The sequence below is a fragment of the Peromyscus leucopus genome, chromosome 5, assembly GCF_004664715.2.
Source record: "Peromyscus leucopus breed LL Stock chromosome 5, UCI_PerLeu_2.1, whole genome shotgun sequence".
Lineage (NCBI taxonomy): Eukaryota > Metazoa > Chordata > Mammalia > Rodentia > Cricetidae > Peromyscus > Peromyscus leucopus.
The window spans coordinates 37,111,740-37,183,828 of NC_051067.1; positions in this window are offsets into that span (position 1 = coordinate 37,111,740).

The following is a 72,089-nucleotide window of genomic DNA, read 5'->3' on the forward strand; positions in this document are numbered from 1 at the left end:
TTCTTCCTGGGAGACTTTGCTTCTTCTTGTTCTAGAGCTTTCAGGTGTGCTGTTAAGTCACTAGTGTGAGATTTCTCCAACTTCTTTATGTGTGCATTTAGTGCTATGAATTTCCCTCTTAGCACTGCTTTCATTGTGTCCCATAAGTTTGGGTATGTGGTGTCTTCATTTTCATTGATCTCTAGGAAGTCTTTAATTTCTTTCTTTATTTCTTCCTTAACCCATTGGTGATTTAGTTGAGCATTATTCAGTTTCCATGAGAAAGTAGGTTTTCTGTAGTTTTTGTTGTTGTTGAGATCTAACTTTAACCCATGGTGGTCTGATAGAACACAGGAGGTTATTCTAATTGTTTTGTATCTGTTGAGATATGCTTTGTGGCCAAGTATGTGGTCAATTTTAGAGAAAGTTCCATGGGGTGCTGAGAAGAATGTATATTCTTTCTTGTTAGGATGGAATGTTCTGTAGATATCTATTAGATCCAATTGGGTCATGATATCAGTTAAGTCCTTTATTTCTCTGTTAAGTTTCGATTTGGGAGATCTGTCCAGTGGTGAAAGTGGGGTGTTGAGATCTCCCACTATTAATGTGTGGGGTTTTATATGTGGTTTAAGTTTTAGTAATGTTTCTTTTACATATGTGGGTGCCCTTGTGTTTGGGGCATAAATGTTCAGAATTGAAACTTCATCTTGGTGGATCTTTCCTGTGATGAATATGTAATGTCCTTCTTTATCTCTTTTGATTGATTTTAGTTTGAAGTCTATTTTGTTGGATATCAGTATGGCTACCCCTGCTTGTTTCTTAAGACCATTTGATTGGAAAGTCTTTTCCCAGCCTTTTATTCTTAGGTAGTGTCTGTCTTTGAATTTGAGATGTGTTTCTTGTATGCAGCAGAAAGTTGGGTTCTGCTTTCGTATCCATTCTGTAAGTCTATGTCTTTTTATAGGTGAATTAAGTCCGTTGATATTAAGGGATATTAACGACCAGTGATTGTTCATCCCTGTCATTTTTGGTGGTAGTGTGTGTGTACTTCCCTTCTTTGGGGTTTACTGTTGTGGCTTTATCTATTGCCTGTGTTTTCGAGTGTGTATCTGACTTCCTTAGGTTGGAATTTTCCTTCTAGTGCTTTCTGTAGGGCTGGGTTTGTGGATAGGTATTGTTTAAATCTGGCTTTGTCTTCGAATGTCTTGTTCCTTCCGTCTATGATGATTGAAAGTTTTGCTGGGTATATTAGTCTGGGCTGACATCCATGGTTTCTTAGTGTCTGCATTACATCTGTCCAGGTCCTTCTGGCTTTCAAAGTCTCCATTGAGAAATCGGGTGTTATTCTGATGGGTTTACCTTTATAGGTCACTTGGCCTTTTTCCTTGGCTGCTCTTAATATTCTTTCTTTATTCTGTACATTTAGTTGTTTAATTATTATGTGTCGAGGGGACTTTTTTTGGGGGTCTAGTCTGTTTGGTGTTCTATAGGCTTCTTGTATCTTCATAGGCATTTCCTTCTTTAAGTTGGGAAAGTTTTCTTCTATAATTTTGTTGAATATATTTTCTGTGCCTTTGAGTTGGTATTCTTCACCTTCTTCTATCCCTATAATTCGTAGGTTTGGTCTTTTCATGGTGTCCCAGATTTCTTGGACATTTTGGTTCATGACTTTGTTGGCTTTAGTGTTTCCTTCGACTGATGAAACTATTTCTTCTACTGTATCTTCAATGCCAGAAATCCTCTCTTCCACCTCTTGCATTCTGTTGGTTATACTTGCATCCGAAGTTCCTGATCTTTTACTCAGGGTTTCTATTTCCAGCATTCCCTCTGTTTGTGTCTTCTTTATTTTTTCAATTTCCTTTTTCAGTTCTTGGCCTGTTTCCTTTGTTTGTTTCATTGCTTTTTCATGATTTTCTTTCAGTGTTTTATTGTTTTCTTCCAGGACTTTAATGTTTTCTTCCAGGAATTTATTTTTTTCTTGGAGGGCTTTATTGTTTTCTTCTAATTTGTTTGCTCTTTCCTCTAGTTGTTTATAGCGTTCTTCCAATTTCCTTGTCTTTTCCTCTACACAAGCCTCTACCTTCTTCATGAAGTTACTCATAAGGCTACTTTCTTCTGCTTCTTCCAATTTTTGGTGTTCAGGTCTAGATGTTGGAGGCGGGCTAGGTTCTGGTGATGCTGTATTGCTCTTCATTTTGCTGTATGTACTTCTGCCTTGACGTCTGCCCATCTCCTTGTGGTTCTTTCTTCGTCTTATCAGTGTACTTGTTTCAGAAAGAGCTGACAGATTCAGGAAGACTCTCTCTTTTGTCCAAAAGGGAGTTCTCTTGTCCTACTCTCTGGTCCAGAAGGGAAGTCTGGGGCGGGCTCTGGTCCAGAGTGGCAATCGGGAGCAGGCTGGGAGCTGGGGGCCGGTCTCTAAGTCTCAGGAAGTGGCTGGAGTCGCGGGCAGATGGGCGTGGGGGCAGGGCGCGGAGATTGCAGGGGCTGCCGGGGGGCTTGGAAAAGGGGATCCCTCCCGATGGGGCTAGAAGGGGAGCTGTCCGGTGGCCAGAACCTGGTGCCAAGTTGGGCAGGTCTTCCCGGAGCGGCTGGTGTCCAGGGATTGGGTCCGGGTTGGATCCGGGTACTCACCTCTGGACCAGAAGGGAAGTCTGGGCGATGTAGAGATTGTAATCATAGAAAAGGAAATGGGAAACTGGCAAGAAAGTCTCTGCACACCGAAGGTGTTCTCTGACTGATGGATTGGACATGTGCTGTGAAAGCCAGTCACACAATCCAGCTGTTGAATCCCACTCAGTAACAGGTACTCTATTTGCGTCTAGGCTTAAATTTTAATATAGAGAGACGACCACCCCCTAAAACTTATTTCACCCAGATTTCTAGGAAATAGCCAAGAAACAGCCTAACTGCAAAAGTTCTACCCTCCCCTGATTGGTTGGTACTAAACTGGGGCAGAACCACAAACCTCAAAGGCTTCCTGGTAAGCTGGGGGTCCACCACCCTGGAAAGTCCCTAATCATGTTAAGTTCCTAATCATGTTGCTTTGGGCTCTGTTATAATTGAATAATGCTCTGGCACGATCACATTTTGGTTTTTCTCTTTAAATGGCTAGCTCTCCTCCACCTTGAGGATGTGGCTTGGTTCCCAACACTGGCTGCCTTCCTGATATATCAGACTTTTCCAGTAAGCTTTCTGTTTTCTCAAGCCCAGTCTTCCTGGTGGATTATCAGACCCTAATATAACACAACTGAGAGCTATGTTTACTCTTCAACCAAAGGATTCCTTCATAATGAATTTTTTTGTGGTTTCTTGATTGTATATTGTTTTGTGAGTTTCACACCTTAACTCACCTTGGTGTTGGGTAGGTTATTCACTTAAATTTTTTTTTTGATTTGAGGTTTCATTCCAGAATTTTTCAACACACAAAATAACCTCAGATATTTGGAAGTAGTATCTTCATGCAAGTCATCACCAATAGTAACCAATAATATAGGAAGAAAGGAAAAGGCAATCGGAAGAACTAATGACCTTCCCTTTGACCTAACTACCTTACTTCTATATTGTAAAATATTTGGTAAGAGAAAGACCATAAAGAAATGCAGAGGGATGCCAAATAGTGCATGTTTGACCTTAGTTCCTGAATATGTGTGTATTATAGCACATTATAAAATCTGGTCTCAAAACAGCCTTAGTAATGCATAAAAATTTAACCATTTCCATAGCTCTTCAAAGGATTAATGTGTTTTAAAAAAACATAAAAACATAAAAGCATTTTATGGGTCCTAAAAGAATAAATATAACTGAGTTGAGCCCTATGAAGGGCTGTTTAGCACTGAGGTTAACACTCTTGTGGTTATCAGGTATATCACTTTTACAAGTATATTTTTCACTTACTTGTACTTTGTAGCTTTATCTCTCAAATTTATTGGAGTAAATTATTATTTTAATAGCTCTGCAAAGAGAGAAATCAAGTAGAGTTTTACGAATTGAAGGTAATTTTTTCCTTTAACAGTTTTATATCTGTAAGAAAATAACCTTTCTGTAATTGAAAGATGAAATTGGGCTTGCTGACATCCTTAGATTAATATAAGGAAACCCTATATGCATACATACAAAATTGAAATAACTATTGTCTATGTTTTCCTTGGACTTAATTGGATACTCTTTTCATACCCACATTCTATCAGAAATGTGCTAAAGATTAATTGGATATTTTAAATCAGAGTAGATAAAATCTTTAAATACTTGGGTTGCAAGAGAAATTCGAGCAGTGTTATCAAGTGGAAAATGTATTACCCAGCCACTTACATTAGGACATCAGCTGGGTGCCATCATTTCTGATAATTACCACAATGCTCTGCATGTAAACTTCAGCTTCAATGCCTAAGAAAGAAATCTAGACTTTGTGCTGAAGTAATTCTCTTCCAGCCAGTGCTTCTTAGTATTAATCAGCAACTTCCTAGAGTATATTACTTGAATTTCATTAGTTGATTAATAGAAACTTCAAAAATTCTCATCTCTGTCTTCAGATCTAGGTTTTCAATGCAGTATTGGTCTTCTATATGGGTATTTATGAATTTTTTTCTGTGATAGGCTGATTCTAAGTCACTTTCTGTACATAGTTACTCAAATTAATAAAACATGCTGGCTACATTAGTTTCCATTATGTAACCTTGCCACATAGCAAGCAAATGGCCTAAAGCTACTTAAAATCCTGACTTGTTACTATTAAATTCTCTGGTCATCCACCTTGTACATATTAGGATTAGTAGTGTGTCTTTTCAGATCATCAGCTATGTGAAGTCACAAACTGATCTTGAGGGAAAGGAAACAGTGGCTAATGATTAATTCTAAGACTTTTGTTTTGTCATATGTAATTTTACCATGTTAAAGTTAAAACCTTCCTTTTTAAAAAAAGAAGAAAAGGGGAAGTGCTGTGGATATCACTCTATATAAATAAAACACTGATGGCCAGTGACCAGACAGGAAGTATAGGCGGGACAAAGAGAGAGGAGAGAGAGGAGAATTGGGGAAACAGAAAGAAGGGGGGGGCACTGCAGCCACAGCCAGGACAAACAACATGTAAAGATGCCGGTAAGCCACTAGCCACGTGGCAAGGTATAGATTTATAAAAATGGGTTAATTTAAGATATAAGAACAGTTAGTAAGAAGCCTGCCATGACCATACAGTTTATAAGTAATATAAGCGTCTGAGTGATTATTTTATATGTGGATTGTGGGACTGCGGGGCTTGGGGAACCTGGAGAGAAGCCCTCCAGCAACAAGTCTGTTTTTGTGCTTTTGTGAACCAGATAGTGTATCATGGACAGAGCTGCCCATGAAGCTCATTCTTCCCTCTTTCTGTATACCCATATCTTTTCAGGAAATATCATGAAATAAATCAAGTAGGTATATATGTTGCTACATAGCAGAGAAAATAAAAAGCCCAAGAGTGGTAGAAAATAAATAAAAATAATTTAAAAGACTGCAGTGAATATTGAAGACTGAATAATGAAGATGACATAAGATAGTATGAAACGAATAATATTTTCAATGAGCTATTTTTTCTGCCTGAAACCATAAGTTAAAGGAGATGGGAAGTACAATCCCCAACTAAAACAGGAAAAGGAACAAAGTTCAGAAAGTGGCTTGAAAATTAATTAAGGTAGGTAAGATGAAATTTAGAATGGTGCTAGATATGAATAATGAGGTGCTATATGAACAGGAATTCAATACAAGACACTAGAAATAATTTAGGCTAAAATCTATCCAATTTTACTGACATACTATATTTAATGAAGATTGTTTCCTTGTTGTGTTAACTGGAAGACCTGTAGTAAATATATTAAGTTATATCATCAAAATTTTGTATACTGAGTTCTACAGGGAATTTCATTCACTCGAATAAACTATGTGAGAACAAGTTGATGCTTAATTTAGTACTCTTTAATGAAGACTAGGCTGCAGATTCATGACAAGTCAATAATCCAATCCTGCCTTAAGTCTCTCACTGTCAATGAAGCTAATTGATTTACTCATTAGCTATAGTTTTGTGTGGCATTCAGAAAAAAATATCTGTGTGTAACTTTCCCTCATAATTTCTTGGGGCCAGGGAACACAGCAAACATGCCTACTGATACTCTTTAGAAACAATTTGTGCCCCGATCATTCATTTCTCAGTTTTTCTAAATTCTGGGAGAGCAGTTAGCATACAAGTATAAAACCCAGGAAAAGATTGAAGTTAAATAGCAATAAGACAAATCACAGTGGAGAAATATTGCCCCTATCTTGATGTACAATATGGCGTACTGTTTATATTTCTCATCACTATGATGAAAAGTTATTAGAAAAAAATTTGGGCTCATGATTTCAGAGGACTATGTTCATCATGTTAAGGAAGTCATGGTCAGTAGTGGAAGTGATGCAGGATGTGGTGGCTGGAATTTGTGTTGTGCTGACAGCGCTGCACCTGGTGTAGAACAGGAAGCAAAGAAGTAAACTAAAAGGGTGGGTGAGTACAACCTTGAAAGACCTATAGGGATGGGCTTCCTATACTCAAACATTGATTCTTAAAAGTTCCCCTGCCTTCCAAATCATGAAACAAACTAGGGACCAAGCAATTAGAATGTGAGCCTATGGCAGGCTTTTCAGAATCAGAACATAACATGTCTTTCAACACAAAGGTGATGCTTAACTAGGTTGGAAATTAGTCATAAAAAGGTAATATAAGGGTTGGGGATTTAGCTCAGTGGTAGAGTGCTTGCCTAGCAAGCACAAGGCCCTGGGTTCAATCCTCAGCTCCAAAAATAGTAATGTAAGCTATTTAATAGATTTCAGCCATTTATTTATTTTTGAACAGGGTTTCATGTGTTTGATATATTGTGTACCCCAATAAACTTATCTTGAGGTCAGAGAACAGAACAGCTACTATATTAAACATAGAGGTTAGGCAGTGGTAGCACATGCCTTTAATCCTATCACTAGGGAGGTAGAGATCTGTCTGGATCTCTGTGAGTTCAGAGACACACTGGGAACAGAACCAGGCATGATGGCACATACCTTTGATCCCAGCACTTGAGATCTCATGTCTTTGCTTGGGAAGGACATGTGCCTTTAATCCCAGGAAGTGATGTCAGGAAGCAGAAAGGTATATAAGGTGTAAGGACCAGGAACTAGGGGCTTTTAGCATCAGTTCAGCTGAGATCCTCAGGGGTGAGGATTCAGAGGCTTTCAGTGTGAGTATTCATGGAGACAGGATTGGCTGAGGAGTTGTCGAGGTGAAGCTGGTTGTGGTTGTTTTCCTTCTCTGATTGTTCAGCTTTCACCCCAATATCTGGCCCCAGGTTTTTGATTAGTAAGACTGATTAGCAATTTGTGTGACAGTTTTACTATGTAGTTCTGGTTGTCTTGTAACTCACTATGTAGATGAAAGTGCCCCCCTACACACAAAGATCTGCCTGCCTCTGACTCCCCAGTGCTGGGATTAAAGGAATGTACCACTACACCCTGCTCAGCCAGTTATTTAGATATCTAGTCATAAGATATTTTAAAAATACACTAGAATTCAGCTATAGACAGAATCAAAATCAGCATATTTTAATGCATTGAATATCATGTCAGAAATTGTCTTGATAAAGTGTTACTTCTTCATAGCACTGGTGTCATGTAAAACAGTCATTGTTCTAGAATCTGCCTACATATGCTATTTCACTGAACCTTGGAACAGTTTCATATCATCTATAAGACGTCCACCAAGGAGATCCTGTAAACTGTGGTGGATTAGAGTAAATTACTAAATGTAAAGACTCCTAGGACCTTTCAAAAACTCCTTCCAATGGCAAATAGCCAAGAGAAAGGCTCACTACCAGGCCACTAAAATTTGAAAAGCACAAATCTCCATGCAAAAGCCTTTCACTTCAGGTAAGGATGCCTCACACTATTTGTAAATAGCTCTTTTCTCTAATGCTCTCCTCATAACCAAGTTTGCCCCTAGACTTCTTGGAAAGTTCCTAAGGCTATATACGCTTTTCCACATACAGTGTGCTATGGTAGGACTGGTTCCACAGATATCAGGAAGAACCAGTACTCACTTTTTATGGTTTGTGTGCTGCCATCTCACAGAATTTCAGGCTAAAGATTAACTGTCTGATACTTTTACCTGTATTTTTTCCAAACATTATTAGTTGTTATATCAGTTACCTTCATGTTCCATTACTACTTAGTTCATAGAACAAGTGACATATCACTTGCTCATCTTCTTCAGCAAAATTTTAGCAGCCCAATAACAATTATTTGAATTAACAATGAATGACTGGTGAGAAAGCCTGAAAAGCATCAGGGGTGATGACTAATATCCATTTTCTGAGTTGTATGTGATTTTGAATACACTTTACTCAAGTTGTTTGTCGAACTATTTACACTGTATAATTTACCTTTTGAAAAGTGATACCCATTAACATTTAGTAAATGACTAGATAGAAATCTAAATATCTCGAAAAACCAAAAAAAAAAAAAAGAAAGAAATCTAAATATCTTTCAATGCTTTCAGTATCATTATTTCACTTGCTGAATGGAAGAAGATTAAACATGGAAATCTAGTACTCAAATGTCAGCAGTATCTATCAGGATACAAGTAGGGAAATACTACAAGTATAGGTAAATAGAGTTCAAATGCAATACATATTGTGACAACATTTAAAAAGTCTTGTTTTTCTGTCATCACAATGGCTGCACCAAAATCTACTGCTGTTTCAGCCAGTAATTACAGCTCTGCAGTTCTCAGGCAACAGCACAGTGAGAATTTTCCATCCCACCAGACTGGCCTCCTGCTGTAGCCACCAAATGTAGGTTTTAAACTAAATTTCTATTGTTCTATTTATCAGTAAGACCCAGGAGTCACTGGCTGGTGTGAAAACCTACTAGCTCAAAGAGGTAGAGGAGCAACTAGCATCTTAGAGAAAAAGCATCCTTCTCAGCCAAACCAAAAAAAAAAAAAAAAAAAAAAGACAACCACACTCAAAGTCCCTCTCTACTCCTTCCTGTGCATCTCTTCATCTGTCTTCCAGACTCCCTGTGACTCTCTATGATCACTTACTGTCAACTAGTTTCTGGCTCTGCCTCCTGACCCAAGGTTAGTTTTATTAAATTAACATAAATACAAACTCAGGGTTCACCATGTGATTGAATATCCCACAACATCGCCCCCTTTTGTCTAAATAAAAAGGAAAAGACGTTATTCTTACACCATAAAACTATACACAATCAGAACAATTATCAGGTAAGAATCACATTCACAATATCCAGTCCATTTGTATTTGGCAAATTTGGAGAAACTACTCTATTATCTACCCTATCTTGGTGAGTTCAAAGTTGTATACCTAAACTACTTTCTATCATATCTTATATTATCAACTTAAAAATATCTTTTTAGATGTTAAAACATTTTCTTAGATAAACAAATTAAACTTTTGTATCTTTCAACCTTATAAACTTTATATCTCTTTTGTAAGTGTCTTTTCTGAATTTGGTAGCAACAAAAACTGTAAAACTCTACCTAGTCTTCACCCCCATCAGAGTCCTTAGAAGAATAAAATGTTACCCAAGTAAACAGGAAGTACAGAGTAGGCAACTTCCAAAACTATAGGAATGACAGAGACAGCAGGCTGCCTGGACAATCACCAAGGTTCCTCTGCAACATTGGAACATTTAGCTTAGGCCTACAGACCTAAAATTGCTGACAGACTTTTCTGTGAAGCAGGAATTTTGAAGGACTGGCCATCTTGTCTTTGCAAAGTTCAAAAGTCGATTTCCTTTGTGTCCTGATTGTCCAATTTGGACAGCATGATGCTAGCATTTGTGGCAAAGGCATTTTCTTACCCAGTGGCTAGCATTGCCACATTGAAATTAACCTCCATATGGAGATTTTTCAATGCCCATCATCTTCTTCAAAGTAGATTAGTGTTGCCAAGAGCATATGTATCTCACTGTCATGAAAATCCTTATGTTATTAACACATCTTAAATGCCATATTCTGTAGATTTCTGAAGAGTTTGAAAATCATCTATCTTTCTAAAATATATCTCTGTTTAACCTTAAAAACATACATAACATGATTACAAGTTTGATTGTTACAGGAGAGTAACTATTAACATGCATTTCTTACTTATCCTAAACAGTTTGTAATAATAGCTTTCAAGGACTAGAACTTTATATTTTTAAATGAGAGCTACATAGTCACAATACCTTAAACAAGAGTAGAAACATACATATGTATATATAATAGTATATAGAAACATATATATAATAACAAAAACAGCCTTTTATCAGTATACAAAAATCCAAACTAATGTAAAATATTTGAGACTAGTAGCTGCTTTTTAGTTTAAAAGCAGATTTGATAATCTACCCTTTTATCTCTTTATTCCTGTTTCACCCCCTCTTATCACTAGATAGGAGGGAAAAGATAGAGAAAAGAAAAAAAAACTTATAATCTAACCTCCTTTGTTTACTTTTCTCACTGACTATGACCAGTAACAACTTGCAACTAACCCCTCTAAACATTCATAACCCACTGAACAACACAACTACCAATCCTACCACAAAGAAAGAAATTTTGTGTTTCTTCTGTCCTGTACCAGGTGTCACTTCTGACATGAGACAGATTTTGGAATGTGGGCATTGTATTCTTAAAATTACTTCCTGCTGACTTGGGGGGCAGGGTGATGCCGTATTTAGGAGGTTCTGAGAAAATTGGGATAATGGTCAAGTCCTGGGAAAGCTAGCTGTATCATTTATTGTCCAGTCTTTATATGATGGGGAAATGCAGGACTGAACTGAAGTTTTGGATAGAGTAGTCTTTGAGACTAGACCCTCTCATCTAGAATCTTTGAAGATGTCCTGAGAAGTTTTTAGTTCAAAACTGATCTTTGAGTGGTGTTTGTCAATTTAATGCCATTACCAGAGTCTGGATGAATTTGTTGTTGCAGGACTTCATCATCTTTATGGAGACTTCAAGGGTCACTGTTAGGAATGGTCATGGTTAACTGCAGATCTCAGAAAGTTTAAAGGACCACAATCTATTAAGTATATCAGGGTATAAAAGCTTAGTTTCTAACTACCTTCTTCAGACTCAAACCTGAAAACCTGTACAGGAAACTAGATGAATTTAATTTTATTTTCTAAAATTAGTTAGTACTCATAAGACTACTAATATCCTGACACAAAGTTTTTATATGCTTAATGATAATATAGCTATTGAGATAATATTCATATCTTAAGAAGTTTTAAAGAAAGAAAAACCAAAGGGTTATGAGATTAATGACAATAGACTAGTCCCTTAATTTTGTGTTTCTTCTGTCCTGTACCAGGTGTCACTTGTGACATGAGACAGATTTTGAATTTTCCTTTAACAAGTATGCTTGGGTTTAAAGAAGGAGAGAGCCACATTCCAACTCCAAAGCTAGCTTTGATTTTTAATTAAATTTCGACCACAAAAATACCCTTTACCTTTTATGTATGTACACAGCAGCAAAAACAAACAATGGGGAAGTTTTATGAAATTCTACCCTGTTGGAGGTGTGCTATGCCAATAGGCAAATTTACTCTTTTTCTTGGGATATTTTTCACTTTTGTCATTTTTATTCAGATGTCTCACTTGTCCAGTCATCTTTAGATTCTTTAGTTGGATGTTTCTATTCTCCCAGAAAGACAAAAACAAAAACCAAAAAAACAAAACAAAACAAACAAAAAAACCTGCCCCAACCCTATATTTAGGGAGTTCTATTTTGGCAGGTTACATCTTTGTTAGGGAAAAAAAGTTCTTTGGCAAGAGAAAAAGTATTAACTTGTAATGAAAAAAAATATTTTTATACCTAATCAAATTAAAGGCATTTGTTAGTCTTGTAAATTAGTTTGGATTGAATGACCAAGCTGTTTGATGAACTATCACCTTTCCTTAATCAATCAGTTTTGTTTCAATCTAATCTTTATCAATTTGATAGTTTCTGTAGCTTTTCTTCTCCTATGGAAACAAAAACAAAACTTATACCTAACATAACACATAACCTGGTTTTCATTCTGAGGTCAACACATCTTTAAAATATATAGGCTGATTTAATCCAGCAGTTTTTTTCTACTATCCAGTATCTCTCAGCAGCTGTTGTTTCTTTTTCATTCACATTTAAATAATTACAGTTAATAAAGCACTGCAAAATCTATCCTTAGAATTCTTTATTACTTTTTTCTGTTTATTAAACATATCTTTTAAAATATGGTTAGATCTTTGTATAGCTGCTTTTTCTGTAGCATTGTGTCATATACCTGCAATATGCTTTATGATGTAATATGTAAATAATGTTTCATTTTACTAGAAACATATACTGGAGCATTGTCAGTCTTAATTTGTACATATGTCTCCATAATGGCCATGGCCACTAATAAATGTATAATTATAGAATCAGCCTGTTCAGAACTTAAAGCATTTTTCCACTAAAATCCTGAATATGTAGCTATGGCATGGTGCACATATTTTAATTTTGTAAGCTCTGCAAAATGAAACATGTTCACTTGCCAAATTTCATTTCTTTGAGTTACTTTTGGGTTTCTTCCTGCAGGTAATGGAGTTTGATTATGCAAAGAACAAGTAGGACATTTCCTTATAATTTCACTTGACTTGTTGCCAAGTGAGTGAAAAATCTTTTTTCAAACCTTTGCTATTAACATGGTGTTTCTTATAATATTCTGAGACTTCTAACACATTTCTTAGCAAGAGCTGATCAATTTAATCATTACCTTTTGCTAGAGTATCTGGTAGACCTGGGATCTGATATGTTATATAAAATGGGTTATTTCTATTTGTGATTACTTGTTGTAATTGAATAAATAACAGAGTTAATTCTGAATCATCTGGAATAAATTCTGCAGTTTAAATATATAAATCAACTATTTCTGCATATTGATAGTCAGTAACTATATCAAGACATTCTGGAAAATCTAACAATACCATGAGAATAGTATATAATTCTGATTTTTGACCTGAATCATAAGGGCTTTGAGGCACTTTACTTATTTTTTTTCCTGACTTATAACCTGCTTTTCATTATTTATTTGCATCAGTGTAGAATGCAGTGGCTCCAGAAATTGGTGTTCCTTTTATTATATTTTGGAGGATCCAATTAATTCTTTTTATAAGGTGAAGTCTCTTGTTTTTAGATATTTGTTGCTAATCTCTTCCAAATAATAACTGGAAGTTCATTTCAAATGTTTATTTCCTCCCCATAATGGGGCAATTTCTGTATTAGTAAAAGGTACCACAATTTCTGCTCGGTCTATTCTTGCTAATTGACGAAGTCTCAATTTTCCTTTTGGAATCAAATCAGAAACCTTTCCATACAGGTCTTCATTTTTTTTTACTCTGTTTGTGTGACAAAAATATTCATTCTAAAATATCATCTTCTCTCTGCATAACATTGCCTGTCAGAAAATGCATAGATATTTCTATAAAAACAATATTTATAGTTTCTTTCAGCTCTGTGGACATTTAAAAGATTGGGAGAATGTCATCAAAATAAAAACAAGTCAGAAGTACTAAAATCAGCCTCTATATTTACACATGGTTTTCCAAAAACTTATAAACCTCAGTTCCCCTGCTTCCTTCAGGAAAGAGGACTGCGAGCTAACTGTGCGTTTCTAAACAGAAGGACATATTTTATCTCTACAGGATTTGCACAAACCATCAAAGTCTACGAGTGCTTGGGAACAGACATTTATTCTGTATACATCATCAGACCATTTTAGATATTGTTGTATAGATCTATACTTTTAAATAATAAAAATTGCTATAGCTAAGGATTAAAGAAGATCTTGACCTAACTGATTAGTTTGGGAATTGAGATTAAACTATAGGAAACACAGCTATGAAAGTGTAGTATTAACTACATAAACATAGAAACAAGGCTTTCTTATCCCATAGAATATTTTGAAAATGTAATACGCCTTAATCGCCAATCACATTTTAATTTCTTTTTATTTATAATATATTTTCTGACTACACATTCTAGGCAGAGAATTTTAATAGAACTCTGAGCTCACTGAAAATATTCCATCGCAAAAACCTTCTCAAGTTGATGAGGAATTCCATTGTATATAATGGTTCAGGTTCCAAATACCCTAATTGTCGTGCTAGAAACCCCATCCAATGACTGAGGAATCTGGATGCAGAGATCCATGGCCAGGCCCCGGATAAAGCTCCGGGAATCCAATTGGCGAGAAAGAGGAGGGTTAATATGAGCAAGAATTGTTGAGACCAAGGTTAGATAAACCACAAAGACAAATAGCCAATCGAATGGAAACACATGAACTATGAACCAAAGGCTGAGGGGCCCCCAACTGGATCAGGACCTCTGAATAGGTGAGACAGTTGATTGGCATGATCTGTTTGGGAGGCATCCAGGCAGTTGGACCTGGTCCTGTGCTTAGTGCATGAGTTGGCTGTTTGAAACCTGGGGCTTATGCAGGATTGCTTGGCTCAGCCTGGGAGGAGGGGACTGGACCTGCCTGGACTGAGTCTACCAGGTTGATCTCAATCCTCCGGGGAGTCTTTGCCCTGGAGGAGATGGGAATGGGGGGTGGGTTGGGGGAAAAGAGAGGGGGGCAGAAGGGGGGAGAACAAGGGAATCCATGGCTGATAATGTAGAATTAAATTATATTGTAAAATAAAATAAAATAATTTTTAAAAAGAATAGTAAAATAAGCATTAGGGAAATGCAAATTAGAACTACAAGGAAGAGAGTACCGGAGAGATGGCTCAGCTGTTAAAGGCTAGGCTCACAACCAAAAATAGAAGAGTTCAAATTACTATTAACAAACACTAGCAAAAGTTCACAAGTGCTGACCAGGGCATAAAGGAAAATGCACATGCAAATGGGAATGTAAACTAGTGTAACTTCTAAGGGGAGCAGGGTGGTGGTTCCTAAAATACCTACAACCAGAACTACCACATGATCCAGCTCTCCCTCTCCTGAGTGTGTAACAAAAAGATAAAATCAGCATGCCAAACTGAAAAAAAAAATGGTTCAGGTTCATCAATTCACTCATCAATATCTGTGGAGTACTTTCTGCTTGTTTAATGCTGTGTATTCTAGAATTTGTGTCATGAGAATACCTTGGCAAACTAATTTAATAACTTTTATTGTTGGAAATAAATGATATTTGTTTGAAAAAAAAGAAAATGCATAGAAAGGAAATAACCAAGGTAAAATCAAGCTATGGATCAAAGAAATCCTCGTGTGTAACCTGTAATTTCTTTTCTACCAGAGCCAATTCTCTCTCAGTCTCAGCTGACAATTTTCTTGAACTATTTAAATCCTTATCATCTTGCAAGGTATGAAATTAGTTACTTAGTTCTTGAATTGTTAATCCAATTGTGAGCCATAGCCAGTTAATATCTCCCAGCAATTTTTGAAAATCATTAAGAGTTCGTAATTGATCTCTCCTGATTTGTATTTTCTGTGGTTTCATTTTCTGTAAATATATCTTATATCTTAGGTAATTTATAGAATCTCCTCTTTGTAATTTTTCAGAGGCAATTTGTAATCCCCAACAAGGCTAAATTTGCTTTACTTCATCAAACCTTTTTGTCTAAAGTACCTGCATCTGAATCAGCTAGTAAGATATCATCCATATAATGATAAATTATGAATTGAGGAAAATGTTTATAAATTATTTCTAATGGCTATTGTACAAAATATTGACACTAGGTAGAGTAGCTGTTTAACATCCCTTGTGTAAAAACTTTCCACTGATACCTTTTAACAGGCTGGGAATTGTAAGTATGCACTGTGAAGGCAAATTTTTCTCTATCTTGCACCTGTAAAGGTATAACAAAAAAGCAGTCTTTTAAATCAGTCACTATAATAGACCATCCTTTGGGTAATAAATTAGGCAAGTGATTTCCCAGCTGTAAAAAGCCCATTGGCTGCAACATCTTATTAATAACTCTTAAATCTATTACCATTCTCCATTTTTCCAGATTTTTTTAAATGAGAAATATGGAAAATTGTGAAGCCTGATCAATTCTTCAGTACATTGAACATGTAGCTGCTCCTATACCAGTTGTTCTAATGCCTGTAATTTTTCTGATGTTCAAGGCCATTGTTCTACCCACACAGTTTTGTTAGTTAACCATTTTAAAGAAAGAGCAAATACTAATTTGAAAGAAATCAACAGCTATTGTGCCCTGCCCTGCTTATGTACAATCTGAATGCTTTATGACTGTTCTTGATAATATCATTTAATATTTATATCAGAAATATTCCTTATTTTATGTTATATTTTTCTGAGATTGGTGGAATGTTAATCTGTCTTTTCCATAGCTTCAACAAATCATGTTCTCAGAAATTCATTGCTGTGTTAGACAATATGGCTTCAATTTTCCTATCTGTCTTCTGGCCCTATACACTCAACACATCTTGCACTTTATTTTACCCTCAATAAAATTCTAATCCCTAAAACTGAACATTTACCCCCTAAAGATACCAATAATTTTGTGAAATTATTGCTACATCTTCACCTGTGCCTACTAAATTTTCAGTTTCAATGCCATTTATTTGTATTTTTAGCTTTTGTCTCTGATCATTTATAGTAGTTTGACAAAGTACTTGTTTTATGGTCTCTTCTGAATTTTTTGTTTAATCTACTGAATCTGTTCTATTCTTGATCATATCCAGAGCTCTGCTGCTTTTACCAACAGGCATTAATTCTTTTAATTGCTCTGTAGATGAATTTCTACAATGCTAACAGGAAATAAACAAAATTTTATATTAGAGCCTATGAGAGGCCCCCTAAGGTGATTCTAGATGGCAAAGGGTTACCTTGTCTGTCCCTTGTTAATATGAATTTATTAGTCCAATATCAGCTTTTGCCACATCTTCTACATATTCCAGATGTCAGAGGTCTTCTGCTTGGAATATCTCTAGAAAAACAAAAACAAAAAAACAAAATAATTGCTTATATGAACCCCTTGCATACAATCCCTTTTCAAATTTCCCTGTTTACCAAAATTAAAACATTTGACATTTTGATTCTTTATTAAAATTTCTAAAAATCATGTCTCTTACCAAAGCAGAATTTGTGTGAGATCCAATATCAGCTCTATTTCTAATCCATTCATCTATTGCTGCTGCTTTTGCCTTGAAAGGCCTAATCAACCTTTTACATTATGAATTAGCATGTTTAAAAGACAAAGATTCAATTAATATTCATCTGAAAGTATTCTATTTATAGCTGCAATTGTCTTTGTGAAAAATCAGTGATGGCTTCTTTGGGGCCTTGTAAAATTTTAATAAATGGCTCAGACCTCTTTCCTTATTCCTCAACCTTGTTCTAAGCATTTAAGTCTGCTAAACAATAGAAGGTCAAGGTGTGGTCCTCAAATTAAAACTGTCCTTGCAATTCAGCATATTGACTTTCACCTAGCAGCTGATCTAAGAAATATTAATGCCTGTCGCTCTATTTTATTGTTCTATGAACCTAGCTTCCTCTGGCTATCATGTTTGCCATTGTATCTGAGGACCATCTTCTAATATTGCTTTAGCTAGATCTTTCCTTTCGTGGGGGATAATTCTATTCTGAGTTACCCATGTATTTTACATCTATTTCACATAGAGTAAATGCATTCTATATAAAATGACTACTTCTTTAAATCTCCTAAAATCTATTATTCCTATAGGATTCCATTTAACTTCTACATAACCTTTGGCTGCCTATTATCTGCTGGTCATTCCTGTATAGTAACTGGATAAACTAAGGTTAGTTTTTCATGGTTTGTCCCTCTTCAGTTTCATCATGTAGTAGTGGAAGGCTCTTGTCTAAATTCCTTTGTCTGTGTCTGAGTATTTTTCTTATTTTAGTAAGTACATCTTTCTGAGTCTTGTATCTTATCAGTAGTCTTTCTAAAACTTGAGTCTTATCAATAGTAAGTCCTTCTAAGACTTGTAGCTTCTATCAGTCAATTTTTTTCTTATTTTCATTAGTAAGTCTTTCTAAAGCTTATATCTTATCAGTAATAGTTCTTTCTTTTTTTTTGTTTCATTTTTTGTTTTTCAAGACAGGGTTTCTCTGTGTAGCTTTGTGCCTTTCCTGGAACTCACTTGGCAGCCCAGGCTGGCCTCGAACTCACAGAGATCCACCTGGTTCTGCCTCCCGAGTGCTGGGATTAAAGGCGTGCGCCACCACTGCCCGGCAGTAGTTCTTTCTAAAGCTTGTATCTTATCAACAGTAAACCTTTCTAAAACTTGTACCTTATCAATAGTAAGTTTTTCTAAGGCTTATATCATAGTCTTATTTTGCACAGTTATCAAACCACTTTTAAAGGATAAAATATGAATTATCAAACTGATAGAAATTACAATCAACATTATGTCAATTGCAGCTAAATTGTTTATTCTCTCTCTCTTTTTTGCATTTTCAAATATATATAGAGTCTTAACTCCTTGCATTATGATATAAATTCCCATTCTTAAAATGGGAAAGATTTTTTAATATTATTTAATGTGAATATAATATTGTTTAATATTATTAAGAATTTTCCAGTTAGCCTGATGGTGGTGGTGCATACCTTTAATCCCAGCACTTGGAAGGCAAAGGCAGGTATCTTTGTGAGTTCCAGGACTGCCTAGTCTACAGAGGGAGTTCCAGGACAGCCAGAGCTACACAGCGAAACCCTGTCTCAAAAACCAAACAATGAAGAACTTACCAAGTATCTCACCAAATCTGCTGGCATCTCAGTTTGTTTGCAGTATCAGCACTGACAGTGAACTCAGGCCCCTGTGCCAAGCATGAACCCACTTTCCAGAAACTCCATGAGCACCAGTGTCAGTGGTCACATTGGCTGGGTGGTCATGCCAAAGTGTTGTTTTTCCATCATCATAGCAGTTGCACTTGAATCTATTGCTGTCTCAACCAGTCACTGCAGCTCTGCCGTTATAGTTCCTCTTCTCAAGCAGTGGCCCAGTGAGACTTTCACATCCCACACAATCTGGCTCTTGTTATTACCGCCAAATGTAGTTTTTAACTAAATCTCTATCATTCTATTTATTAATCAGAGACTGGGGTAAAATCCTGCTAGCTCATAGAGGTTGAGGAGCAGTTAGCTGACCCTCTTCACCAGCATCTCAAAAAGAGAAAGAACATCCTTCTGCTCCACCAAACCAAAAAAAGACAACCACATTCAAAGTCCTTCACCTCTACTTCCTGTGAGTCTCTGTCTCCTAGACTCCCTCTGACTCTCTATGATTACTTTCTGCCATTTAGGTTCTTGCTTTGCCTCCTGATCCGAGGTTGATTTTATTTAATTAATACAAGTGCAAACTTAGGCCTCACAGTGTAATTGAAAATTCTGTGTTAGGGTCCTGGAGAAACCCCACAAGAGATCATCATCCACATATGCAATCAACAGGAGTGTTTATTATTCTAGCATGCTAGTGTCTGCCATCCCACACAAAGGAAAGATGGCAAAGACCCCGAGAAAGTTGTTTGAGCTCCTTTTAAGCATATTCACAGGGAGGTCCTAGGAGTAGTTAGGTCATTTTAGATATGATTGGCTTAAGCAAGTGGCAATCATATTGGTATGTTTTAATCGGTCTAAAAGATCTAGTTAGGGGCTGGTCAGAGCTATAGTTTTCCATTTTGGGGTAGGGCTGGACACATCCCAGGGTTTGTCCTTGTTTGGTTATTACCTTGAGCTGTTTATACCTCAGGCCACCAGGTCTCTTCACCCTTGCTTTCAGGTGTGTTGGAGATTGATTGTCCTTTGTTCATGGATCTTCCTCAGAAACTGCTTGCTCTGTTCCAAAAAGCAGGGACCAAGGCCTATTTCTTAACTGAGTTATTAGGGCAGGTTATCATGATATTTGCCTGGTCCTCTCACTCCTCAACAAAATAGATGTAAGTATATTCTCTTAAAGAGTACTATAGGAAATCTGGGTGTGATGGAATTCACCTGCAGTCCCAGCACTTAGTTGGTGGAAATAGAATGATCAGAAAGTCAAGGCCATCTTGAGCAGCATGGACCTGCCTCACTAAAACCCAAAGTAGGGCCAGGGAGATGGTACAGTAAGTAAAAGTAACAGTTGTGATGACCTTAGGACCCAAATTGGTTCCTAAAATTCACATAAGACTGTGTTAATGCACCTGTAATCCTGGGATTATACATTGTGAGAGGTAGACACAAGAGAAGCTTCTGGAAGCTCCTGGTCTAGCTAGCCTGAAAGATGAAACACACAGGAACAGAAACAGCAAGAAGGACCTTGCCTCAACAAGGTAGAAAGCAAGAAGGGATCCAAAAGTTGTCCACTGACTTTCTCATGTGCTCTGTAGCAAACATGTGCCTATACTCTCACATACGTTCACTCATCTGTGCTTAAAAACAAGCAATGCAAGAATACTCAGAAAAACAGAAAAATGAGACATAAAAACTAGTTCCTAAATGGTTGTATTATCTATTTTGGGTGAAAATTGATGATTTTGGCTTAAAACATCTCTCTCTCTCTCTCTCTCTCTCTCTCTCTCTCTCTCCTCTCCTCTTCTCTCTCTCTCTCTCTCTCTCTCTCTCTCTCTCTCTCTCTCTCTCTCTGTGTGTGTGTGTGTGACTCCAGTTGTGTTGCATTTCCCAAGCCTTGCCTGTGGGTACTAAGAGTACTATTACTGTCCTTTGAGATCATGTACTATGGCGATAGTTTAGTCCACTAAAATGTTTTAATGATAGACTTGATCAAACTGTTATTTCCAATCAATAAAAACACATCAGGATCTGAAAAAAATTACAGTTCATATGACCAAATGTGTCTTGCATAAACTCTGAACATGTAGCTAAGTGTGTAAAATCAAAACAAATAACTAGCTGTTTAAAGACCCAGTGTCTCTTTCCAGTCTACAATAAGATTATATGATGTGCACCCTTTGATTTTCCTTCTCCTTCCAGTCTTCTCTCCACATTGCTGACTGTGGCCCTGTATTTGAATCTTATGAATTCCTTGCTTCTTTGTTATCTTTAATTATAGAGCCATCAATCTCAGAACCCACAGAAGGGGGGAATTTGAAAACATTCTGGATTTGTATTGTACTATTGAATGCACTGTAGGCTTTTTTACATAGCCAAAGGGAGACAGCTTTAAATGAACTTCTCACAGGGAAAAAAATAGGTAAGTGTTTAACAGGGAAAAGGAACTGACAGATATATAATTATTTCAGTGTCTTCGTTTTGCTTCTTTTTTCCTCTTTGTAGTTTGCCTTCTCTCTTTCATCTCCAGCATATTCCCTTGTGTCCCACAAAATGACTCTGTTTAGCATTCCTTTATCTCCTGATAAAGGCACCTGGTGGGGTTTCCTTCTCCAGGTGAAACCTGAAGACTTGAGCTTCAGAAGAGGGACAATTCAAACCTTCAGAAAACCAGAAGATTTGTCCCATGGCAAGAGAATTCATTAAAATCATCAGCCAAACAAAGGTAAGATGCAAGATCCAAGAAATGCACATAAGTGAAATTCTAGAAATGAGTGGCACTGTCTTTGAGAGCCTTCTAGTATCTGTAATGATCACGGTTCTAACAAAGGTAAAAACAAGATGGCACAGGTAATACACCAAAACTACTTTTACAAAAGGAAAAGGCAGGTGCAGAATTTACAAAAATAACTCTAATGTATGTAATGAATTCCAACTTTTTATATAGATATGCAACAGCTATGTTTACAGCTGGGAGTTACACATGGGTCCAGTAAACACCCAAGACATGTTACACTACTATTTGATTTAAGACTGTGGCCTAATATTGTGTTGTCTCATTTTCATCTTCTTAAATTTATGCAACAAAAAGAATGAAACAAATTATGAATCTGTGACAAAAATGTTCATATTTGAAAGAATTTATACAGTTTAATGTAAATAAATTAATGCAAAATCAATTCTACATACTCTTAAAATATGATTTCACATATGCATATTATCATAATATTACACATTGTATACCTCTATAAATATATAACAGTAGTCCCAGCCACTGGCCAGCAAGTTAGAGACTCGCAGATAGGCTGCTCCACCACCACACCACCACCCACTGGACTCTTTAAGCTACAAGACCCACTCTGCCATACAAACCCACCAAACCTATCACCCTTCCCCTGGCCAACCACGCCCTGCAACATCAGCAGTCCATAGAGGCACAAGCATCACCAGCACCAATTGGAAGAACAGGTGAGTGACTGGTATCCCAGCTAAACTGTCCCAATCTCTAGGCCCTAAGCCCCAAGGTACATCCCATGCTCCTCCCCGTCCCATCTCAGTCCCAGCCTCTGGCCATCAGGTAAGAGGTCTGCAGGCAGGCTGCTCCACCACCTCCAACACCCACTGGACTTTGTAATCTACAAGACCCACTCCACTACCCAAATCCACCATACCCATCATCCTCCCCCTGGTTAACTATCCTTTGCAACATCAGCAGCTCCTAGAGACATAAGCATCACCTCCACCAACTGGAAGAACAATCCCAGCAAGGCAGCTGGGCCCTGCCCCCAACTCTTGGAATTCCACTGGTGCAGCCCCAGCAGTCAACCAGTTCCACCACCTACACCAGTTGGAAGAACAACCCATTCTGCAGTCCAATCCCACTTAGCCCAGCATCCTCCATGGGAATAGCCCTCTCTAGCAGTATCAGTAGACCATAGAGGTATAAGCACTACCTACATCAGTTGGAAGAACTGGCACAGGTAAAATTTACACCAGTTGGAAGAAAAGACTCCATAGGCACAGGCAAAACCCACACCAGTTGGAAGAACAGACCCCCATAACAATTAAAGCCCACACCAGCCAGAATAATTGGAAGATATGCTGAATCTAGGCACCCAAACCTTCACAAACCTTAGCTGAGACAACCCTACTTCACCTGACAACCAGCCAATCACCAGAAAGAAGCCTTGGCCATTGAGGCCAAAAGACAATAAAGGAAATAGATAATAAAGGAACAAAAGACCCATCAAACAAAGACTTCACAAAAATCAACACCAGTCCCTGTAATTATCCTGAACTTAGATGGGTAAATGGCAGTGTAATAATACATTGAATAATATAAATGGCACCACCAGAACCTAGTGGTTCTACAACAGCAAGATCTGAACATCCCAATGAAGATGAAGCAAAAAAAAAAAAAAAAGTGACCTTAAAAATAACTTTATGAAGATGATAGAGACCCTTAAAGAGAAAATGAAAAATTCCCTTAAAGAAATTGAGGAAATTACAAATAAAAAATTGGAAATCAATAAATCCATTCAAGAAAGTCAAGAGAGAAAAAAAAATCAAACAGGTGAAGGAACTAGAGGCAATAAAGAAAACACAAACTGAGGGAATTCTGGAAATGAAAAATCTAGGTAAGCAAACAGGAGCTACAGACACAAGCAAAACCAATAGAATACAAGAGATGGAAGACAGAATCTCAGGCATTGAAATTATGATAGAGGAAATAGATTCATTGGTCAAAGAAAATGTTAAATTCAACAAATTCTTAACACAAAATACCAGGAAATCTGAGACACCATGAAAAGACCAAACCTGAGAATAATAGACATAGAAGGAGAAGAATTTCAGCTCAAAAACACAGAAAATATATTCAACAAAATCAGAGAAAAAAACTTTCCCAAACTAAAGAAGAACATGCCTATGAAGGTACAAGAAGTTTACAGAATGCCAAATAGACTGGTCCAAAAAAATAGTTAACTTACCACATAATAATCAAAATACTAAACATACAGAATAAAGAAAGATTATCAATAACCACAAAGGAAAAAGGCCAAGTAACATATAAGTGCAGTCCTATCAGAATTATACTAGACTTCTCAATGGAGACTCTGAAAGGCAGAAGGTTCTGTACACATGTTTTCCAGACACTAAGAGACCACAGATGCCAGTCAAGACTACTATACTCAGCAAAACTTTTAATCATCATAGATGGGGAAAACAAGATATTTCATGACAAAATCAGATTTAAACAATACTTATCCATAAATCCAGCCCTACAGAAAGTACTAGAAGGAAAACTCCAATCCTAGGAAGTTAGCTACACCCACAAAAACATAGATAATAGATATTCTCACATGAGCAAATCTCACAGAAAGGAAATACAAACACTACCAACAACAACAACAAAAATAATAAGAATTAGCAATCATTGATCATAAATATCTCTTAATACCAATGGACTCAATTGGCTTACAAAAAGACTCAGGTGAACAGAGTGAATACAATAACAAGATCCATCCTCCTGTTGCATACAGGAAATGCACCTCAACTTTAAAGACAGACATTACTTCAGAGTAAAGGGTTAGGAAAATATTTTTCCAATCAAATGGACCTAAGAAGCAAGCTGGTATAGTTACCCTAATATTTAACAAAATAGACTTCAAACTAAATTTAATCAAAAGAGATAGAGAAAGACATTTCATATTCATCACAGAAAAAAATCCATCAAAATGAAGTCTCAGTTCTGAACATTTTTGCCCCAAATAAAAAGGCACCCACATTTATAAAAAAAAAATCACTAAAGCTTAAATCACACATCAAACCCCACACACTAATAGTGGGAGACTTCAGCACCCCACTCTCACCAAAGGACAGGTCTGCAAAACAAAAACTGAACAGAGAAATAAGGGAACTAACAGATGTTATGACTCAAATGGACTTAACAGATATCTACAGAACATTTCACCCAAACACAAGAGAATCTACCTTCTTCTCATCACCTCATGAAATCTTGTCCAAAATTAACCACATACTTGGTCACAAAGCAAATCTCAACATATATTTTTTTAAAAAATAGAATAACCCACTGCATCTTATCAGATCACCATGGCTTAAAGTTAAAATTCAACAACACAAATTACAGAAAACCTACAAACTCATGGAAACTCAACAATGCTTCATTGAATCACCACTGGGTCAATGAAGAAATAAGAAAGAGATTAGAGGTTTCCTAGAATTAAATGAAAATGAATGTACAACATACCCAGACTTATTGGACACTATGAAAGTAGTGCTAAGAGGAAAGTTCATAGTGCTAAGTGCCTACATAAAGAATTTGAAGAAATCTCACTATAGTGATTTAACAGCACACCTGAAAGTTTAGAACAAAAAGAAGCAAACTCACCCAGGATAAGTAGACAACATGAAATAATCAAACTGATGGCAGAAATCAATAAAATATGAAGAAAGAGAAAAATACAATTAATCAATGAAAGAAAGATAAGCAAATCCTTGATCCATGAGGCTTTATCCCAGAGATGCAGGGTTGGTTCATCTTATGAAAATCTGTTGATGTAATCTACCATATAAACAAACTGAAAGAAAAAAACACATGATCATCTCATTAGATGCTGAAAAAGTTTTTAACAAAATCCAATACCACTTCATGATAAAGGTTTTAGAAAGATCAGGCATATAAAAGACAAACCTAAACACAATAAAAAAAACAATGAACAGTAAGCTGACAATCAACATCAAATTAAATGGAGAGAAACTCAACGTGATTCCACTAAAATCATGAACAGACAAGGCTTTCCACTTTCTCCATATCTATTTAATATAGTACTGGAAGTACTAGCTAGAGCAATAAGACAACAAAAGGAGATTAAAGGGATACAAATTGGAAAGGAAGAAGTCAAACTTTCACTATTTGCAGATGATATGATTGATAGTATACATTAGTGACTTCAAAAATTCTACCAGAGAACTCCTACAGCTGAAAAACACCTTCAGTAATGTGGTAGGACACAAGATTAACTGAAAAAGAAAAATAGCCTTTCTATATACAAATGATAAATGGGCTGAGAAAGAAATCAGAGAAACAGTACCCTTTACAATAGCCACAAATAATGCAAAATATCTTGGGGTAACTGTAGCCAAATAAGTGAAAGACTTGTATGACAAGAACTTTAAGTCTTGAAAAAAAAGAAACTGAAGAGGCAATTGGAAAAAATGGAAATATCTCATATGCTCTTGGATAGATAGGATTAACATAGAAAAATGTCAATCTTACCAAAAGCAATCTACTGATGCAATCCCCATCAAAATCCCAACACATTTCTTCACAGACCTTGAAAAAACAATACGCAACTTCATATGGGGAAAAAAACTAGGTAGCTAAAACAATCCTGCACAATAAAGGAACTTCTGTAGGTATAGCTATCCATGACTTCAAGTTCTACTATAAAGGTATAGTAATAAAAACAGTTTGATATTGGCATAAAAACAGACATGTCGATCAACAGAATCAAATTGAAGACCCTGACATAAATCCACACATCTATGAACACCTGATTTTTGACAAAGAAGCCAAAACAATATACAATGGAAATAAGAAAGCATCTTCAACAAATGGTGCTAACATAACTGGATGTCAACATGTAGAAGACTGCAAATAGATCCATATCTATCATCATGAACAAAACTCAAGTCCAAGTGGATCAAAGACCTCAACATAAATCCAGTTACAAGGAACCTGATAGAAGAGAAAGCAGGAAGTAGCCTTGAACACCAGTACCATAGACACTGTTATCCACGATTAAAAAATGGGACCTCCTGAAACTGAAAATCTTTTGTAAGGCAAAGAACACTGTCAATAAGACAAAACAGCAGCCTACAGAATGGGAAAAGATCTTTACTAACCCCACATCTAACAGAGGGATGATCTCCAAAATATATAAAGAACCCAAAAAACTAGACATCAAAATAACATGCAATCCAATTTAAAAATGTGATACAATCTAAACAGAGAATTCTCAACAGAAGAATCTCAAATGGCCGAAAGACATTTAAGGAATTGCTCAACATCCTTAGTCATCAGGGAAATGCAAATCCAAATGACTCTGAGATACTACCTTGCACCTGTCAGAATGGATAAGTTCAGAAACACTGATAGCAAATTATGCTGGAGAGGGTGTGGAGTAAGGGGAGTGCTCCACTGCTGGTAGGAGTGTAAACTTATACAGTCACTCTGGAGATCAATATGGTGGTTTCTCAGAAAATTGGGAATCAATATGCCTCAAGACCCAGCAATATCATTCTTGGACATATGCCCAAAGGATGCTCAATCATACCACAAGGACACTTGTCCAACTATGTTCATAGTATCATTATTTATAATAGCTAGAACCTGGAAACAACCTATATGCCCCTCAACTGAAGAATAGATAAAGAAATGTGGTACATTTACACAATGGAGTATTCCTCAGCAGTAAAAAACAATGACAGCATGAAATTTGCAGGCAAATAGATGGAACTAGAAAAAAAAATCATCCTGAGTGAGGTAACCTAGACCTAGAAAGACAAACATGGTGTGTACTCACGCACAAGTGGATACTAGATATAAAGCAAAGGATAACCAGACCACAGTCTATGGCTCCAGAGAAGCTAGGTAACAAGGAGGATCCTAAGAGGGATGCATGGATCACCCTGGGAAGGGGAAATAGATGAGCTTTCCTGGGTAAACTGGGGCGGGCAGGACAGGGTGGAGGGGAGGGCATAGAGGGATGGGAAGATGAGGGATCAGAATGGTTGAATTGGGACAGGAAGGAGCAGGAAACTAATGAAATTGATATCTTGATAGAGGGGCCCATTATGGGTTTAGGAAGAAACTTGGTGCCAGGGAAACTCCCAGGAATCCACAAGAATGACCCCAGCTAAGACTCTTAGCAATAGTGGAGAGGGTGCCTAAATTGGCCTTTTCCTATAATCAGTTTGGTGACTACCCTAGTTGTCATCATAGAACCTTCCTCCAGTAACTGATGGAAGCAGATGCAGAGATCCACAGTCAAACACTGAGCTAAGCTCCTCAAGTCCAGTAGAAGGGAACAAGGAGGGATTATATGAGCAAAGTGGGTCAAGATCATGACAGGAAAGCTCCCAGAGACATCTTACCTGAGCCTGCATAGAACTGACCTAGGACCTCTGCATGTGGGTGACAGTTGTGTAGCTTGGTCTGTTTATAGAGCCCCTAGAAGTAGGACCAGGACCTGTTTCTGGTGCATGATCTAGCTTTTTAGAACCTGTTCCCCATGATGGGATACCTTGCCCAGCCTTGATGCAGGGGAGAGGTGTTCAGTCCTGCCTCAACTTAATACGGCATGCTTTGTTGACCCCCATGGAAGGCCTTACCCGTTCTGAATGGAGATGGAGGAGGAGTGGATAGTGGTGGGGGGTAGAAGAAAGGTGGGGGAGGAACAGGAGAAGAGGAGGGGAAACTGTGGTTAGTATGCAAAATAAATAAAAAAATTAGAAAAATAAAAGCTCTTTAAAAAGTATATATATATATACATATATATATATATACACACATAACATCAGATTATGCCATCATTATGAATTATAAAATTTTGTGCCTATTTTATAAAAATGAAGGGATGATAGAATAGGGCATGAACTAGGGATACTACCATCTTTACAGAAGGAATTTATACCTAGTGATTCTCTTTGACATTTTGCATACATTCTATGGTTAGGGTGGATATAAGATGAGATGGATTATTTCTATCAAGTTCTACCTGGCCAACTACTGTATGATTTTTAGTGACACTGACTGGATTAGGGGAAATAATACCTCATTAGTAGGACATATAAAATAGCACAGCTTGACACATTAGCTAATTCCCTATAATCACTGAAACTATGACAATTTTATCTGAAGTAAAAAAGATGTGACCTGGTTCTCTCAGAATAAGAATTTTAACATTATCAGTTACTCTTGGATTTTACTTAACTAAAAAAAACAGACCTCACTTTCCTTCATAGAAATTGTGGTCATCTATTTTGTCTTATTCCACTTTTGAAAAGCTGCCAACGCACCATATTTTGTTATGCTCTTAATTGTTTATTAAATGTTTATGTTATTCATTTGTAAATTACTTGTATATGTGTGTATCTGCATATGGATATGTGCATGGAAATGATACTTAGAATTTGGAAGAGATTGAACTATGACTGAAATCAATCATACAGGATGAGAATGTTTTTTAAAAAAAAATGAAGTAGAGGATGTGCTCTTGAATGGGTGTAAAAGCTCGAGCTGCTTCCTTTCCTGCCACTTATGACTATGCAGTGAGTGGATTTGCTCCAATACATGCTTCTTCTAGATTCAGTGCTACCTCATCACAGGCCTAGAAAAAAAACAGGACCAACTGACTATTAGAACAATGGAAAACTACCTAGTAAGAGGTATATATATATACTTTTTCTGTGTTTCTTTCTATATATTCTACTCTCTTCATATTTTGGCTGCTGCAGGTAGCTCTGAAATGAATGGCCATGAGACTTAAACCTCATCCTTCAATTTATTGAAATGTACACATTATCTATTTCTGGAAACTTAGCAACTTAGGATATACTAATACTACCATTATACATGAAATATAAAGGGATTTATTGAACACAAGAGTCAAAACTGAAAGATGCAGAGGTCACAAGTTGGAAAAATATTGCAAAAATTTACAATTTGCAAAATTTACCTTGAAATAGATCTATGCATAACCCAGCACATCAGCAGGGGTCCAAACATTGTTACTAAATGTAGACAAGGTTATGAGCAATGTCCTATGAGTTATTTTTAAGCTACAGATAGTACATATCCTTGTTTATACAAATTAATGTTTACATTTTACATTAAGCATCAGAAAATTCAGTGCCTCTGGCTATGCACATTCATTCATCCACTACCAGCTTCAGACTTTTGGACACTCTTACAGCAGCCTAGATATAGGAATATCACCACCACATTTTTTTACTTTGTTTTTCATTATTTTGAAATATTTTCTTATTTTTTCTTGCTTTGAGAGACTTCAAGTGTTTCAAAGTCTGGTTAATATCTAAATTTATAACTTCATCTTCTTTTTTATCTCTATGTGTATGTTTTTGTGGGACAAGGTAGACCAGGCTGGCCTCAAACTAAAAGAGATCTACCTGCCTCTACCTCTTGAGTGTTGGGATTAATGGTGTATGCCATAATGCCTGGCTAGTATTATCTTCTTGTGTTGATTTTACCATATTAAATTTCCTATACTTTATGATTATAGCATTATCTCTCCACAGTGCTTCCTATATCTTGCCTATTATCTGACAGCCATCTGTTATTCACAGTAATCTATCTATAAATTATCTATTATTTATCATCTAACATCTGTCAGTTTTTATCACCTATCATCTCTATCATATATCATCTATATATTGTCTGTATATCATTATCTATAAATTATCTCTATTTGCACTTATCAGTATATCCATTTCTATCTCTATCCTTCATTCCAGTTTAGTACAAGGACATTTGCATCCATATGCTTTCAGATTCCAGATAGCATCATTTTGGAAATATTTAGGATAAGTGATAGAAGAACAAGAATTTAACCGTGGTCCCTTATTTAATATTTAATTAAATATTATTTAATTAATTTAAATAATTGCCCTTATTTAATTAATTTAAATAAACTTTATTTAAAAACATAACATTATTTCCAACTGACAATCTTACATGTCAATCACAATTTTGTTTTTTAAGAATACAAGGCTAAGAACACCAGCACCATAAACACTAGTCCACAGGGATAAAGGCTCTAGCTAGGCCCCAGCTCAAATCCTCCATGTTCAGTGGGTATATGGGTATTATCTTCGGCAGTAGGACCTTGCCATTAGTTTGTGGAGAGCAACCAATAGCCTTAGAAATGGCTGAATTTTTTGGAGGTTTCCATGGGGCCCCTTTGGTCAACAACTCAATTATATGTAACCCATTACTGACACAAAAAGTATTCTGCATGCTACCAGAAAAGAAAGATAATCACCAAACTAAGCTAGCTATAAACCCTTTGATCTTTAATGGTGACTGACCTGCCTGCAAGTTTTATCAGTACAATAGTGACACAAAAGTTATAAGAGTAACCAGCTAATATCTGATTGGATTGAAGACCCACTCCTTGAGATGGAGCCCATCCCCAACACTGCTAGGGTAGCCAAGAACTTACAACTAGATAGTTCAGGGAACTAGGAGAAAACTAAACACTACTGTTATGCTAAAACAATATAGTGATAAAATGACTCTTAATGACAGTTTGCTATACTCATAGATCAGTGTCTTGCTCAGCCATCATTAGAGAAACATCTTCCTGCAGTAAATGAGAGAAAACACAGAAACCTACTACTAGGCAATGTGAAAAGAGTGTAAGACATTGGAATACTGAGTTCTAAATGAGATGTCTTCATCAAATCTCTCCCATCAGGGCTCAGGAACACTGCAGAAGAGGAAGTGGAAAAAATGTAAGACCCATTGGGAATAGAAGAACAAAGGCTATCTAGACACAACCAGATTGACACACTTATGAACTCACAGAGACTCTTGCAGCGTGCACAAGGCCTGCATAGGTCTAAGCCAAGTAGGGGTCATAATGCTGAAAGGGGAAGTGAGCACAAACTCCCATCCTAATCCCAGTTGATAACCACTCTCAAAGGAAAAATCCATTTTCTCCAATGAGTTCTCACTGGGTATACAAACCACACTTAAGGGCAGGTTTCATGCTGAGCATAAGATGGTCAATACAAAATGAACTCAATGGTGGTTTTGGAACTGGGGTTTTTTTTGTCTTCGTTTGTTTGTTTGCTTGTTTTGAATCTTATAATGCTTTGTCTAGGCTATTATTATTATTATTATTATTATTATTATTATTATTATTTTTATCATTTTACATCACAAGTCTTTTTCTTATATATATGGTTTCTGAGTTTATGTTTCTATGGGATTTCTATGTGTTTGAATGTGTGTGTCTGCATCTGCATGTGTTTCTTTTGCCTTTTCTATGGCACTTTTGTCTGCCTGTCCTATTCTGGTTTGTTTTCTATTTTATTTTAGATGCCCATTTATTTCTATTGAGAGAGAAAGAAAGGGTGTGGATCTGGGTGGGTGGGTAGAATCTGGGAGGAGTTGGAGGAGGAAAACTCATAATCAGAATATATTATATGGGAAAACATCAGTTGTCAATATAAAAGGGCAAGGGAATACAAGGTTACATCTCAGATCACCTGGGACTGAGTACTAACTCTACCACAAATTGTTACTGGGTGAGTATTGCTGCTCTTTGGATTTTCCATGAATACTTTAGTGGCAACAGTGCCTTCTAGGGTAATTGCAAACATCAAATTAAGGACACCCAAGATTCTTTTACCTGGAACAGAGACTGCTAAGGCTTAAGGTGACTGGAACATGAATGTGGTGATTTTAGTGGGTTGCTGAAAATGGAGTTAGTATGATACATTTCAGGGAGCTGGAATCTTGGGAGAGACTCCCACTTGTATGAACTTTATGTGATAGACAATGTTAACTGTCAACTTGAAGAGATCTAGGATCACCTGAGAAATGGGCCTCTGAGTATGTCTATAGAGGATTATATTAATTGAAGATAGATAGACTTGCCCATGAGGGTGTCACCATTCTCTAGACAGGGCATCCTGAACTTTATAAAAGTGAAGAAAGCAAACTGAGCACTAGCAGACATGGATTATTCCCTTGCTTTCTTCTCCACACTGTGCATGTATTGCGACCAGTTGTCTCAAGTGCCTCCCATTGTGATTTCTGTACCATGTGGGTATTTGGAATTGTCAATTAAATAAAGCCTTTCTCAGTCAAATAGCTTTTGTGCTTTTATTCCGTTTGATGCCATGGTTCTTTTATTTTTGAATAATAATGTTTGCTTTATAAATTGTGCCATTATAAATAAGAAATTTGTGGTGATATTTTGTTTGTGCCTTAACAAATAAATCTTACCTAAAGGTCAGAGTGTGGAACTAAGCTACTAGTTAGCCACAGAGGCCAGGCAATGGTGACACACACCTTTAATCCCAGCACTCCAGAGGGAGAGGCAGATGAATTTCTGTGAGCTCAAGGCCACCCTGGACTACACAAGATTGATCTAGTCTAAAAAGTAAAACAGAACCAGGCAGTAGTGGCATACACCTTTTATTCTAGCACTAGAGAGGTGGAGACAGGATCTCATTTCTTTTCCAGCTGAGGATTCGGTAGAGGTAAGAAGTCTCTCTAGTAGCTTCTCTGCTTCTCTGATATTCAGGCAGATTTTACTTGTTAGATCACAAACAAAAGACCATGGAAGTTGGTAAGTTTTGTTTTCTTCATCTTTGGGGAAATTCATAAAAACATCATGATTCTGGTAGGGAAATAGGGAATAATTATAAAATATTCTCAGTGACTTCTGCATAAAACAATCTACTCTGAGGGAAAGAATTTGGACAGAGCTTCTCCTACTGGGGGAACAAAAATTTTCTATTCAAGTTCCTTTAAGAGTTCTGACTCATTTTAGGGTCAAATAAACAATTAAAGAAATAAAAAAAATCAAGTAAAGTTTCAACTGGCCAGGAAAGAAAATAAATTAAGTTGAGGTGAAAGAGTACAAAGAAAAAGAGAGGCTTAAACAAGGGTGATGGCTGTGTGCCTCAGAGTGGTCCCATGAGAAAACAGAGACTAAGTCACAGGATTATTGATGCCCTTCTTCTTCCTTGTGTACTACTTCCACATACAACAGTTTAGTGTGGCTAGAGTTTTCCTGCCTGGCCCACAGGCAGGACAAATCTCTATCACCGCCAGTCCCACAGCCACTCAGACCCAACCAAGTAAACACAGAGACTTATATTGATTACAAACTGTATGGCCGTGGCAGGCTTCTTGCTAACTGTTCTTATATCTTAAATTAATCCATTTCTATAAATCTATACCTTGCCACGTGGCTCGTGACTTACCGGCATCTTCACAAGCTGCTTGTCATAGCAGCAGCTGACAGTGTCTCTTTCACTTAGCCTTCCACTTCCCAGAATTCTCCTCTCTCCTTGTTCCACCTATACTTTCTGCCTGGCCACTGGCCAATCAGTGTTTTATTTATGCAGAATGATATCCACGGCAGTTTAGTTTAATAAAACAGGCTCCATTTTGAAGAGTTGAGGTATTTGCAGGTCCTCCGAGCTAGAGAATTGGGGAGAATGCAAAGCAAGAAGAAGAGATAAAGATAAAAAGACTAGAGGTATTCTTGCCTCTAACTTTTATGCTACAGCAAACATGAAACACACCTTGTCAATAAATGGACACATATTTTCAAATGAATATTTATCTTATATTTTGTTACTTGACTCATGTCAGCTGTTGACATGGAATTACAAGCTGAGAAAAGCAAAATCAAGACTAGGAAAGTAATGACCACACTCAACTGTGACATAGATTTTTTTAAATGATCAGACTGGGGATTAAATATCTATGATTCAAATGTTCAATGTTTTGATGGAGATAATGGTCAATATCCAAACACAGATAGATTACACAAGAAAAGGCATGGAAACTCTGGCAAAAAAAGTCCAAAATAATGTTCAGATTCAAATAATTCTGGGACTAAAATAAAGATTTTCTTTGATCTGCCTTCAATAGAGTGAGTGTAGTTGAGGAAAGAAATAAGGTTGGGGATTGGTCAGTAGAAACTTCCTAACCAGAAATATATGGAAAAAATAAAAATCAGGAAACACATTATTCCTAGAAGCAATTTTGAAAGCCCACACATATATACCATTGTAATGAGCATGAAACAAAGTATAAAGTATCATAAATTCGCAGGAAAATGGTTAAAAACTTTCCAAAATTAATGACCACCATGAAAATGGAGATCTAGAAAGTTTAGAAAACAGCAAGCAGGTTAAGTATTATGCAACAATAAAACTATCTACCCCTAGGTATATCATAAACAAACTGCAAAACTCAAATACCAAGAAAGTTTACAGGAGAAATACACTATGCCCAAAGAGGAATAATAATTACAGCATATTTCTTACCAAAAACTAAAGACTTGAGAAAATGTTAGAGTAAGATTAGTAAGATGCTAAAAGAGGTTGTCTTAGCAGTAAAAATAAAACTTAAACTTTGTAGAATAGAAAGGGATATGAACATGGTTAGCAGAACTATCACCACTGTATAAGCTTAATATCAAATCAAGGAAGAAGGAGACAATGAAGAGGAGGGCAGAAGGGGAGGAAGGGTGATGACCATGTCCCATACTGCCAAGTAGTATAAGAAGTCATGTTTCTGGGAGTCCCTGAGACCCAAGAGAAGGTCACATGAATTTTTGTCTCCCCATAACAGTGTTACTCTGAACTGTAGGGTAGCAACAGAGAGTGAGCAGCTGGTAGCAGCTTGGGGGAAGTACGGCACTGGTGCAAACACAGCCATGATTCCAGAGCAGAATAGCTGTTCTTGATGGTCTGTGAGGGGTTGCTTCCTGGCTATCACAGTACAAAGCATAAATAATTATATTGTGTTAAATTTTTGTAATTCAATAATGTCCCCAGTGTATAATTAAATCTTGGCTATATTTTATAATCTCTCATAATATATAAATAGTGTCTGGAGGATTAGTATCCAGATTTTCTTTTTCTTCATCCCTGATTTATTATTTCTGACACCAATTTTCTTTCTTCTGCATAGAGAAAATCGCATTATACTATAGCATTTGGAAAACTTTATTATAGCCAGTCCATGAGTGCAGGAGAAAGCCTACTTATGGGGGGCAGTCATTTAATTTTTTTAATGACTGGAAGAGTAGTTTTCAAAATAAACAAATTAATTTCAAAAACAGTATCTACTAACTTTTTTGTAATGTGGTTCTGAGGATTGAACCAGGGTGTTTTACACACACTCAGTGCACATATACCACTGAGTTATACCCCCATCCTATATTACCAACTTTTAGTGATGGTTTTGACCTACATCTCTCCTTCTATAGCCTGATTCCTGGTAATGAGAAAGGGTGAAGGAAACTACTTTCCTACTCTGGTCTCCTACTAGACTTTGCCAGTGTGAACCCTGAGGTGTCTACAAAGCTGGAGGATGAAGGTGCTCACTCAGCCCTGTTTGTTTTCTGTAGGATCTCTGCTTCCTTCTAGTCTGGCTGCTTTGAACAGTGAGTATTCTGGCTATGCTGTTCCTCCTGAATAGCAGCAGTTCCTGGCTGTACTGACTCCTGAACTGAGATTTACCCCTACTCCCAGCTAGCTATTGCCTTCCCCCAGGAGAAAAAGTCTGTGTCCCAGGCCCATGGATTTGTTCCCTGAATTCAGAGGCCTACAAGACATGAATAGTTTCTGCCTCCTCAGAAGTCTAGCTTTCCACTTCATGGGACTTTTATGTCTAAGTCTCCATGTCATGATACTTCCAGCTTGTGTGTTTTGTTTTCTGTCTCTGCAGAAAAAGGGTTCTTTATAGATTTCTACCTCAGTGAAGAACTTGATGTTGAGAACAGTTAGGTAGTGAGCATGTAAGGTGCTTGTCACCAGTCCTGAGGATCTGAGTTCAATCCCCAAGAAAACCAAATCCACAAGATTTCCTGTGACCTACACATGAGAACCATCACACATGTTCCACCAACAACAAAGAAAGAAATATAATGAAAAGGGCAGAGAGTTCAACATTGCTTCCCCATCCTTACAGTTATCTACAAAACCATCTTCTATTATACAGTTAACAATTCTTGTGTTGTTGTTCCAGTCACTGTCTCTTGATTGGACTCTGATGACATAAGATATTATGGAAAAAATAATCCCATGTCTGATATCTGATTTTAGATTATATTGGGTTAGAATCCCAATCAAGATGAGATATGGTCTAAGCATGGATAAGCATTGATTGCTTATATATTTACAAAGACATGGCATAAGTTTTGAATATGTGGTCACTAAGAAAACTAATATTAAAAAGTTCATTTTGTAGTAGTTTTTTTGGCTACCTATTACCCATTTGGGGTGGGGATGTTCCTTAATTTCTGTTGAAAAGTTTCAGATCTCCCAAGAACCCTTAGAACTGGTTCTTAATGAAGTTTGGGAGAATGTGATTCAAGTGGTTTTATATTATGTAATTCACGATGCATGTATGAAGTTCAGATTTATGAAATGAATTTTTTACAGGAAAAACTATGATCTTATAAAGATAAAAATTCTTTCTTTCTGGGGACAAAGGAGATGGCTTGGTGACTAAAGTGCATTCCATGCAAGTTTGAAGACCAAAGTTCAAACCATCTAAATTTCAGGTGGTCATGGTGATCAAGTTGTAATCCCCAAAAAATGCCAAGGGAATAGAAACAGGGTATCTTCAGGAGCAAGCTGTCCCACTAGGGTAGTTCTGGAGCAATTGCAAGCACATAAATTTCTTCGTCAGTGGCATCATCGTATCAGGGGCTCACAAACTATAATAAGCCTATTGCTCACTCAGGGATCTAGGCTTTCCACCATGTAATGATCAACAGAGAAAGAGCAGACAGGTAGGTTCAGTGCATTTATTTTGCATTCCAGTCCATTGAAGAGCACTCCCTTCTAATCATGTTATCAGCTTCTGCAGAAAAACATGTGGCACCACTCTGCCTAAGTTCAAAGTGGAAAAACGTGAAGAGGACACATTGATAAATCACTGTTAGTCACTATTGATCCATTGTGACTTAATATTACATCATAAAAATAGTTATGAATTGAAAGACTGGCAGAAATTTTGGCAATCTTGACATGCATATTTCTCAAATGTCAAGGGTTTACAGTTAAAGGAGGTGGCTAGAACAGTTGCAATAGAGAGTAGAATCACTACAAAAGAAAGGTCTTTGCTCACCAAACTGATTTTGCTCTCTTCAGTTTTGACAGTCCTAGAATAACAAGTTTTTTTTCCGCCTCTAAGCTAATGGAGCTATGGGTGATGTAGCTAGAGTTTTCCTGCCTTGCCCACAGTCAGGACAAATCTTTGTCCCACAGCCGCTCAGACCCAACCAAGTAAACACAGAGACTTATTTTGCTTACAAACTGTATGACTGTGGCAGGCTTCTTGCTAACTGTTCTTACATCTTAAATTAATCCATTTCCACAAATCTATACCTTGCCATGCGGCTTGTGGCTTACAGGTACTTTACATCTTCCTTGTCCTGGTGGCGGCTCCATGCAGTGACTCCTGCCTTCTTGTTCTTTTATTTCTCCTCTCTGTTAGTCCCGCCTATACTTCCTGCCTAGCCACAGCCAATCAGGTTTTATTTATTGACCAATCAGAGCAACACATTTGCCATACAGACCATCCCCCATCACAGCCAAGTGTAGACCATCTCAGACACCTGCACTCAGGCCCGTGGTCCTAATCATCCTCTATGTGGACCTGCTGGGTAAAGCCATGAGGAACCCGAGAACGGGCTCCCACAGGATATACAGAACATCCCACAGCAGGGTGATCCTGCTATTATAACAAAAAGGTTTACTTAAAACACTGAAAAACAGCTACAGTATTGTATTAGATGAGGCAATTAAAACACATCTGGGCAGCAGAATGAAACTTTCACAAGGATCTGAACCATAGCTTAGGTCATGCTTGAAGCTGAGTCCTAGTGTGTGGTACATGTACAAAAATAAAGTAGAAAAATTACCTCAATATTGTTCTCACTCATGAGGCAATTGTGAGATTTCCAACATGTTATCAAAACAACTGTCATAAACAAAACACCCCACTTCTTAGCAAGCAGTGCTAGTTGAATGTTTTCCACTAGTGCCTGCCTGATCTCCTTTAAAAGTCTTCCTTTTAAACAGCACTATTGATAATTACTTTCATTCTATGGCACATAGAAATCAGATTAATTTAAAGATAAGGAATCTCATGGCTAAGAAGGTAATGGCAGGAGAGTATACCTGACTGCACTGATAATCAGTTGTCTCTGCATGAGACTAGATAGTGTGTCTTGTATGAAGTACTTTCATTGTAAGTTGGTTGTGGTCATTGGTTGGGTTTCACAAGAGCCCTGTGTCCCAACATTCCTTTTATTCTTTATAAAACATGAGTGTTCCATGTACACATAACAAACAGCCATTGTCTTTCTTGTAGCAAGTTACCCTTAAGATTAAATTCCTTTCCTCCTTGGTCTCTGCTGACTATACTGTAGGATGTCCATCATGGAAAGTCTGCAAATATTAGAACTAGGAAGAACTTGAGAATTCCCATCCCTCTAACTCCATCTTTATTTCAGTTAAGTGACAAGACACTGAGCTTTAGAGGCGGAAAGTAGTATGATTGTCACCTGTTACTTAAGTCACTTAACCAATCCTTCCTAGACCCAATTGCAAAGTGAAAATAAGAATTCCTTCCCAACCTGCCTCTTGGGAACTGCTATAAAGTCAAGGCAGCGAATATATGCCACATAAGAGAATGGTGAAAATTGGTGAGAAGTATGGGATTAGCAGTGATAAAAAGGTAATATTTAGTAAATGTGATCTACACAGCCAAACTCGCAGTGCAGACCACACTAGTAGAGAGACAAATTTACTATTTCAGTTTGAAAGTAAGAAGCCTGAGCATGGTGTACTCTGTAATACTGTGGGATGGAGCAGAGAGTTCACCCAGCAAATTCAACAGGGAAGTGTCAACATAGAGATACTGTTTGAGATTGTTCTTGTTGGATCACAATTTTTCTTATTTATAATACAGTGTTGTCCCAATTATGAACTAATTGCAAATGGCTCTTTTGGAAGGTGGAAAACAGAATCTGAATATCCCTTCTTAGTTTTAATTTTGATGTTCTTCTTCCTTTATTGGAGTTTTGACTAAGAACTGGAGGGAGAATATGTTCAGAATGTTCACAGATGCCTTCAGCCCAGTCTCTTGATTTCCCACTGGAACTATGATCTGCTGGCAGACACTCAGAGGAGCTCATGCCATCCTATCTAAGTAAATCTCTTAGCACCCTTGGTTCTCCTTTCTTGTTTCCACAAGTATGAAGCTGCAAACTCTCAGGAATGTAGACAATACCCTGATGAGCCTGGCAGTGCCATTCCTGCCTGGGCTGTAATGTTAAGCTGCTGCCACCTTCTGCTTAGCCCATGCATTACTAATGAAAGCAATTCCTGAAGTTGCCCTGCAACTCCCCAATGATTTACACCCATCCTGACCTGCAGTACTGTAATACATAATATGTTAAGTTAGATATGAACCTTGCCCAAAATTCTCCATAGGCTCAGTTTTTGTATGACAGTATTTGAAGAGACAGCTACTGCCATCCCATCAAAGTATGCTCAGTGGTTTCAGCAGTGGATTATCTAACCAGCAGTTTCAGTGTTCAAGGGTATGTTTTAACAGAGGATTCAAGAAAGGGCAAATAAGCAGGGTGCAGATAAGAATAACTTTCCATTGTTCAAGTAGCAGAGGATTCCTCTGTGCTATTTCTTTGGTGTTGCAAGGGATCAGGCTTAAATCCAGAAGCATTTTTAAAAGATTTATTCTCATTATTTGGAATTATGTGTATATGTCGTTGTGGAAGTACACACATTTGAATGCAGATTCCCGGGGTGGGGGGTCAAAGGAATCACATTCTCTGGATTTACAAATGATTGTGAGACACTTAATATCAGCACTGAGAACTCAATTTGGAACTTCTGTAAGCAGCACATGCTCCTAATCACCAAGCCATGTCCCTAGTCCCTCTATGAACATTTCTACAGAGATATTCATGAGACAAAAAAAAAAAGTCTAAGCAAGATCTGAATTCATACCTGAGGGAGAGTTCCAGCCCCTGCCTTGTTAGATATGTTCTCTAGCTCTGGGAATGTTGTGACGGGCTAGCTTGGGCCTGACCCAGGGAGCTGAGGCAATCACCTCTTGCTTATCAGCAGTAAGCTATAGTTCTCTCCAGGGCAGGAACCCTATTGCAGTCTCTGGTACCTTAGAGAGATTCCAGTGACCTTGAGCTTGCCAGCCTGAGATCAAACTTCTTGCTTTTCCACACAAAGTAGGGCGGGACTTCCTTGTAACACAGCCCCACAGCTCCCCAGAATGAAGTTTGCCAAGCACCATTTTAATGACTAGCATATGCTCACCTCATCCACATGGAGACACACAGGTCTGAGTGTGCTGGGTTATCTCATATCAGCATAAGACCAAAATTGTTAAGTAAATCAGTGAAGTTGGAATGCAAAAATAGTCCACGACTAAAAATTTCTTGTTTACTAAATTTTATTGCCTAGTGATATTATGCCACATTACCTACAATAATTCTCAAATCTTTTGAATCTCAAGTTTCAAAGAAAGATGGTTTTTAACCACTCAGTATAAGATGGAAGAAACTAACAGCAATATAAAGACTGTCATATTAATTTGAAATCTATGGAAAGAAGACCACTTACTCTCCCAATTGTCCTTGCTAGAACAAAGAGTAGCAGCCTGGGTTTCCTCACTTGCTTCCCTTACTCACCAGTGCTCTAGAAATACTTCTCCATCTTCTAAGAATGTAGCACACCATAGATGTCTAATGTGACTTGGAGTTCATCTTACTGACCTTGGACAGTGTGCATTTCTCAATTAATTATTTAGTAGTACCTAATTTTCAATCCAGATGAATAAAATCAGACTTTCATGGATCTGGGGGAGAATTGTGCTCACAGAAATTGATTATCTGAGTATGAGGACACAGAGTATGAGATTCCTATGCTGAGTGCAAGCTCCTTCTCAGTCATGGTCAAAAGGATGTCAGCTGAAGTCCCTTCAGGACAGAGTCCTTACAGTTTTTAAGGGTCCATGCCCCAGAGTCAGACAGCTCCAGTTTTCTAGACAAAAGAGGTGACCTTGGCTTCGGACACCTCAGCTGGATCTAATTCATCACTAGTGGTGTCGCTTATATGTCCCCACACTTGCTACCCGGCACCCATGCTCTTTAGCAACAGTTTCCATGTTCATTTTCTTCAGTCAAGCATAAACAAGTACGACTTCTCAGTGACTTTGGGTATATACATTTTAATAATAGTTTTTGTCTTCTAATAATCTCCACTCAACTTTTCCACCTGGCTTAAAACACAGTCCACATAACCAGACACAGTCACACACATGGGAACCTCAGAAGCTCTGCTGAGATCCCCCCTTTTGATATGAGGTGTCACCATGCAACCCTGCCTGACCTGGACTGTAAAACACTATGTAAAACAGTTCGACCTTGAACTCACAGAAATCTGCCTGCCTCTGTCTCCAAGTGCTGAGATTAAAGGTGTGCACCACCATACCCAGCTCTGCTTTGGAATTTTACACAGAACTTAAATTATATGATCGAAGGGAGGGAGTGAAGACAGTGTTTATCCGATCTCAAGGCAGGAAGGTGGGAATTCTCTGTAAATCACATCCAGGAGGAAAGTCTACCCCCAAAAGAAGATTGGGCAAGATAGGCCTTATGCTCTACAGTCTCTGCTACTGAAGAAACAGGGATGCAGACATTGACTTGACTCTGAGGACCCAGCTGGAGTAGTTAAGGAAAAATCTGCAGTGAGGTTCAGTGTATGATGTCTCTTCTCTCATTCAGGATGTCAGGGTGCATAACAACCACCTAGGATATGGTGACAGGGCAGACACAGGTTCATATCCAAGAGGAAAAGTTTACAGCCCCAGGAAGAATCTAGAAGTCCTATTTCTTCTGAGCTCCCTAGGTGCCTGTGATGTAAGCTCGACACAATCCTGAATTACCAACCAGTTACTCTGTATTTAATATGCAGAAAAAGGCTTTGGGAAGCTGAGCTGAGAAGTTCCTGGAATACCTAAGCAAGGGGCACCAAAGTTGAACCAGGATTAAGTCGCCTCTTATTCTATGTCCTACTCTTCCATAAGCAGAGTGGCAGCCTTTCCTGTGGGTGAGAGAGAGCCAGAGAGCAGCAGTGCCATAATCTCCTAACAATCCTGGCCTCTATGTTCACTAACAGCTTCTCCCCTCAAACTTTCAAAATCCCATCACTTCCTGTCTAAAAGGGGTTCTCATTTATAAATCAAGCAAAACAGTGTGGGGAACGCCTTTGACGGGTGTCAATATAAAATTCAGCTTCTCCGTGTCTCACACACACAAAGGCACAAGCACTGAAAATTAAACAAATTAGTAAATTCTAGGAATGGGTTTGACAGAGTCTTAATTCAGAAGTTTTCTCAATCCAGACGCCATGCTACTTTAATGCTACATCATCATGGCTCCTATAAACGACTACTAGCCGGGGCATGCAATCCTCATCCATGGGCACACCTTCTTTCACTAGAATGATCTCCCCGATATTAGCCAGTGCTCCCCACCACCACCCCTCAACCTACACACACACATTACAAAGTCCCTTACTTCCACCTCGAGCAAGCTGCAGACACCGGACAACAAGATTGAAAGTAAAATGGAAGTGTTTCTTTTCCCATCTACTGCAGCTGGGAATCTGGAGCTGCATTCCCTGAACCGTGGAAGAAAATACAGACCCAGCTTGCTGCAGGCCTACGGTCCCCACCACCACCTTCTTTGCTGCTAGTCTCCTGCCAGCCCGATTCAGGCCTTGGATGCTTTACAGAGAGAGAAAGGAGCGCTCAAGGCCTATTGAGTCGGAGCGTGGCATCTGCCGCACACTGAGGGGAGAGGTCAGAGGTCATTGCTTGATTTTGATAAAGCGGGCCAGATTAATTGTCTCTGGTAATCCTGTTTGTCACGGTAGATATGCAAGGGCGTCTTTGTGGCACAGGCTGACATATGGGCCGGCCTGCTGCTTGCCTATTCAGGGGCCCAGCACATGTTCTTCCCAGTTGGACAAGTTCCCAGAGCCTTGTTTGCCAAAGGAGTGGGGCCTCCTGCTCCTATTCATCCATTCCCCCGTCTCCACCAACATGCTTTCTTCTAATCTTCAAGCCTGCCTGGGCTATTGAGAGAAGCTGCATTATCCAAGGGGGCCTAGGGAGAGAAAAGGAGAGAAGGGGGCTCTTGAGGAGAGAAAGCGGGAGCTGAATGGGAGAGCCAGACAGTCATCACAGACAGGAGTGGGAGACTCTTACAGATGGGGGTGTGGGATGGGGGCAGAGAAATATAATTACAAAAAATAGCAGCCGTGTCCTTCAGGCAGAACCCTTCAGGGCTGATTATAGCTACTCTCCAAAGCTACTCTCTGAATCTATCACCAAATTATACCCTGCCTCTTTTGTAAAATAAATGTTAATAAGAGGTAATTTCGGCCCTGCTGATTGTTAAGCTCAATGGAGATAGATTTTTCCCCCTTCCTCTGTGTGTGTGTTTATTGTAATATCTGGAGGGCTTTTTCTTGCCTTTCTTTTTTTTGTTCCCACCAGAATTTATATTCAACCACACACACAGACAAAAAAAAAATGTTCAGTGGTCCAACACAAGAGCCAGAAAAACCAAAAAAAAGCAAATGGCTTGAACCTTATAGTAATGGCAGAATGTATAGATGGGCAATTGGCCACTAAAGGTCTTCTGTAGAATATTCTAGAAGTAGGGTCCCTAAGATTTAGATAAGAGGAGAGATGAAGGAGAGAAGGAATGTAGTTCTTTCTTAGTGGAAGAGGAGGGGTTCTTGCTCTAAATAGCTTTGCCTTTCTTTAGTTTAAAAGCAAGACCCCCTTCATTTACATAATCATTATTTTGAGTTGCTGCCAATTCTTTTGGAGGCTTTTACATTTAAAAGCACAAAAACTGGAGACAATCCTGTGACAGATCTTTTGAAAATGTTCCTATGATGTGTATTTATGAACAGATCCAGAAATGGAGCAATTAGAAACAATGAATAATAATCTTTGGAGCAGACAAAGCATGGGGAGATTTAGATATGAATGCCTGATCTGAAAAGCCCTGAAGCCGACTTCCCTGGGTCTTCACAATGGGTGCTATATGGACCCAGAGTAGAGATGGGGGACTAGATGAGTCTAGGGCAGGCCTCTCTAGGCTAGTTGCATCTGATCGTGGAGGCTGCTTGTGTATGCTTCTGAATAAACACTGGCTGCTATTGTTATAATATTCCTCTGACAAGAGACAGCACAGTTGTCGTTGAGGTTCAAGGGAATTCACTTTCAAACTTTAAGACATTGAACTAAGATATCCTTAAACTATTACCTTATTCTAGGTAATAGTTCTCCCCAAATTACAGGCAACAATAAACATATTTTTGTTTTCTCCATTAAAAAATAATACCACTACTTGGGCATTTATTCATTTCAGAAAACAAATTAAAATGGAAATCTATGAAGATCTATAAATTATTTACATTGTATAGTGACATGGTGCTTTAAGAATGGCCAGAGGTGATTTGAATGGGGAGTTGGCAAGAGGACAACTATAAGTTCTATTCAAATCAGGACACTGTTACACAAGAGCCACCAAACTGTGCCCAGAGGGTTGAAACTTGCATAAAAGGGATTCAGAAGCAGCTATGCAACCTATCTTGCTTTCTCTTCAGGCTAGACTTATACTGAGATTATCTCAGGGTCTTCCAGACCTTTCATAACTAGGAAAAGGCCCAGTGAAGAGAACTGAACATGACCAACCTGTAACTAGCACTCCCCCTATCACTTTAGGATATGCCGAGTCAAATCCCTTACATCTATGTTGATCAGACTCTGTGCGAGTTCAGTACTATCTGTTCACGGGGGGAACAAAGACAATGCCTGCTAGGCTACTGCTCATGCATTATGCAAGTATCTGTCTTCTTTTTTATTTTACTATTTTCGGTTGTGTGCATTTGCATGTACATGTTCATATGTGTTTGCACATGTGCATATGGGTGTGGGGGCAAGATGCTGACATCAGTTATCTTTCCCAGTTGTTCTCTATCTTATTTTTGCTTCAAAGTCTGTCTTTAAGCCTGAAGCTTACTTACTCAGCTAGGCTAGCTGTCCAGTGAGACACTAAGATTCATCTGTCTCTGCCTTCACAGAGCTGAAATTATAGGTGGGTACTGGAAGTCCATACTCAGGTCTTCAAACTTGTATGGAACATACTTCATCAATTGCACCATCTCTCCAGCCCCTATTTAATTTCTATTGATTATATTTATTTGTCTTATGTCTCAATTTCTTTTCCTAAGTTATCCAAAATGCCTCTTCATATATACTGTTTCCAGGAGTCAAGTCAGCATCAGAAGATGCCTTATACACATTCTGTGAGAAAGCAATAAGCAGTCTTTCATCTTTTCCATACTCTGTCAAGCTAATGTCTTAGTTTGCTTCCCTACTGCTGTAATAAAACACTGACCAAAAGCAACCTGAAGAAGAAAGGGTTTATTTGGTTTACAGGTCCATTTTCAAGGAAAACCAGGGGAGGAACTCAAGGCAGGAATTGAAGTAGAACCATGGGCAATGCCTTTTACTGACTTTGTTCCTTTGCCTGCTCAGATAGTTTTTCTGATATATCCCAGGTCTAGCTTTTTAGGAATGAGTCTTCATACAGTAGTTCATGCTCTCATACATGAGCTAACAACTATGAAAATGTCCCATATTCAAGTCCCTTGGCCAGATTAATGAAGGAAATTCCTCAGTTGAAGTTCCCTCTTAGAAGGTGACTCTAGTTTGTGCCATGTTGACAAACACCAACCAGCACATTAGCCCATTATCAAATTTAGACACAAATACTGCCTAGTTACAACCTTTTTTTTTCTTCTTGTTTGTCTTCTAAGGTTTCACATTAATGTCATAATATAAAACATAATGTAACTTTGAAGTCCCATAGACATTAAGAATCTAATGTCTCTTTAAAAGTACAAAGTCTTTTAACTGTGGGCTCTAATAAAATGAAAAGAAATTGCATGCTTCTTATTCTAAAACAAAAGAACTGTTACAACTGAATTGAAGAAAGCCAACATCCAGAAGTATAAATCAAACAGTGTAGCTCAATGTTAGACATCTGAAATTCACACACAGTCTTCAGGGATCCAAAGGGTTTGGACAGCTCCAATTCCTTGGCTGGGCCACCTGCAACAGAAAGCTTGTCTGGGAGGTGGAGGCCAGCGTCACTGCATACCTGCTTCTGTCTTGTCTGATCATCTCATGGTCCTGATAACCTCAGTGTACAGGGGTTTCCATTGCTACCGAGGCTTCATCTTCACCAGTGGATTCTATTGGCTTTTCACAGCATCGAGTCTCAGCTATTTTTATGATGCCTTCAATTCTGCAAACTTCTTGCCAACAATGCAGTACCACATGAAGGGGGTGGGTTCATACATTACCAAGTTTTTCTGACAGCTTGAGATGCAGTCTGGAACTCTCTGGAGCACTTTCCTCTAAAACTTCATAAGCCAGACTTCCATCATCTGTATTTCTCTCACTATTATCTTCAACTTTTTCAAAATAGCTCATTAAACTCTGAGCACTCAGTGGCTTTTCCACCTCAAATTCCTCCACATTCCTTCCATAAAGCAGTCTAAGGTATAAAATAGAAATGATCAGGTCCATCACAGCAGCACCTTACCTTACCAGTACCAATTTCTATCCTAATTTGCTTTTCTACTGATGTGATAAAACACTGACCAAAAGCAACTTGGGAAAGAAAGGATTAATTTGGCTTCTGGTTATAGTCTATCATCAAAGGAACCCAGGGATGGAGTTCAAAGTAAGAACCTGAAGGCAGGAACTGAAGCAGAGCCATGGTTAATGTTGCTTGTTGAGTTGCTTCCACCACTTAGGAATGGCACTGCCCACAGGGGTCTGCATCCTTCTACATAAATTAGCAATTAAGAAAATGCCCACAGACATGTCCACAAGAGCAGCCTGATGGAGGCTGTTCCTCAGTTGAGGTTCTGTAACCAGCATGACTTATAAGCAACTTCTCACACTGCTTTAGTTTTGCTTCAGAAATAGTCTGGCTCACAATGCTCTTGCCAAAATTTACGAAGTCAAGTCAAGGGATGAGGAACATACTCCCAGATAGCATGCAAAGAGGGGTATATTTTACACAAAGGGGTCTTCCTCTGAGTCAAGAGTGATTCCTTTTAGAAATGCATGTAATGTTGAAGCTGAGAGTGAAAACTTTGCTCATTGATTTTTAGCTCTCCCTACCAGGTTAAGGACTCTTATTCTGGTTCTCAAGCTTCTGCCAATTCAACAACCCTCCAGCTGCTAATGGACACTCATGCTTCAGGAAAGGATGACACAGAATTCTGTACTCTGGCTGCTTATGTAAGACCAGTGCAATGGGTTATCCTGAGATGACGCTGATGAACAATCACTTCCACTCTTTCATCTGTACCCTGTATCTCTCTCCAGGAAAAAGATAGTTAATTATTCTTAACTCTCTTACAATCCCTTGGTGGTAAGCTTATTCACAAGCAGGTTTTTATGGTGTTTTATCAATGAGCTGACACTTTGGAAAAGACTGGAAAGGGAGGAAGTTATGGATTGCCTAAGCTTGGTGAACAACTTTTGTTTCTCTCTCCCTCCTCTCTCTCTCTCTCTCTTTCTCCTGTGTGTGTATGTGTGGGGGGGGAGAGTGTGTGTGTGTTTGTGTATGTGTCTGTGTGTGTCTATGTGTGTATGTCTGTGTGTGCATATGGAGGCTAGAGGTTTGCATCAGGTAACTGCCACTAATGCTCTCCACCTTTTCTTCCAGACAGAGACCTTTACTGAAACCAGAGCTCACTAATTAGCTCAGCTGGCTGGCCAGCAGGCTCCAGGGATCCTCTTGTTTCCATTCTATGGCACCACAGTTACAGATATATACAACCACACCTGGATTTTCTGTGGATGCTGGAAATCTGATCCCAAGTTCTTGTGCATTCATGGACGGCACATTACCAATGGAACTACCTAGAAACATTTTTGAGTCATCAGAATCTCACATATTTTTAAATTATTTAATTCCCAAATCCATTTTTTATTGGCATGTTCATCCAAAGAATCATCGGCTTTGTAGCAAGCTTATTGGGAGTGGGTATTCATGCTCAATTTGTTATCCACCTTATTTTATATCAATTCCAGGTATCACAGGTAGATATAACTCCTCCATTGTACAGAGATTGAGAGTTAGAGATTGTCTATACTTGTTCAAGCTGCCACAAATTGCCATAAAGAAGTCTGACTATAAATCTGTTTCTAATTGTGGTATAGCAGAGAGACACAGAATCAATTAAGAAATACTTACAGGAGATGTATGAAAGACTAAGATACATTAAACATTTGTAGATGTAAATAAAAGAATTATAGTTTCTTCCCTCTGGTTCCTGCTAGACTCAGAATACAGAGAGGACACAAAAACAAACAAACAAAAAAGAATTAAATCAAATATTGATCAAAAGCTCCACATGGTGGTAGATGCCTACATCCCAGTAGTCAGGAAATTGAATCAAGATGACTGTGAACTTGAAGTCAACCCTGGAAGTCTGGGAAGTATAGCAAGACTGTTTTTCAAAAAACATGTTGAGAAAGAAATTGATAAAATAAAATAGAGGGAAAAAATATCCCTTAAGTCTCAAGGGCATTTTGTTGAAATGTCAGTGGATGAGGAATTTCTTGAAGTTCAGGTGCTTAAGTCAGGTGACCTAGGTTCTAAGAACATAGACAACAGAAAAAGTGGAAGTCTTGTATAGTCAGGTTGAGGAATTCACATTAATCTGCCTATCTACTCATAGAACTATCTGAATGTGTTATGGCTCTTTAAATGGACATGTGTGTACATCTCCATGAAACTTGAAGAGCTCAGCTGCTGGCTAGTACTGGCTAATGTGACTTGCAATGATGCCATCAATAGCTTGTTCTCATGAGTTCCAACCAATTTGCCATTGTGTTTGTGTAAGTCCAAGGTTTTAGAATTATGAGAAAAAAAGTACACAGTTTTTACATTTTAACCTTAGTCAAGATGATTGTTTCTAGCTCCATTCATTTATTTGCAGATTACAAAATTTCATTTTCTTCACAGCTGGATAACAGTCTATTGTGTAAATATACTATGTTTTCATATCCATTCATCAGTCGATAGACATCTAGGCTGTTTCCAGTTTCTGGATATTATGAATAAAAAGCAATGAACATGGGTGACCAAGCATCTCTGTAATAAGATGTAGAGTCCTCTGGACATATGCCCAAGACGGGTATAGTTAGATCTTGAGGTAAATGAATTCTCAGCTTTCTGAGTAACTGCCATTCTAGTTTCCATAGTGGCTGTAATGGAAGTTAATTTACACTTCCATTGACAATGAATATGTGTCTCCCTTTCCTCAAATCCTCATCAGCATCAGCTATCACTTGTTTTATTAATCTTAACAGTTCTGACTGGGATGAAGCAAAATCTCCACGTTTTAACTTATGCTGATAACTAAGAATGTGGAAGATTTAAAAAAGTGTTTCTTAGTCATTTGTGTTTCATATTTTACTTCTATATCCCATTTTTGAATGGTTTACTTGTTTTCTTGATCAGTTTTTCTTACACTCTTTTTAGATTCTAGGTACTAATCCTCTGTCAGAAGTACAATGATAAATATTTTTTTTCTATTCTGTATCCTGTAACTTTGAATGATGATATTCTTTGCCAGACAGAAGCTTTTTTGGTTTTATGAGTACCTATTTATTATTTGCTGGTCTTAGTGCCTATGCAAAAAGTCTTGTTTTAAAAAGTCCTTTACTGTTCCAATGACTTCAAGTCTATTCCCAAATTTCTCTTCTATCAAATTCATGGTGTCTGGTCTTACGTTGAAGCATCTGGCATTGAGTTTTGTTTGGGGTGATAGGTGTGAATTTATTTTTTATTGTTCTTCTCTGCAGCCATCCAGTTTGACTAGCACCATTTATTGAACATGCTGTCTTCTCTCCAGTGTGTAGATTTTATGTCTTTATCAAAACTTAGATGTTCATATGTGTTAAACTATTTCTAGGTCTTCAGTTTGTTTCTGTTGAGCAATGTGTCTGTTTTTTATGCCAATACTCTTGCGAGTTTATTATTATAGCTCTGTAGTACAACTTGAAATCTAGGATGGTGATACTCTAGTAATTCTTTTTTTCTTACTCGTGATTTATATCAGGTTCCTCCCCTCAAAGATCAGAAATATATGCAGAAAAGGAGGCAGATAAATTGTAAGAGTTAAATGTGGTGGATGAATTCAAGAAAGCAGTGTCTTCTTAACTCAACAGGGTTGATACCTATAAACTTACACAGACTATGATAAGCATGGATAAGACATTCACAAATTCAAGTCAGACAAAATCCTAGCCAGGCAAAGGAGAAGTGGGAACAAAGCCCCACCCCTAAAGCTATTTGCAATTGATGACTGCTAGGAGAGGGAAAAATTGATTTTGTCTGCAGTGATTGACAATGGGATATTAACTACACTCCAGGGCAACATTTATGCTTGAGTAGTTGGCCGTCACAAAATGAACTCTGTGTTTTATTGAGTGCCTTTGTTGTAATTGTGATGGTTTATTATTTTCTGTCTTTTTAGTTTTGTTTTCTCTTTTTTTCATTTTCTTTTTTCTTTTGAGAGAAAGAAAGAACATGATGTCGGGTAGGTAGAATCTGGAAGAACTTAGGAGAAGAGAAAGGATACAATCAAAGTTTATTGTATGAAAATTTAAAAAACAATAAAAATGCCATAAAATTTTGAAAATGACAGCCAAACGCTTAACCACTATTTCTGGAGAAAAAAAATGTGTTATGAAGACAGCTAATATTTGCAATAATTTAAAATGTGTTGTTCACTTGCAGTACCTTTTAAGAGCTCCCATGTTGTAATCCATTTCAGTCTCCCAACAACTTTCCAGAATTCAAAGGCTGACTGGGGTGATCAGTCAGTCTCAAATCAAATCACTCTTTACTCCATTACTTGCCACATTGATCTGGCCCTTAACAATGGCTTCATAGTTAACACCAGACCAATGGAAACCTAGACATACGTGGTTGTTCCCATTTTAAGTGTGGGCCTATGCGCTTTCGATGCTTGTTTATCAAGGTCATTTTCACTTCTGTTTTCAATCTGTTTAATATCCATATGGCAAGACTCCCTTCTACAATACATACATACATATACACATACATGAAAACACACATGTACACACACACACACACACACACACACACACACACACACACACACACACAATGGAGCCATTGGACCTCCATGCTGAAAAAGATTGAACCACAAGATAAAAGGATGCTACTTGAGGAGCAGCCATCCATCTTGAGACATCTATGGATTTCACAGGAAACAAAATAATGTTTATTTTGATAAGCCATTGAAACTTTGACATTTATCTCTTATGACAGCAAGCTTACTTTAAGATATGCAATATTATAATTACTATCTCTTGTATTTAATAGGTGACTGAGATTCAAGGATGATATGAATAGCAATCTTGATAATCTGACTCCACTGCCCAAATAAAAACTTTGTTATAATAAGCTGCAACTTAAGAAATGACAGAATTTCCATTTCAGATTTCATATCAGTTATACTTGTGGATAAAACCAGCAGTAATAATACCATGTAAAAAATATTCACCACTGTACTTTTTCCTCTTAAATAAAAACCAAATCAGTGGAGGCAAGTGAGATGTGAAGCAGTAATTACAAGTTGCAGAGAGGACACTTCAATTTCCTATTGCTTCCTGGGCAAAGAGTGTCCTCCTTATTGCTTTGTGTCAGCTTTGTCCTAATAGTCAATCCTGACTCAGATGCAAAGTTAGCATCCCCAAGACATTCACAGAGCTGTTCACTGGGCTCTATACACTGTGAGTCAGGATAGGAAAAACTAATGAACCAACTACTTAGCAACTACTGAAGGAAGAATACATCAAAACTCTCTTATTGAACCATTGTTTCTTATCCTTTTTAAATCATTTATATTATTATTTATTTATGTGTATTTGTGGTGTGTTGGTGTGTGTATACAAGTGTGTGTGCATATGCGCCTATGCTGTGTCATGGGTGTGGATGTCTAAGGACAACTTGTAAGAGTTGGTTCTCCTTCTGCCATGTAGGTTCCTGTATCAAACTCAGATCATCAGACTTGGTGCAAGAGCCTTTACCTGCTGATTCATCTTAAAACAAGCAGCTTAGACTTCTACGTTTCTGTAATAAAATTAACAGACATGTGAGAATACACTTAGGATAGAGTGCCAGAGAGCACTTGACTAGAGGTACTATATTAGACATACATTGTCAGGCTTCTGGATCCTTTCTGAAAATAGTTATTGTAAGACAGAATCCCCATGGACAAAAAAGGGGCTCTCCCATGCCTCTTCATCACCAAGTCAGCTTCTCAGTTCCCTGTTATTTGCAGTGTGTTTTATTTATTTTTCCACAGTAATATTTTCCCTTCTATGTTATACAAGATTCTCAGTGACTGGGGAATTGTGCATATTCTGATCTTTTAGATTGTCTAAGTGTGGTGTTTGCTCAAAGTAAGCTGTTCAGTAAACAGTTGCTAAGTAGAAGAAAAAAAAAAAATCTAGGCCCCGGGTAGAGCTCCAGGAGTCCAATTGGCAAGAAAGAAAAGGGTTTATATGAGCGAGAATTGTTGAAACCAAGGTTGGATAAAGCACAGAGACAAATAGCCAAACTAATGGAAACACATGAACTATGAACCAAAGGCTGAAGGGCCCCCAACTGGATCAGGCCCTCCAGATAAATAAGACAGTTGATTAGCTTGATCTGCTTGGGAAGCATCCAGACAGTGGGACTGGGTCCTGTCCTCAGTGCATGAACTGGCAGTTTGGAACCTGGGGCTTATACAGGGACACTTGGCTCAGCCTGGGAGGAGGGGACTGGACCTGTCTGGACTGAATCTACCAGGTTGAACTCAATCTTCGGGGGAGTCTTTGCCCTGGAGGAGATGGGAAAGGGAGGTGGGCTGGGAGGAAGGCGGGGGTGGGGGGGTAGGGAGGGCCAGAGGGGGTGGGAGGTGGGTGAACAAGGGAATCCATGGCTGATATGTAAAATTAAATTTAATAAATAAATTTAATAAATAAAAAAAACCTCAGTGTTCTCTCCTGTGGATTTAGCTTTCTGTCCCAATCCTTCACCATAAAGAGCATGTTAAGATAAGTATTAGCTTTCCAAAAAGTCAGTTCTATACCTAGAGACTCAATTTTAGGTCTATAACACACACTGATTACTTATAAGAAATAAAAGCTATTTTTTGTTGTTGTTTTTACAACCTGATCAACAATTCCTCTCTCTCCTCACCTCCCTGTCACTCAACCACTCTCCCAGCTTCTCCTCCTCTGTTTCTCTCATAAAAGGGCAGGCTTCCCATGGATATCAGCCAGCTATGATACATCAAGTTGCAGTAACACTAGGCACCGTCTCCTCTATTAAAGCTGCACAACACAAGAAATTCTGGTGGGAGCGAAGGGTCCCCAAAGCAGGCAACAGAATCAGAGACAGCCCCTGCTCCCACTGTTCACAGTCTCACAAGAAGACCAGGTTACACAACTATAACGTATGTGCAGAGGGCCAAGTCAGTCCGATGCAAGCACCGTGGTTGTTGTCCAGTCTCTGGGAGCCTCTACAAGCCCAGGTTAGTAGGTTCTGTGGGAATTTTTGTGGTTCCCTTGACCCTACTCCTACAACCCTTCCTCCCCATCTTCCCCACAATTCCCGGAGCTCTACTTAATGTTTGACTGTGGGTCTCTGTATCTGTTTCCATCAGTTGCTGTATGAAGCCTCCCTGATGAAAGTTGGGTTAGGAACCAAACTATGAGTATAGCAGAATATCATTAGGAATCATTGATTTTTTTTTCTAGTTTGGTTCCATTCTAACCTAAGTTTCTGTATTATCTTGCCTCTGGGTTATAGCATTCAGAGGTGAGCTCGCTCTCATGGTATGGGTCTCAAGCTGGACCAGTCATTGGTTGTTTGTCCCCATATTTCTGTGTCGCCTTTACCCCAATACTTCTTGTAAGCAGAACCAATTGTACTTTGAAGGTTTTGTGGCTGGGTTGGTGTCCCCCTCCCTCCACTGGAACTCTTGCTTGGTTACAGCAGATTGCCAGTCCAGGCTCCACGTCCTGCTTTGCTAGGAGTCTTAAATAGGGTCACCTTCATAGATTCCTGAGAGCTTCCATTGTTCTAGGTTTTAATCGAATCCCAGAAATGCCTTCACATTCCAGTTGTCTCTCCCAGTACTCTCTCCCTCCATCTTTCCCCTATCTGATCCCTCCTGTTCCTCACCCTACCCTTCCATACAGACCTCTCCCCCATCTGATGACAATGTCTATTCTATTTCTACTTTGGAGTAAGATTCATGAGTGCCCCCTTGATCCCTCCTCGTTACTTTGATCCTCTAGGTCTGGATATTGTAACATGCTTACCCTTTACTTTATGGCTAATATCCACTTATAGGTGAGTATATATCATGCTTGTCTTTCTGTGTCTGGGTTACCTCACTCAGGATGATCTTTTCTAGTTCCATCCACTTGCCAGCAAATTTCATGGTGTCATTGTTTTTTAACAGCTGAGTAATACTCCATTGTATAAATGTACACATTTTCTTTATCCATTTTTGGTTAAGAGACATTTAGGGTTTTTCTAGTTTCTGGAAATTATGAATAAAGCTGCTCTGAACATAGTTGATCAAGAGTCCTTGTTATAGGATGAAACATCCTTCAGGTATATTCCAAAGAGTGATATAGCTGGGTCTTGGGGTAGATCTATTCCCAATTTACTGAGAAACCACCATATAGATTTCCAAAGTGCTTGTACAAGTTTGCACTCCCACCAGTAATGGGGAGTGTTCCCCTTATTCCACATCCTCACCAGCATGAGCTTGTCACTTGTGATTTTGATCTTAGCCATTCTGACAACTCTAAGATAGATTCTCAGTGTCATTTTGATTTGCATTTCCCTGATAGCTAAAGATGTTGAACATTTCTTTAAGTGATTCTCAGCCATTTGAGATTTCTCTGTTGAGAATTCTCTGTTTAGATCTGTACCCCTTGTTTTAATTGGATGATTTTGTTTGTTGATATCTAGTTTCTTGAGTTCTTTATTTATTTTGGATATCAGCCCTCTGTTGGATATAGGGTTGGTGAAGAGCTTTTCCCATTCTATTGGCTTCCATTTTTGTCTTTTTGGCAGTGTCCTTTCCCTTACGGAAGCTTTTCAGTTTCACAAAGTCCCATTTGTTAATTTTTTATCATAGTGCCTCTTTAATTGGTGTTCTGTTCAGAAAGTTGTCTCCTGTGACAATGCATTCAAGGCTATTCCCTACTTTTTCTTCTATCAGATTCAGTGTATCTGGTTTTATGTTGAGGTTTTTAATCCACATGGACTTGAGGAGCTAAGTAACAAGGAAGGATCAAGGGAGGATGTAAGGGTCTCCTTGGTAAGAAGAAATTAAATAGATTTTGTGGGTGGACTGGTAGTGGCTGGAGTTGGGAAGAGGAGAGTCAGGTGTGGGGAGAGACAGGAAGAAAGTACTGGGAGAATCAACAGAAAAGCTAATTTTTAACCTTTACATTTTAGACTGATAAATGGAAAGTTTGACATACAATCCCCCGCTCCCCCGAAAAGAAGTAGCATCAAAGATATACAAAATTAACTGTATCCAAAACTTTGTGGAATCCAGAACTGCTACAGACTAGTATATAGTGGTGTGGTGCTTATGATGCCAGTCTGATAATGTACTCTAGTCATAAATGTCACTTTGAGAGGAAACTGGGTGGCACACATAACAGACTTCTCTGAAAAATAGTTGCAACTTCTTAGAAGTCATAACTATTTTAAAAGAGAAGGCTAAATAATTACTCTTAATTTAAATTACTGATCCAAGATACCAGAGAATATGCATTTGTCTTTCAAATATTCAATCTTTATTTTGGGTTTAATGAAAGGCAGTTAGGGCATTTTTTGCCTTGGTATCTATAGTTCTAAATAAGATGTGATATCAGATAGGCTAAGAAAATATATTTGATAAAAAATTCTATTTGGTTTAGACTGCTGAGTGTGATATCTCTATAAGAGCAGGTCATCTCTTTATTTTATGCAAACTGTGTTACCTGTTTTGCATTAGACTTTGAGCTGGTTGATGTTTTCAGCTTCATGTCTTAAATGAGCCCTTGCTGATTGTCACTGGAGATTTCCATCATCCCTGTGCTGATGGTTTCATTTTATGTCTGTGATCTGATTCGTTAAAAGCATGTTACACAAAGAGGCTGAATTAATCTAGTCAAATCCATCAGACATCACATACACATACATACACGCACACATACACTCACGAACACAATACACCTTGACCTCAGATATATCACATCAGGAAAGGTGGCATTCAAAATTTGTTACCACCACATTGGATAATCAGTACCATTTCTTTACTTTCTTGTGCCACATGCTGAGCAGAACTTGAACTTAATCTTTCAACACTGGAGACATCTTCACCCTTGAAATCAGCTATTGTGTCCTGTATCTGTGGGGCTATTGTCAGGAAGAAGGGATATCCTGGTTAGATTTTGTCAGTTTGACACAAGATAAGTTCATCTTGGAAGAGGGAACTTAACTGAGAATGTGCCTCGATCAAATTGGCATGTGGGCTAGTCTATGGAGGAATTTTAAAAAAAAACAAAACAAAAGAAAACAAAACAAACAATGATTGATGTGAGTGGGACCAGCCTACTCGGGGAGATGCTACTCCTAGGCTGGTGTCCCCAGGGTGTATAAAAAAGCAAGCTGGAGAAAGTCATAGAGTATAAGACCGAAACCAAAATCCCTCAGTGGTTTGGTTTAGGTCCTGCCTGTACAAGCACCTGCCTTTGTTGTCCTCCATGATGTACTGTGACTGCTAAGTCAAATACATCCTTTTTTCCCCTAGGTTGTTTTTCGTCAGTGTTTATCACATCAACAGAAACCTAACTGAAACAGGGGTATTCTCAGAAGTTTTCTTTGCTAAATTTAAAATTATGTCAGAAGTATTATCTTGGATCTTTCCCTAGCCTGAATTATACTAATTCCAACCACCTCCAGAGATCTGAATGTGCCTAGGACCTCTCTGTGTTCCTGCATATGCCCTTCCAAAGTGATAGTCTCCTTTTTCTTTAATTCTGTCTATGGCAACTTTCCCCTTATGTTTCCATTAGAATCAGCAGTGGCAAAAAGCAGCATAGAATTCTGTTCATTCTCTTTAACATTTTGTCATGTTGCCCAGCTAGCTCCATCAGTAGACTGTGAGACACTTAAATGTTTGGTCAGTTTCTAGAATTCAGTACTTTTAGGTAATCCAGGTCCCTTTTTTTTCCTCTGATGCATTTATACCTGTGCGAATATAACCCTTGTAGTTTGTTTTCATTGTAAGAGTGAGTGCTTGGGATACCATTACCTAGAAGAGGATTTAAAATGATTTTGAAGTCTTTGTTGAAATCTCCAGCAACTTATAAGTAGTGCTTTAAAATGGAGGATCAATCAATGAATTTTTACTGAATAAATAAGGGTGAGGGAGCAAATTGAGTTCCTCTGCACCAGCATGCAGCACAGCAAGGAAGAAGGAATAGACTTCTTGAGAAATAAACTTGGGTCAGTGGAGAAGATACTCTTTAAGAAATACAGCTCTCTAAAAGGTGAGCAGGCTTACTCAAGAAACAATAGATTCCAGTTTACTGCAAGAGTCTAAATAAAGAAGTCAGGCAATAAATAGAGGTGTATGGACCACTTGAATGCTTCTTAGGAGATGGAATTCAGATCTCTATAACTTGGTGATTATGCAGAAAGAGCAAGTTTTATATAAGCCATGAAAAAAGCCACACACTGCTCATATGTATAAAGAAAATGTAGCCTCTATGCTTGTTCAGTCACTATTTTTAACACTAGCTTCCATAACACAGTGTAGCTGGAGCAAACACAAATATTTTGAACTTGTCCAATCAAGAATATTATAATTTATAAGGTGTTTCATAGACTCTGACTGACTGTTTCTCTTGTGAAATGGTCTTCCTTCTAATCCTCCACCTGACAGACATCTCCACAGGTCCTGCTACTGTTTGTCTCTAGTCCCTTGTCTGGCTACATGACTGGATCTCATCTGCAGAGATAAGACTGGTTCTATCTGCAATTTGGGGCATGTGTGATGCAAAGTAGAAATCCTTATTTCACAATAGTTAAAATTCAGCAGGCTAGCCTGTTTACAGTACTGCTTTCTTCTAGCAGCACTACCTTATCTCTTTGTTCCACATAGACCCTAGGAAGTAAGACAAACAAAGATCATGTCACACATTTATATTTCACTCAATATGTTCAGTTTTCTGGGACAAGATCACATGTAGCCCAGGACAGTTTCAAACTGCAGATAAGACTTGTCTTGAGCTCCTAATCTGCCTGCTTCTACCTGTTGAGTGCTGAGATTATAACATGCCACCACACCTGATGAATTTGACTTTAATGTGACTTGGGGGAGTAATTGACTAAGAGCCTTTGCACCTTACTCTGACATTGATCCTTCACTTAAATAAGTGGGTACTGCTGAACATCTGATTCCACAGCCCTCAAGCTCCAGGCTGTAATTCTTTTTGTACCACTTTGGTTTTGCTGCCATATGGAAAATTGCTTCGATGGCTCGTAGAAGAAATTGAAAGGAGTGACCCATACAGTGTATGCCATGTAGTATGCAATGTGAGAGGCACCTATGAAAACAAAAATAAAATAATCTGTACTTCCCAAATTCTGGGTCACACACTGTCCCCTTACTCTTCTCCTCTCTCCCTTTCTTCCTCTGTGACATAAGCCTTTCACAATGATGGTGCATGGATGAGGACCAGGACTGAGCTTTCTCAAGGCAGTCCCATAAAAGATGTGTACCTGGGGACAGTCTAGACACACGGCATTCCACAGGAAGACTCAAAAGTCAGTGCATCTCATGACTTTCCGCAGGACTGGAGTGTCTCATCCAAATGTCTACATGGATGGTAAGATGTGGCTGCATTCCTGCTGAGCTACTCCTGGCCAGAGAGCAGCACCTCGCCCTAATCCATCCTTTGTTTAACTGACACCTTTTGTGATAAGAGTATCACCGTATGTGAATCTTGTCTGAGAGTCTCCCAAGGATCAAAGCCCTATGCAAAACTTTGGTTCAAGAAACCTGGAAAACCATGGTACCTGAGAAATAGAGGAATTTGCACTTGGCACTTTATCTTTGGGAGCTCCTTTCAGTTTGCTTTGAAAATACAGAAATTAACTGGCTAAACTGTAAATATAGAAAAAATAAAAATAAAAATGCCCTGGATGAAGGGAAAGTGCTTCAGTCCTTAGAGGCTGGACTCCCTGTAGCTGCCAAAGGCTAAATTCTTTTTTTTTTTTTTTTTTGGTTTTTCAAGACACGGTTTCTCTGTGTAGCTTTGTACCTCTCCTGGATCTCGCTCTGTGGCCCAGGCTGGCCTCGAACTCACAAAGATCCGCCTGCCTCTGCCTCCCAAGTGCTATTCCTAAGGTGCCTCTGAGTCTTCTTTCTATGGATCCACATGAACCCACACACCCATGCCACAACAAACCTCGACAGTAAGAACCTGAATCACCAATGTGTGTCTGGTTTTAAGCTATTTTGTTCACCTATTAAAATCTATGTCAGCCTGGGCTATAGGATAACTTGTTTCAAACAAGCAAACAAACAAACAAAACAACAACAAAACTATATCTTCTCAAGTACAGTGAGTGATTCGTTGTAATATCCTAAGCATCATATACATTGTCAAATAATTATCATTTAAAATGAGTAAATAACTGAGTCCCACTGTGTCAGATGCTCTACTACTCTGTAAATAAAATGCAACTGTGGTCTATGCCAGTTCCTAACTTTTGTTTTTTGACCTTTAAACTCCACTAAAGTGTATATAGTTGCTCTACATTAATTCATAGTTTGCAGAGTTGAACTGAGACCTTATACACTGTTGAATTTTGAAGTTTGCTTTGAATGGGCTAGTCAACATAGCTTAATTCTCAAGGCAATTATAGCATCACAACCTTATAAAAACAAAACTATACTCATTCATCCATCCTGAAGAATGCTTAGGTTCATATCATTAGTAGGTTTTGAATCATGAATATCAGTATAAAAAAGAAAATTCCTAGATTTTAAAGAAAGATAGGGGTCAAATTTTATAATATCAATAATGTATCAATAGACAACAACCTTTTTAATGAACAAATATTTTCTCTATAATTGTACATACATCTAAAATATTTTAATTATGTGTGTGTGTGTGTGTGTGTGTGTGTGTGTGTGCGTGCACACATGAATATGTGTGGGTATGTGCGCATGAGTACAGGTGCCTGTGGAAGCCAGAAACCAGAAGAAGGCATTGAATACCCTGGAGTTGAGCTGCCTGATGTGTGTTCTAGTAACTAAAGTGTGTTCTTAAGCTCTGAGTCATCTCTCCAGCCCCCAGTATGTACAACTGTGGTGAAGAAAATATCCCTAAGAAGTTACCCTGTCTGCAAACAAAAAGAAATGGATAAAAGCCCACCAAAGATGTTGAGGCAGGAAGGTACTGGAGGAAAGAAGGAAGGAAGGAAGGAAGGAAGGAAGGAAGGAAGGAAGGAAGGAAGGAAGGAAGGAAGGAAGGAAAGAAAGAAAGAAAGGATCAAGAAAACATCTTAGATAGATAGCATTTACAGGAGGCTCGCATATGTAAACCACTAGAAATGACCATTGCCCAAGCAGGAAGCATCGGCTTCTTGGTGATTACCTGCTGTTTTTCCAACTTGAATAAACTTGGCCAACATGTTGACTTTTACTTCTGATTTTGCATGCTAGTTATCATTCTTTAAACATAAGAACATGACATAGCAAGTAATGATTTTCCATTTGTGGATGATTTCCATGAAGGTCACTGTTAGTTAAGTCCTCTAATGGAACATGATGCAATATCATCATCTTTTCATTAACATGGCTTCCAACTGCAATCCTTTCCTGAGTTGTGAGTCCCAGCATCTGTGACACGTCTTCATCTCATGACAGCCAACTGTCTAGATGCCTTCTCTTCTCTTTGCTGCATCTCTGCATTATTTGTGGTGTGACAAACTCCAAAGATTTTCTGTTTCATGAAATTCTAGAGCATAGTATTTGCTTACACTTGCATTTATGGAAAGCATAGTCAAGGTTTTACTCCATGCTAATATGGACTATCTACTCCTATAAAGCCATTGTGGACCATTAGTCCCACACCTAATTGTGTTGGCTACTCTAGAGCACTACCTATTCTTGTCAGATATTCTGTAGTTACATACATGACCATGAATTTAACTAATACTTCAAACACACCATGCAATGCAATTTCCTCTAAGAAGGCAAACTTGGTAATTGTTTGACTAATAGATAAATGTTAGTTTTGAGTGGTAGTGGTTCATTTTGATAAATTAAAACATAATAAAAATAAACAAACACTGAGTATTTAAACACACTAATAAACATATTATTTCACTTTTAGAGTAAAACTATATACATTTAGTTTTAGCTCCCAGGAGACTCTGGAACTTTTATTACATTTTGTATTTTGTGAGGCCTGGTCTCATGTATCCCAGGCTGTCTACATGGGTGAAGAAAACTTATAACTTCTGATCTTCCTACCACCAAACCCAGTTAAAGTGGTGTTGGGGACTGAACTCACGTTTCATGCACTCTACCAACTAAATGACACCCTTAGCCCGATGAATAATTTTGAAGTCATACAAACATTATTGGTGGAACACTCATACTCAACTTTGTATTAAAGTCAGACCTGTCTTTCCTGAAATGATACTTGAAGAGAATGAAGCATTGAGTATTTGCTCTTGCTTTTCATGAATAGTGCCTAATCACATCCAATCCTACAGTGATCCTGAGGTCTGAAACTGAAAAATGAGACACATGGTCTCCACATACCTAAATCCTATTTAAATCAAGTGTACTGGAATTATTTAAATAGGCCAATAAAATCTCCACATGTAGATAGAGTAAGCTCCTGGATACTGTAAAATGCAAATCCTCTCTTAAGAAAACAAGCAAGTTGAAGTGCTTTTGTAACTGTGGATCATGCTGTCAGGATTTTAATGTTCTAATAACCCAATTCTAATGAGTTCTTATGATTTATTCAATAAGGACTAAATGCTTTTTTAATCATGACTTTGATAGCTAATACAGCAAGATATGTGTCCCAGTAATTATACAACTCTACAGAGAGATGCCATTTAACTCTCGTAATTAGATAACCAAAAAATTCTAAATACAATTCTTTCTTTTAAAATTTCACCATTATAAAAATTATTTTATTTTTTTAAACAAAGCAATTCTTTTAAAATTTTCCAGAATAGTCTGTAATGTAATGTTTCTCATCAGGCAGATGAAAACCCTTTTAGTTGTAAAAATGATCATACAGATGAAGTCATGGTTATAGATTCCATTTCTGTAGACAGAATTATGTTGATGGATGAAGATGGATAATTTAACACTAAATCCTTCACTATCAGTCTCAGCTTTCCATATTTTCTGGGGATATCTATGTTTGTATAATCTTATTTCTTCTCTATGATAGTGTGGTTTTAACTGCCCAAAGCATTTACATAGCAAGCTGCTTTTTAATGCTAATTTTAAGCATATCTACTCTAATAAATAAAGATTATAATTACTGTAATTGACTCAGATGACTGGCATGAGATAGTTGCACAGAAATATAATTAGTATGAGATGGACTATTGGGCTATGAGCCAATGAGTTATAGGAGTTACAGTTTATATAAGAGAGCATTAATCCTTCCAGTAAAAGTTAAAGTACTTGTGAAACTTTTGGAGGTGGGCTAATGTAGGTGTTAGTTTATAAGTCAAAAAAAGTAGACTTGTTTTGTTAGTATCACATCCAAATATGTCTCTAGATCACTTTTGTTCACATTGTCACCTAAGGATTGTAATGGGCACCTGAAATGCTGATTTTATAAGCTCTTTAAAAGATATTTTTAAATGAATTCATGATTGAAAAAGAACCTCAGAAACTGCTCAGGTGCTGAGTGTTTCTAAGTTTGACAATTGGCTAGGGAGATTTGTGAAACTGTAGATATGATTTCTGATGTTTACTCTAGTAGGAGATGGAAGAAAAGGATGCATCTATTGTAGCATTCTGTCCAGTTTCTGTTCCACTTAGCTATCATATACCTATATTGTTCTCTTAGGAGCTTTTAAAACAGTTTGCATATTTGATGTATAATATAAAAGACCACATGACACATATATGAACTGTTACATAATGAGATAGTACATACAGTATCTGAGATATACTTATAAATCTGCAGTAGGTTTACAATCAGAATATCATCCATCTGCAAAGCTGTTTCTAATATGATATTCATCTGATGCAACAAGGTTTGTGCTGCCTCACTGATAATCACTTTCACCCTCTATCATTTCACTTTGAACAACACTGTCTGACTGTGTACTTTAAAATTCTTTTTATGATATGGACTGAAAAGATGGCAGTTAAGAGCAATATCTGCTCTTGTTTAGAGGAGCCAGGCTATGTTCTCAGCATTCACATGATCTTACACAAGAATTTGGATCTTCAGTTCAAGGGGATCCATCTCTCTTTCTGATCTCTGAAGACTTCTACATGCATATGGTGCATATATATACAGTCAGGCACATACACACACACACACACACACACACACACACACACACACACCTGCGCACGCACGTATTTTACACTTCTTTCTTTTATTTAAAATGCATTTTTTTCTCATATGATATACATTCTAATTATAGTTTCCCCTCCTAATCTTCTCAATGCCTTCCCTCCCATATGGATTCATCCTCTTTCTATTTCTTAATAGAAAACAAACAGGATTCTAAGGTGTGGTGTTTAGAATAGGTTTGGCCCCCATAGACTCATGTGTTTGAATACTTGACCCATAGGGAGTAGCACTACTAGGAGGTGTGGCCTTGTGGAGTGGGTATGGCCTTGTTGGAGGAAGTGTGTTACAGTGAGAGTAGGCTTTGAGGCCTCATGTATGGTACATGCTCAAGCTGAGTATACAGTCTGCTTCTGTTGCCTGTGGATCAACATGTAGAACTCACAGCTCCTTCTCTAGTGCCATGTCTGCCTGCACATTGCCATAACAATAATGGACTAAATCCCTGAAACTGTGAGCCACCCTCAATTAAATGTTTTACTTTATAAGAGTTGCCACAGTCATGGCATCTCTTCACAGCAATAGAAACCCTAACTAAAACATAAGGGATAATAATAAAATAAAGTAAAATATGACAATACAAAATGTAATAAGATGAAACAAAGATTTGAGAATGTGATAAAAACAAACAGAACCCAACAAAAGTCACAGAGACCCACTAAACAGAACCCAACAAAAGTCACAGAGACCCACTCATTCATACATTCAGGAATCCCATTAAAACATTGAACTGGAATCCATAATAAATATTCAGAGGACCTGGTATAGACCTGTGCAGGCACTGTGCTTACTGCCTCAGTTTCTGTGATTTCATGTGAGCTTTATCGTGCTGATTTGGAGGAACTAACATATCTGACTATGACAAAACAAGAAAACAGAAGGAAAAGAGCCCAAGAAATAGCACAAGAAACAGATGTGGACACAGAGATCCATATATTTGTACACTCAGTAATCCTGTAAAAAATACTAAACTGGAAGCCATAATATATAAGCAAAGGACCTGTAGGGTAAAAATAGAGGAAAAATATAAATAAAATAGAAATGAAAAATGAGATAAAATTTAAAAAAATATAACTGATGACAATATGAGACAAGGAACCCCCAAGGAATCAGTTGAGTTCATTTTCTGTTGGCTACTTATTGCTAGATGTGCAGCCTATCCTTAAGAGTAGCTTGTTTTCAGGGCTGGAGAGATGGCTCAGCGGTTAAGAGCACAGGCTGCTCTTCCAGAAGTCCTGAGTTCAATTCCCAGCAACCACATGGCGGCTCACAACCATCCCTAATGAGGCCTGGTGCCCTCTTATGGCCTGTAGGCAGACATACAGGCAGAACACTGTATATATGATAAATAAATAAATCTTTTAAAAGAAAAAAAAAAGACTTGACTATGGAATAATAAAAAATAAAAATAAAAAAGAGTAGCTTGTTTTCCCAGTGAGACTCCTTCAGAGAAAACTAAAGTTGCATTTCCAAATGCTTATCAATTGGAGATGGCTTCTGAGGCAGAGATGTAGGAGTGTGTTCACTTCTTTCCACTTTAGGACTCCATCTGGTGCAGGTGGTGCAGGCCCTGTGCATGCTGCCTCAGTCTCTGTGAGTTCATAAGTGTGACGATTCCATTGATTTAGAGGGCCTTGTTTTCTTGGTGTCTTCCATTCTCTCTGGCTCTTGCACTCTTTCTGCCTTATCCTCTCCAGAGTTCCCTGAGCTCTGAGAAGGATTTGATAGAGTCATCCCACGTAGGGCTTAATGTTCCAAGGTCTTTCACTCTTTACATCTTGTCTTGCTTTAGGTCTCTCTATTTGTTCCCATCTGCTACAAGGGAAGCTTCTCTGATGATAGTGTAGCAGGGCACTGATCTATGAGTATAGCTATCTTATTTAGGATTTCTATTGCTGTGAAGAGACACCATGACCATAGCACCTCTCATTAAGGAAAAGATTTAATTGGGGCTGGCTTACAGGTTTAGAGGTTTAGTCTATTATCATCATGGTGGGAAATACAGCAGCACAGAGGCAGACATAGTACTGGAAAAGGAGCCAAGACTTCTACATCTGGATGCATAAGCAGCAGGAAGAAAGAGTGACACTGGGCCAGGCTTGAACTTCTGAAACCCCAAAGCCTAGCCCCCAGTGACATATTTCATCCAACAAAGGATATATCTACTAAAACAAGGCCATATCTCCAATAATGCCACTCCCTGTGAGTCTATGTGGGCCATTTTCATTCAAATCACCGCAGGAACAGAATGCCATTATTAATCACTTTATTGTGTGGTGATATTGTGTCCCCCAACATATTGTGCACCTTAATAAACTTATCTGGGATCAGAGAACAGAACAGCCACTAGACAGACATAGAGGGCATAAAATGGTGGCACATACACCTTTAATCATATCACTTGGGAGGCAGAGATCCATCAGATCTCTGTGAGTTCAAGGCCACACTAGAAAGAGCCGGGCATGGTAACACACACATTTAATCCCAGGAAGTGATGGCAGGAAGCAGAAAGGTATATAAGGCATTAAGTACCAGGAACCAGAGGCTTTAAAGTTTTTAGGCTTTTAACAGCAATTCAGCTGAGATTCATTCAGATGAGAATTCAGAGGCTTCCAGTTTGAGGAAACAGGAACAGCTGAGAAGTTGGCAAGGTGAGGTTCGCTGTAGCTTGTTCTGTCTCTCTGATCTTTCAGAATTTACCCCAATAGCTGGCAGTGAGTTTCTTATTTAATAAGACCTTTTAAGATTCATGTTACATTATTGCTATTCTTTTTCAGAACAGTAAGTTGTATTTCTTTTTCTCATATGTCCCTGGGTTATCTAGTCTTGGGTTCTTCATAACCTAAGCAGAGTCAGGTATGGGTTCCATGTTGTGAAGTGGACCTTAATAAATTTTAATGCTAGTTTCTTGATGAAATAGTTGGGTGTAAGAATATTAAAGTTAAGTACTAACAAAATCTCTAAGAAAGAACGGATGAGAAATAAACTAATAGGATCGAATCAAGATTCAATTTTCCAAATATTTGTCCATGTAAAATCTGTGATTGAATGATAGAAAAATTTTCAAATTCCTCATTAAGGTGGCAGAGTTTCAAATGGGTGCTATGATTCTATAAACTATTGCTTAGTACATTTTAAAGGTACAGTAAGTATTGACGTTTTCATATGAGTAGAATGGTTTGTCATTAGATTCTGCACTAAAATCATCTCCGTGACTAATGTTCATCCACTTTCATTTAGTTTAACAAGATTTCTATTCATTTATTTGCACAACATTATTTTATTTTGTTCTCTCTTTGAGCTGTATTTTTATTCCTGTGAAACCATTTTCTTTAATATAAGTTTGTAAAGGTAATTTGGCGATAAGCTCTGAGTTTGGGACTTATTTTTAAATGTCTTTGTACACACAAACTCTGTATTAAATTTACTAGTCTGTTTCTTATTAATGAAGTAGCTGCAGGGTTTGTTTTTTTTATAATATCTTATGTTAACTATTTATGAGTTTTCCATGTTAAAATTACACAAACTTTGAATAATGGTAGGGTGCAGCAAAGTATTCCTTCGATGTGGAATATATCCTCCCTTTACATAATAGCTACTTGATAAAGTTGAGAATTAATCATTGAGATTAAGACTCATATTCAAAACTTTAAAATATGTATGTTTTTATATTTTAATTGTGTGTGTATGTGTGTGTGGGGGTGTATTTGTTCTCAAAGGCCAGAAAAATGATTTATCATCTCTGGAGCTAGAGTTTTAGGCAATTGTGAGAAGCGTAGCACAGGTTCTGGGAACCAAACCTGGGTCCTTTGCAAGAACAGTGGGTGTTCTTAATCACTGATCAGTCTTTCCAACCTATAGGCCTCTTATTTAAACAACATAAATGCTAGATTCTATGGCAGTCAAAACAGTAGAAAGATCATATAATCTGTTCTGGAGCTCTGAAAGTATTTATTATTTGTCATTTCATTGCAAACAGATTAACTGGTCAAATTGCATACACTGCAATGATTTCTCTTAGGAAAGAAACCAGTGTCAATCATGTTCTTATCCATAAAGTCTGGATTAATTCCTCAGTCTACACAGTTTTGTTTGTTTCTTTTTCCTATAACCACTAAAACTCTTAAGACTTAATCACAAATCAATTAAGAATGCTTGTGAAATTAAAATAAAGAGTAAAGTACAAATGATGGTATTTGCTAAGGATGGTCAGAGCAACACTTCCCTTATAGTTTCAGTATCAGTTAAAAGATTTTTCAAGAATACTTGTTGTCTGTTCAGTGTGGAAAACAACCTCAGTATGGATTTGCTGTCAGAAGTTTTATGCCCGCCTTTCCAAACCCAAGTACTCAGATAGACTCAACCAAAATAAACCAAGAAAACATTGACTCAAATGAAAAGTTTCAGCCTTTTATATTTTTTTCTGTAATGCAAAGAGAGCCTTCACCATGCCGCCTTTTACTATAAAAGTTGCAAAGGCAGGAGAGGCATTAGATATTATCATGCTTCCAATTCTCCTTCGTCAGGGAGGAAATTTACATGCATAGTGGAAGTATGAATGAATGAAAGGTAGCAAAGCACATTAACCTGGTGGTTGAACATTAGAAACTTATTGGCAATCACATGCCTCTCATTCATTCTTTAGAATGCCACAATGAAATAAAAGTTTTAAATTTCTAGTGGATGAAAAAGTAGATAATATATGCCATTTTAGTGTGGTCTCAGAAGGCATCAAATCCCAGCATCTGCAGATAGAAAACCTATGGATGTTCAAGACAACTTTATAAAATGGCATAGCATTTGCTTATAATTCCTGAATAGCCTCTCCTGGAATTAAAATTGGTCTTGATGACACAATTAACATTCTGTAGATTGTTTTTGTTGGGAAATAGGCATATGTAAAGTTTGTGCATATTTATTAGAGATTCAATTTTTTTCCTGACCATTTCTCTGTGGTTGGTGGAATACATGGAAGGGGATCCCTCTTCCTTTGTCTCCTATGTTGGGGCTTGAATATATATATACATGTCTCTCTCAAAATGAATAAGGCTGTCATGATGGTGTGGAGAAGCCTGGCATGGTTTGCTTGTTCTGTGTTACCTAGAATATTACTATAAGTCACTATAATAAAAAAAAATGTGATTTTCCTGGACTGTTTTTTCATTTTAGGATAACATAGGATACTTGAAGGTAGATAAAGAAGCCTGATTTTACCAGTAATCTTTAATGTTGGAAAATTAGTATCATAGTCATATTTAGATTTTTAGTGGAATTCATTGAACTGAAAGAATTATCAGTACTTTGAAGAGTCGTAAGCCTGGCCAGAAAAATAAATTAGACTTGAGTTTAGTAATTTTTTTCAGTGTCTTCCTAGGAATATGAGTCAATTTCTCTGCTTCCATGCTTATATTTGTAAATATAATATATGTGTATAATATACATTATATATGTGTGATATATGTACATATTGGCATGTGCATAGGTGTGAGTGTACCTGTGTGCTCATGTGCTCCTATGTGTAGAGGCCCAAAGTTGACATCAGGCCTTTTCCTTAATAATTTTTATTTATTTATTTATTTATTTATTTATTTATTTATTTATTTATTTATTTATGTGACATCAGGCCTTTTCCTTAATAATTTCTATTTATTTATTTATTCATTCATTTATTTATTTATTTATTTATGTGCACATTTATTTATTTAGAGACAGTGTCTCCCTGAACCTGAAACTCACACATTCATCTAGACCAGCTGGCTGGGGTAATAGAAGTCACATGGCCTGTTTCTAGCTGAAAGTTTTCCCACAGTCAGGACAAATCTCTCTCACCCACCAGTCCTGCAGCCACTTGGTTCCAAATAAACACACATAGGCTAATATTAATTAAAGTTGCTCAGCTATTAGCTCAGGCTTACTACTGACTAGATCTTACACTTAAACTCAGCCCATTTCTGTTAATCTATATGTTGCCATATTTTCTGTGGCTTTACCTGTGTGCCACTACATGCTGCTCCCTGGATAGTGGGGCTATCATTTCCTGATTCAGCCTTCTTCTTCCCAGAATTCTCCTTGTCTGTTTATCTCACCTATACTTTGTAATCAGAAGACTTCCTGTGCCCTGGCCTGCCAGTAGTCAAGACAAATCTCTACCACTCATGTCCCCCAAGTAAACACACAAAGAGTTATATTAATTATAACTGCATGGCCATGGCACAAGCCTTTTACAAGCTAGCTCTTATATCTTAAATTAGCACATAACTATTAATCTATGTATCACCACATGTTCTGTGCTTTACCTGCATCCCATTACATGTTGATCCTTGGGCGGCTTACTGTCATCTCCTGACTCAGCCTTCCTTTTCCCAAAATTTTCCTTGCCTGATTATTTCACCTATACTTCCTGCCTGGCTACTGGACAATCATCATTTTATTAAACCAGTGTACAAAAGCATTATTCCACAGCATTTCTCCTTTTCTGTTTAATTAAAAATGAAAGTTTTAACTTTAACATATTAAATTATATATAACAAAACAGTTATTAAGCAAGAATTAAAGTTACAATATCTAGTCTATATTTGGCAAATTCAAAGAAAATATTCTATTTAGCCTATATTTGTGAGTCTAAGATTTCATATCTAACATCTTTTATCATAACTAAGGAAAATTATAACTATCTAAACTTCAGCTACATCAAAGACCTCAGAAGGATACAATATTACCTAAGTAAATAGGAAGAGTATTATAAGCAACTTCCAAAAATCTAGAATGACAGAGACAGCTGGCTGGCTGGACAGTCATCCAAAGTTCCTCTGTAATGCTGGGTATCATCCATCTTTAGCCTATAGGCCTAGTCTCTCAGTCATTTTTTTCTCTGTGTCCTATAGAATGTCTGGCAGTTTTTTCTGTAAAGTAGGAACCTGAAGGACCATCTTGTCTTACAAAGTTCAGTGGTCACCTTTCTATGGGTCCTGCATGTCCAGTAGATACAACATTTTTTCAAGCAGTCCAGGCAAAAAAGTTTCTTGCACAAACGGCTATTTTTGCCAAGAAGAAAATAAACTCCATAAAAGGTGTCTTCAATGCCCATATTTCTCTTTGAAGTAAATGGGTGCTGCCAGGAGCAGATATATCTCAATGTCCAGAAAAGTCCAAGTTTTTAAAACATTTTAAATGCCATATTCTGTAGATATTTGAAGTGTTTGATGATTACCTACCTAATTGAATTATATCTATGTATGCCTAGAAAACTTAACATTACTATAAGTTTGACTATCATAGAAGACTAATTATTAATCTGTATTTCTTAATTATCCATTACAATTTAAATGAGCTGCACAAGCACAATACCTTAAAAAATAGAAATATACATACAGTATAACAAAATTAACTTTAAATTTGTATCAATAAACTAAAATCTACACAAGTATAAAACATTTTAAACAAGTTGCTCTTTAAAAGTAGGTTCAACAGTCCCCAATTTTATCCTATCATAACTACATCCTATATTTCCATATCATATCCCCCTTTCTTTTTTCTTAGAAAGATATTGACTATGACCAATAACAATTTATAACAAATAACCTAAACAAACATCCATAATCTATTTTGGGGGAGTGTGGGCATAGTTTTCTAGGCTAC